The 65,977-nt window shown below is 46.1% G+C and overlaps 2 protein-coding genes across 3 annotated transcripts; one reads left to right on the forward strand and one right to left on the reverse strand.

The window, feature by feature from the left end:
• The first annotated feature begins 52,241 nt into the window (after positions 1–52,241).
• Positions 52,242–55,948, forward strand: LOC125543195 (acyl-protein thioesterase 1 homolog 1-like). 2 transcript variants are annotated; one of them, XM_048706458.1, is made up of 10 exons: positions 52,242–52,490; positions 52,854–52,968; positions 53,081–53,186; positions 53,719–53,755; positions 53,838–53,907; positions 54,034–54,138; positions 54,391–54,541; positions 54,628–54,710; positions 55,421–55,514; positions 55,586–55,948. In XM_048706458.1, exons 1-10 carry the CDS (start codon positions 52,257–52,259, stop codon positions 55,674–55,676), a joined length of 1,086 nt encoding a protein of 361 aa, XP_048562415.1. In that variant the 5' UTR covers positions 52,242–52,256; the 3' UTR covers positions 55,677–55,948. The 2 variants fall into 2 exon arrangements, with proteins under 2 accessions (XP_048562415.1, XP_048562416.1); XM_048706459.1 differs by lacking the exon at positions 52,242–52,490 and adding an exon at positions 52,506–52,703.
• A 1,917-nt stretch (positions 55,949–57,865) lies between these two features.
• On the reverse strand, positions 57,866–60,630 carry LOC125543196 (monothiol glutaredoxin-S4, mitochondrial-like). Its single transcript, XM_048706460.1, has 7 exons — positions 60,470–60,630; positions 60,272–60,346; positions 59,233–59,409; positions 58,985–59,084; positions 58,843–58,909; positions 58,328–58,406; positions 57,866–58,234 (listed from the first exon to the last, which is right to left on the reverse strand). Exons 2-7 carry the CDS (start codon positions 60,338–60,340, stop codon positions 58,169–58,171), a joined length of 558 nt encoding a protein of 185 aa, XP_048562417.1. The 5' UTR covers positions 60,341–60,346; positions 60,470–60,630; the 3' UTR covers positions 57,866–58,168.
• Between the last annotated feature and the right edge of the window lie 5,347 nt (positions 60,631–65,977).

Here is a 65,977-nt window from a genome sequence, read left to right on the forward strand (position 1 = left end):
ACGACTCGGGAGCTCTTACTGGCTCTCCAGCCCTCACCCCTTGGCCTTGAGCACGGCACGCGACCTGGCATACCAGCGGCGGCTGAGCTCGCTCGAGCGCCAGGACCTGAGGACGTAGAGCACAAATGAGAGCATTGAAAGGGGGAGGACTCGTATGGGCCTGACCTAGCTACACTACGGATGATCGCGCACAGGTCTGGCGCATTGTGAAGAATCGACCCGGACCGCCAAGATAAGTCATGAGCTCAGATCAACTAATCGTTGGGACCTAGGGGTCACGCACGCTGCAGCCCTGTTGTGGCAACATCGCCTCCCTTTCTTATCTTACGACGGCTGCTTGAGCGCTAAAGGGGACCCCCTGAGCATTGCGCCTCAGGGGCTCTTACTGGACCTCGGGCTGCTCACCTCCTGGCATTGACCACGGCACGCGACCTGGCATACCAGCGACGGCTGAAGCTTGCCTGGGGAACGGGACCTGTCAGCGTAGAGTAACAAGCTATCGCGAGATTGGAAAGGGAAGACCGAGCCTAAACAGGACCCGCGCTCACAAGGCTTCCTTAATTGGGATAACATCAACAAAAGACATTGCAAACTCTTTACATGCCCCCGCAGGGTACTTCTTGATTCCTCGCAGGGAACAATAGACGAGAACCTAGGAGAATCCTATCTACACGCCCCCGCGGCCGACGCCATCATCAACAGTGGGCCGCGGGAGGCCGGCGCCAACCCCATCCAGATCAACGGCGGCGGCCGGACGTTGCGGCCCTGCTCCGGGCGCGTCGAGAGCTCGGGGGCATGTAGATATCGTCGCTCGTCTCCAGAGTCTTGTAGAGCTCGGGAGAACCGCTGGACTCCCAAGAGTCATTGTTGCTGGAGCAGCCGCGAGCGGGGCGCGCCTCATCCTGGCGCTCCCCTTCGGGGCAACACTCCAAGCGGCGACCCTCCGCGTCGAAGACTTTGAAGAACAACATGGAGGCGCCATCGTACTCGAAGTGGATCACGTGGGCGCCCTCCGCATGGCAAACCTGCACGACCTCGCCCCAGCCGCGGGTCATGAAGATCTTGCCAGTGGAGACTGCTTCAACCTCTACTCCGTTCGCCGGAGCGTCGCAGTCGGCATGCTGCAACCAGAGCTCGAGAGGCCCCCTCGGCGGCATCATGTCAGAGAAGAAGCACGGGAAGCGGATCCAGGAGCTTGGGGGCATCGCCGCCCACAACACGAGCTCGCGTGAGGAGTCCGCGGCATGGACTCCAGGAGTGACGGCGTTCGTCGCCGCGGCGCGTCGACCTTGGTCGTGGTACGCACGCTGGCGCTCGTTGCTCCTTCCTCCCGAGCCCCCGGCTTGGGCATACAAGGGCAGTGGATACCCAGGAGGAGGGCACTCGCACCAAGGCCTCATCACCAACTGCATCTCCACGGTGTCGCGGTGGTGGACAGACCTCTTTTTTGGCGGGAGCAGCGCTGGCACGTCGAGGGGAACTTTTCCCTTTTCCTCAGCCGAAAACCTACGGATTGGTGCCATTGAAGTTGCTGTAGGATCGAAAGTATGTCTAGAGGGGGGGTGATTAGACTACTTGACCAAATAAAAATCTAGCCTTTTCCCAATTTTAGTTCTTGGCAGATTTTAGCTATCTTAGCACAAGTCAAGCAATCTCCACACAATTCAAGCAAGCATGCAAAAGAGTATATGAGCAGCGGAAAGTAAAGCATGCAACTTGCAAGAATGTAAAGGGAAGGGTTTGGAGGATTCAAACGCAATTGGAGACACGGATGTTTTTGTCGTGGTTCCGATAGGTGGTGCTATCGTACATCCACGTTGATGGAGACTTCAACCCACGGAGGGTAACGGTTGCGCGAGTCCACGGAGGGCTCCACCCACGAAGGGTCCACGAAGAAGCAACCTTGTCTATTTCATCATGGCCGTCGCCCGTGAAGGACTTGCCTCACTAGCGGTAGATCTTCATGAAGTAGGCGATCTCCTTGCCCTTACAAACTCCTTGGTTCAACTCCACAATCTTGTCGGAGGCTCCCAAGTGACACCTAGCCAATCTAGGAGACACCACTCTCCAAGAAGTAACGAATGGTGTGTTGATGATGAACTCCTTGCTCTTGTGCTTCAAATGATAGTCTCCCCAACACTCAACTCTCTCTCACAGGATTTGGATTTGGTGGAAAGAAGATTTGAGTGGAAAGCAACTTGGGGAAGGCTAGAGATCAAGATTCATATGGTTGGAATGGAATATCTTGACCTCAACACAAGTGTAGGTGGTTCTCTCTCAGAAAATGTGTATTGGAAGTGTAGGTATGTTCTGATGGCTCTCTCCACGAATGAAGAGTGGGTGGAGGGGTATATATAGCCTCCACACAGAATCTAACCGTTACACACAATTTGCCAAACTCGGTGGGACCGAATGGTTAAACTTGGTCGGACCGATTCAGCAAACCTAGTGACCGTTAGGATTTTCGGTGGGACTGAGATGCAACTCGGTAGGACCGATATGGTTAGGGTTAGGGCATAACGTAATCTCGGTGTGACCGATTACACAAACTCAGTGGGACCGATTTTGGTAATAAGCCAACCAGAGAGTTGGTCAGGTAAACTCGGTGGGACCGATTCGCTCATCTCGGTGAGACCGAAATGTTACAAAAGGGAAACAGAGAGTTTACATTGCAATCTCGGTGGGACCGATCGCTCATCTCGGTAAGACCGAAACGTTACAAAGGGAAACAGAGAGATTACAATCCCATCTCGGTGAGACCGAGATCCCTATCGGTGAAACCGAATTGCTAGGGTTTGTGGCAGTGGCTATGACATTTGAAACTCGGTGGTGCCGGATAGAAAGAATCGGTGGGGCCGAGTTTGACTTTTGGTTTAGGTCATATGTGGATGTGGGAAGGTAGTTGAGGGTTTTGGAGCATATCACTAAGCACTTTGAGCAAGCAAGCCATTAAGCAACACCTCATCCCTCCTTGGTAGTATTGGATTTTCCTATAGACTCAATGTGATCTTGGATCACTAAAATATAAAATGTAGAGTCTTGATCTTGAAGCTTGAGCCAAACTTTTTCTCCTTAGAATTTTGAGGGATCCACTTTCCTCATCCATGCCATGCCATTCATTGAGCTTTTCCTGAAATATTAATCTTGGAGTAATGTTATCTCAATGAGCTATATGTTGTTAGGAATTACCGAAACCACCCAGGGATAGTTGCACTTTCAGTTGCTACTGGTTGTGGAACAGAGGAAGAAGAAGCAGGCGGAATGGGAAGAAGTGGGGACGGGGGCTCCGGCCCCTTCCTCATTTATAGCAGGAGAAGGCCAACCAGCCCCCCCCCCACGATCAGAGGTAATGGTGGTTTTCATTGCATGTCGCAGGGACTTGTCAAGTCGGGCAGTTGCCGAAGCAGCATGGGGAAGCGGAGACGCCCACGTCCAATCAACCGCCACACATCAACCAAGGCCGCGGGCTTTTGGGGCCCGCGGCCCTCCATGCTTGACCTTTTGGCTTCGCCTCAAAGCCAAGCCCGAGCGCGCCCTGGGCCCGGGGGCTACTGTCGGCATTCTGGGAATGGGGGTCCCTAGACTTGCCTGCATGCGGCCCACGGCGTGGCTGGGCTGGCAGGTCTGTACGGCCCGTCTTCATCGACAAGGCATTCAAGACCCTCGTGAGGGGCCAAGCCTCGTGAGGCGGACGACGCAAGACCTCCTCAGGAGCGTCCTCACTAAGCCGGCTCGCGAGGGGCAGAGGGATCAAGGCAAGGCAAACCTTGCGAGGTCCTTATGACGTGAGCCATGACGATCGAGACCAGACGGGCGCCAAGCGGGCGCCAGCGCGCGCAGTGTCCTCGCTTCCTCTTTGGTGCCAAGGGGGCAAACGCGGGCGCGGAGTACCGAGGCATCAAGCAAAGGTTTCCATATTGGTGCAACGAGACCAAGACCAGAAGGACGGCAAGACAGAGGTCACCGTGGTTCCCAGGACGGCGTCACCACCAGAGCCTTTGGCAGGCGAAGACCGCTTTTGTCAGGATAAGCTGTACTAGTTGTCCCCTTTCAAATTGGCCGTTGTTGGCTCCCTTCCCGCTCAATATTTGGGGAGAGGACCAGGGCCTATATAAGTAGAACTAGCCACCACAGTAGAGGGACGATTGGATCGACCTCACAACAACAACGAAAAGAGAGCACAAGAGCACCTCAACCTCAGGAGGCTGCTCTTCCCCTTGTACTATTCATCATCAGCCCAAGAGACAATCCACCACCACCACACTGGAGTAGGGTATTACACCACAACGGTGGCCCAAACCAGTATAAATCTTGTGTCTTTTTCTTGTGAGTTCTTCGAGTTCGTCCGCGAGATCTTAGAGAGCTAGGGCGTGGATCGATAGGGAGAAAACCTTCACGCGCACCCCAGTGTTCGAACCTCAAGGGTTTGTCGGAACCCGTGATCCGACAATACCCTACTCCAGTGTGGTGTGGTAAATTGCCTCTTGGGCTGAGGATGAATAGTTACAAGGGAAGAACAGCCTCCTGAGGAGAGGTGCTCTTGTGCTTGGTGAGCTTGTGCGTATGAGGGTGGAATGGATCTCCCTCCCACCTATGGTGATGGCTAGTCCTATTTATAGAGGCCCTGGTCCTCTTCCCAAATGCTGGCGGGAAGGGATGCCACAATGGCCAAATTTGAAGGGAGACAACTAGTACAAGTTATCCTGACTAAAGGTGGTCTTCGCCTGCCAAAGGCTCTGCTCATGGCGCCGTCCTGGGCTCCACGGTGACCTTCGTCCTGCTGGTCTTGGTCTTGTTGCACTGATATGGAAACCTTTGCCTGATGCCTCGAGACTCCTCACCTGCACCTGTCCCTTTAGCACCAAAGAGGAAACGAGGACACTGCGCGCGCTGGCGCCCGCCTGGTGCCCGCCTGGCCTTGGTCGTCATGGCTTCCGTCACAGGAACCTCGCGAGGTGCCCCTTGCCTTGATCTCTCCGCCCCTCGTGAGCCAGCCTGGTGAGGCCGCCCTCGAGGAGGTCTTGCATCGTCTGCCTCGCGAGGCTCGGCCCCTAGAGAGGGTCTTGAGTGTTTGCTGGTGAAGATGGGCCGTACGGGGTCGCTGGCAGAGCCACGTCGTGGACCGCATGCAGGCAAGTCTGGGGACCCCCATTCCCAGGACACCGAGAAATTTCTTGATTTCTTGCCTAGGAGTTTGATCATTAATAAAAAGAAGGAAACTCCTAAGGGTTATAGGTTTTCCATTGAAGAAATGCCAACCAAAGATGACAATACCTAGATCTATTCTTGCTTCCATACCTAGCTAGGGGCGTTAAACGATAGCGCTTGTTGGGAGGCAACCCAATTTTATTTTTGTTTCTTGCTTTTTGTTTCTGTTTAGTAATAAATAATTCATCTAGCTTCTGTTTAGATGTGGTTTTATGTTTTTAATTAGTGTTTGTGCCAAGTAGAACCTTTGGGAAGACTTGGGGAAAGTCTTTGCGATCTTGCTATAAAAAACAGAAACTTTAGCGCTCATGAGATTAGCTGCCATTTTTTACTGGAGAGAGATATTAGGTTGATTCTTTTTTCAGATGATTAATAGACAAATTCCTCACGTACACCAATTTATTTAAGAATATTTGGGGTTACATAAATATACGTTTGATACAGATTGCTACAGACTGTTCTGTTTTTGACAGATTCTGTTTTTCGTGTGTTGTTTGCTTATTTTGATGAATCTATGGCTAGTATCGGGGGGTATGAACCATAGAGAAGTTGGAATGCAGTAGGTTTAACACCAATATAAATAAATAATGAGTTCATTACAGTACCTTGAAGTGGTGGTTTGTTTTCTTATACTAACGGATCTCGTGAGATTTTCTGTTGAGTTTTGTGTTGTGAAGTTTTCAAGTTTTGGGTAAAGGTTTGATGGATTTTGGAACAAGGAGTGGCAAGAGCCTAATATTTGGGATGCCCCGGAAGCCTAAGCTTGGGGATGCCCCAGAAGCCTAAGCTAAAATTCAAGGACAACCAAAAGCCTAAGCTTGGGGATGCACCCCAAGGTAAAATTCAAGGACAACCAAAAGCCTAAGCTTGGGGATGCCCCGGAAGGCATCCCCTCTTTCGTCTTCGTCCATTGGCAACTTTACTTGAGGCTATATTTTTATTCACCACATGATATGTGTTTTGCTTGGAGCGTCTTGTATGATTTGAGTCTTTGCTTATTAGTTTACCACAATCATCCTTGCTGTACACACCTTTTGGAGAGACACACATGAATCAGAATTTATTAACAATGTGCTTCACTTATATCTTTTGAGCTAGACAATTCTGCTCTAGTGCTTCACTTATATCTTTTAGAGCACGGTGGTGGTTTTATTTTATAGAAATTTTTGATCTCTCATGCTTCACTTATATCATTTTGAGAGTCTTTTAGAATAGCATGGTAATTTTCTTTGGCTATAAAATTAGTCCTAATATGATAGGCATCCAAGATGGGTATAATAAAAACTATCATAAAAAGTGCATTGAATACTACAAGAAGTTTGATACTTGATGATTGTTTTGAGATATGAAGATGGTAATATTAGAGTCGTGCTAGTTGAGTAGTTGTGAATTTGAGAAATACTTGTGTTGAAGTTTGCAAGTCCCGTAGCATGCATGTATGGTGACTGTTGTGTGACAAATTTGAAACATGAGGTGTTCTTTGATTGTCATCCTTATGAGTGGAGGTCGGGGATGAGCGATGGTCTTTTCCTACCAATCTATCCCCCTAGGAGCATGCGCTTAATGCTTGGTTTTTGATGACTTGTAGATTTTTGCAATAAGCATGTGAGTTATTTATGACTAATGTTGAGTCCATGGATTATACGCACTCTCACATTTCCATCATCGTTAGCCTCTTCGGTACCATGCATTGCCCTTTCTCAGCTTGAGAGTTGGTGCAAACTTCGCCGGTGCATCCAACCCCCGTGATATGATATGCTCTATCACACATAAACCTCCTTATATCTTCCTCAAAACAGCCACCATACCTACCTATTATGGCATTTCCATAGCCATTCCGAGATATATTGCCATGCAACATTCCACCGTTTAATTTATTATGACATGCTTCGTCACTATCATATTGCCTTGCATGATCATGTAGTTAACATCGTATTTGTGGAAAAGCCACCATGCATAATTTATCATACTGTCACTCTTGACTCAGTGCCCATCCCGGTACACCGCCGGAGGCACTCATATAGAGTCATATTTTGTTCTAGTATCGAGTTGTAATCATTGAGTTGTAAATAAATAGAAGTGTGATGATCATCATTAATAGAGCATTGTCCCAAAAAAGGGGACAATGCTACTATCCTTTTTCCACACTTGTGCTTCAAAGTAGCACCATGATCTTTATGATAGAGAGTCTCTTATTTTGTCACTTTCATATACTAGTGGGAATTTTTCATTATAGAACTTGACTTGTATATTCCAACAATGGGCTTCCTCAAATGCCCTAGGTCTTCGTGTGCAAGCAAGTTGGATGCACACCCACTTAGTTTCTTTTGTTGAGCTTTCGTACATTTATAGCTCTAGTGCATCCGTTGCATGGCAATCCCTACTCCTTGAATTGGCATCAATTGATGGGCATCTCCCTAGACCGTTGATTAGCTGCGTCAATGTGAGACTTTCTCCTTTTTGTCTTTTCCACACAACCCCCATCATTATATTCTATTCCACCCATAGTGCTATGTCCATGGCTCACGCTCATGTATTGCGTGAAAGTTGAAAAAAGTTTGAGATTACTAAAGTATGAAACAATTTCTTGGCTTGTCATCGGGGTTGTGCATGATGAGAGCATTTTTGTGTGACAAAAATGAAGCATAGCCAAACTATATGATTTTGTAGGGATAAGCTTTCTTTGGCCATGTTATTTTGAGAAGACATAATTGCTTAGTTAGTATGCTTGAAGTATTATTATTTTTATTTCAATATTAAACTTTTATCTTGAATCTTTCGGATCTGAACATTCATGCCACAATAAAGAGAATTACTTTGAAAATTATGTTAGGTAGCATAACACATCAAAAATTCTGTTTTTATCATTTACCTACTCGAGGACGAGCGGGAATTAAGCTTGGGGATGCTTGATACGTCTCCGGCGTATCTATAATTTTTGATTGTTCCATGCTATTATATTATCTGTTTTGGATGTTTAATGGGCTTTATTGTGCACTTTTATATTATTTTTGGGACTAACCTATTAATCGAAGGCCCAGTGCAAATTGCTGTTTTTTTTGCCTATTTCAGTGTTTCACAAAAAAGGAATGTCAAACGGAATCCTAACAGAATGAAACCTTCGCGAGGATGTTTTTGGAACAAACGCAATCCAGGAGACTTGGAGTGGACGTCAAGGAAGCAGCGAGGAAGCCACAAGGCAGGAGGGCGTGCCATAGGGGGGGTGGGCGTGCCCCCACCCTCGTGGGCCCCTCGTGGCTCCACCGACCTACTTCTTTCGCCTATATATATATATATATATATATATATATATATATATATACTCATATGCCCTGAAAACATCCAGGAGCCCCACGAAACCCTATTTCCACCGTCGCAACCTTCTGTACCCGTGAGATCCCATCTTGGGGCCTTTTCCGGCGCTCCGCCGGAGGGGGAATCGATGACGGAGGGCTTCTACATCAACACCATAGCCTCTCCGATGATGTGTGAGTAATTTACCACTGACCTTTGAGTCCATAGTTATTAGCTAGATGGCTTCTTCTCTCTCTTTGGATATCAATACAAAGTTTTCCTCGATTTTCTTGGAGATCTATTCGATGTAATTCTTTTTGCGATGTGTTTGTCGAGATCCGATGAATTGTGGGTTTATGATCAAGATTATGTATGAACAATATTGATTCTTCTGTGAATTCTTATATGCATGATTTAAATATCTTTTCAAGTCTCTTCGAATTATCAGTTTGGTTTGGCCTACTAGATTGATCTTTCTTGCAACGAGAGAAGTGCTTAGCTTTGGGTTCAATCTTGCGGTGTCCTTTCTCAGTGACAGCAAGGGCAGCAAGGCACATATTGTATTGTTGTCATCGAGGTTAATAAGATGGGGTTTATATCATATTGCTTGAGTTTATCCCTCTACATCATGTCATCTTGCCTAATGTGTTACTCTGTTCTTATGAACTTAATACTCTAGATGCATGCTGGATAGCGGTCGATGTGTCGAGTAATATTAGTAGATGCAGAATCGTTTCGGTCTACTTGTCACGGGCATGATGACTATATACATGATCATGCCTAGATATTCTCATAACTATGCGCTTTTCTATCAATTGCTCGACAGTAATTTGTTCACCCACCGTAGATTATGCTATCTTGAGAGAAGCCACTAGTGAAACCTATGCCCCCGGGTCTATTCTCCATTATATTATTTTCCTGTCAACTTGCCATTTTTTGTCGCTATTTATTTTGCAATCTTTACTTTTCAATCTATACAACAAAAATACCAAAAGTATTTTATCTTATTATCCTTATCAGATCTCACTTTTGCAAGTGGCCATGAAGGGATTGACAACCCCTTTATCGCGTTGGTTGCAAGGTTCTTGATTGTTAGTGCATGTACGAGGGACTTGTGTGTAGTCTCCTACTGGATTGATACCTTGGTTCTCAAAAACCGAGGGAAATACTTGTGCTACTTTGTTGCATCACCCTTTCCTCTTCAAGGGAAAACCAACGCATGCTCAAGAGGTAGCAGTTGTCAATCACTTCACGGTCACTTGCAAAGGTGAGATCTAATAGAGATAGATAAAACTAAACAAAAGATAACTAAATATTTTTGAGTTTTTTGGTTTATAGATCTGAAAATAAAAGATTGCAAGAATAGTAAATCGGAAACTAATATGATGGAAAATAGACCCGGGGGCCATAGGTTTCACTAGAGGCTTCTCTCTTGAAGGCAAATAATACAGTGGGTGAACAAATTACTGTCGAGCAATTGATAGAAAAGAGCAAAGTTATGACAATATCCAAATAATATCAAAGTTATCAAATCGATAATTCAAAGAGAAATATGAAGATATCAAATCATGCACTGGTGCGCGTCGGTCCTAAACAAACAGTTTTAACCCCTTTCCGCGGCGGCATTTGGAAACGTCGCCAAGTGCGTGTGTGCGATAGGGTGTCCTTTCCACACGACCCAAAAATCGTCGGGGATAGGCCCTCCTGGGACCCAGGCTGGGGCCGTGTGTGATCGGGCAAGGCATCGAAACCCAATCATTTCCGTAGGTATGTACATCCCACACGGTAATCCGAGAAAATCATTTCCGTAGGTATGTACTTCCCACACGGTGAATCCTAGAAAAACAATTCCATTCATATGTATATCACACACAGTCAATCCAAGGAATACATTTCCGTTCTTATGTATATCCCACACAGTCAATCCAGGGAAAACGTTTTCGTTCGTATGTACATCGCACACAGTTTTATGTATACGCTCGTTTGTGAAAGGTGTAACTATCTCACATGCTCTGCCTTGGTTAACTGTTTGCTTTCATTAACTACATCACACACGATTTGATGTAGAAAACTGTGTGGCATTGGGCTATCCATCACAAGCGCTTTTACTGCCAGAACTGTTTGCAAAGTTCCATGACCGTCTGTTGTCTTTTTATTTTTGCCTATAATTTATTATTCTAATTGGAAATTTTGAAATATGAAACGTGCAATTCAAATTCTCAGCACAATGGTTCAACAACGAATCCATAAATAAAATTGTCAGTACAATATGTTCAGTAATTATAGGATTAGGTAGCAATTAACTATGATGAACCACAGTATTTAAAGGCGGTAAAAGTGAAGAGACAAGTGTAAATCATTTTGACTGCCGATGGTGTTGAAGAAGCGGAATGCCCATAATGTGCCTTCCTGCATGCCATAGGCATGAATCACTTTTGTCCAACCCCTTGTGACGAGCACCCGCCCATCCTTCACCGCCTTCAGGAAGACTTCTAGAGCATTATCATGGTAGCATGAATTATATACTTTAACCTTAGTTGCCTCCACTCCGGTCATGTAGTTTGCAAGGTAATCATCAGTAAATAGCTTCGGAAACCACTGAAAAGAGAAAATATTAGATACTGAGGTCTAATAGAGTAACTTGTTGTGGGCAGGGGGGAAAAGGCAACACATTACTTACCATCCTAAAGTTCACTATTGTCTTTGACAAAGTGTAAATAAAGAGCTTAATTCCAATCACCCGTTTCTTTCGCCTAACAATCTTTCTTAGTTTCCTCACTTGACGCTTGTTCATGAATATCTCATTGCCCCATATGCAAAAGGGGTCGAAGCATGGATTAGTACCGCTCATGTATGTACCTACAAGCAACCAGTAAACGTTCGAAGCTAAACTAAGATTGCTCAAATGATGTAAAATACAACTACCTATGTTCCTAAGTACAAGTATTTTTTTTGAGATTTCAATATGAACTACATATGGATGTATATAGAGTTATAGATATAGTTTAGATTATAATCTAGATTCACTCATTTTGCTCCTTATGTAGTCTATATTGGAATCTCTAAAAATACTTATATTAAGGAATAGATGGTGTATAAGACATGGGATGCAGCTAACCTCGACGGCAAACAACAGCATCGCCCATTGTAGCCCCGTGTAAGTACATGGAAAGCCAATGTTAACTACAACAGGGTTAACATCCACCAAAAATAGTAAATGGTAATAAAACGTCAGCATCTGTAGTGATACCTTCATTTCGAAAGAGTAGCACGGTAGCAAAGGGACGGATTAAAAAGTGGATACAACTGTTTATTGCAACAGACTTAACAACATCCTAATTCATGTTTTGTAAGTTTGTAGCCATTGAAATACAACTCTTTAAAAATGGATACAACTGTTAATTGCAATAGGCTTAATGGCCATTGAAACCGTTACTGATAGAAATGCAATTGGCAGAGATAAACATCACAGGGCAGGTGCTGCCAGAGCAGATAATGGCCCAGTTGTCTATAAAAAGCTAGGGAAAATAGCTAAAACTTGTTAGGCATGTTTACTACAACATGCTTAATACATCGACCATACAAAACATAGCCATTAATTGCAACTGGTATTGGTAAGATTGAACTGGTGGGTACATACTTGGTAAGTCTTGAGAGGTAGTTGTTGGGACACTTCATCTTGGCCAGAGCCCGCCCAAAGTCAGTGGCGGCGGAGGCGAGCTGTTCCTTCGGGTCAAAGCGTGGATCAGTGCCACTGACATGTGTACCTGATACGTCCATTTTGCATCATGCTTTTATATCGATATTTATTGCATTATGGGCTGTTATTACACATTATGTCACAATAATTATGCCTATTCTCTCTTATTTTACAAGGTTTACATGAAGAGGGGGAATGCCGGCAGCTGGAATTCTGGGCTGGAAAAGTAGCAACTATTAAAGACCTATTCTGCACAACTCCAAAAGTCCTGAAACTTCACGGGAGCAAGTTTCAGAATATATAAAAAATATTGGGCGAAAGAAGTACCAGAGGGGGGCCACCCACCGTCCATGAGGGTGGGGCGCGCCCCCTGCCTCGTGGGCCCCCTGGCAACCCTCTGATGCCCATCTTTCACTATATGGAGTCTTTTGTCGAGGAAAAAATCATAAGCAAGCTCATGGGATGAAACTCCGCCGCCACGAGGCGGAACCTTGGCGGTACCAATCTAGGGCTCTGGCGGAGCTGTTCTGCCGGGGAAACTTCCCTCCGGGAGGGGGAAATCATCACGATCGTCATCACCAACGATCCTCTCATCGGGAGGGGATCAATCTCCATCAACATCTTCACCGGCACTATCTCATCTCAACCCTAGTTCATCTCTTGTATCCAATCTTTGTATCAAAACCACAGATTGGTACCTGTGGGTTGCTAGTAGTGTTGATTACTCCTTGTAGTTGATGCTAGTTGGTTTACTTGGTGGAAGATCATATGTTCAGATCCATTACGCGTATTAATACCCCTCTAATTATGAACATGAATATGATTTATGAGTAGTTACGTTTGTTCCTAAGGACATGGGAGAGGTCTTGCTATAAGTAGTCATGTGAATTTGGTATTCGTTTGATATTTTGATGAGATGTATGTTGTCTTTCCTCTGGTGGTGTCATGTGAACGTCGACTACATGACACTTCACCATTGTCTGGGCCTATAGGAGGGCATTGGGAAGTAATAAGTAGATGATGGGTTGCTAGAGTGATAGAAGCTTAAACCCTAGTTTATGCTTTGCTTCGTAAGGGGCTAATTTGGATCCATATGTTTCATGCTATGGTTAGGTTTACCTTAATACTTCTGTTGTAGTTGCGGATGCTTGCAATAGGGGTTAATCAAAAGTGGGCTGCTTGTCCAAGGAAGGACAGTACCCAAGCACCGGTCCACCCACATATCAAATTATCAAAGTACCGAACGCGAATCATATGAGCGTGATGAAAACTAGCTTGACGATAATTCCCATGTGTCCTCGGGAGCGTTTTCCTTTATATAAGAGTTCGTCCAGGCTTGTCCTTTGCTACAAAAAGGATTGGGCCATCTTTCTGCACCTTATTCACTTTATTTACTTGTTACCCATTACAAATTATCTTATCACAAAACTATCTGTTACCGATAATTTCAGTGCTTGTAGAGAATACGTTGCTAAAAACTGCTTATCATTTCCTTTTGCTCCTCGTTGGGTTCGACGCTCTTACTTATCGAATGGACTATGATAGATCCACTACACTTGTGGGTCATCAAGACTCTTTTCTGGCGCCATTGCTGGGGAGTGAAGCGCCTTTGGTAGGTGGAATTTGGTAAGGAAAAATTTATATAGTGTGTTGAAATTTACTGTCACTTGTTACTATGGAACATAATCCTTTGAGGGGCTTGTTCGGGGTATCTTCCCCCCTGACCAGTAGAGCAAAGAGTTTCTCCTCAACCTACTGAACCTACTGAAAATGTTTACTTTGAAATTCCTTCGGGTATGATAGAGAAACTGCTAGCTAATCCTTTCACAGGTGATGGAACATTACATCCCGATTTGCACCTAATCTATGTGGATGAAGTTTATGGATTATTTAAGCTTGTAGGTATGCTCGAGGATGTTATCAAGAAAAAGATCTTCCCTTTATCTTTGAAGGGAGAGGCATTGACATGGTTTAGGCTATGTGATGATATGGGATCATGGAACTACAACCAATTGAAATTGGAATTTCATCAGAAATTTTATCCTATGCATCTTGTTCATCGTGATCGCAATTATATATATATATATATTGGCCTCACGAAGGAGAAAGCATCGCTCAAGCTTGGGGGAGGCTTAAGTCAATGTTATATTCATGCCCCAATCATGAACTCTCAAGAGAAATTATTATTCAAAAAATTTATGCTCGGCTTTCTCTCGGTAATATCTCCATGCTCGATACTTCTTTTACTAGTTCTTTTATGATGAAGACTATTGAATTCAAATGGGATTTATTGGAAAGAATTAAACGCAACTCTAAAGATTGGGATCTCGACGAAGGTAAGGAGTCAGGTATGAAACCTAAGTTTGATTGTGTTAAATATTTTGTGGATACCGATGCTTTTCGTGAATTTAGCACTAAATATGGACTTGACTCTGAGATAGTAGCTTCTTTCTGTGAATCCTTTGCTACTCATGTTGATCTCCCTAAGGATAAGTGGTTTAAATATAATCCTCCCATTGAATTAAAAGTAGTTGCACCTATTAAAGTTGAATAAAATACTATCACTTATAATGATCATGTTGTTCCTACTGCTTATATTGAGAAACCACCTTTCCCTGTTAGAATAAAGGATCATGCTAAAGCTTCAACTGTAGTTCGTAAGAGTAATACTAGAACACCTGCACCCTCTGAGAAAATTAAAGTTGAACCTAGTATTGCTATGGTTAAAGATCTCTTGGCTGATAATATTGATGGGCATGTTATTTACTTCTGTGATGAAGCTGCTAGAATTGCTAGACCCGATACTAAGAATAAATATAGACCTGTTGTAGGCATGCCTGTTATTTCTGTTAAAATAGGAGGTCATTGCTATCATGTCTTATATGATATGGGTGCTAGTGCAAGTGCAATACCTCATTCCTTATATAAAGAAATTATGCATGATATTGCACCTCCTGAGATAGAGGAAATTGATGTTACAATTAAGCTTGCCAATAGAGACACTATTTCCCCAGTTGGGATTGTTAGAGATGTTGAAGTCTTGTGTGGGAAAGTTATATATCCTGCCGATTTTCTTGTTTTTGGTTCCCCACAAGATAACTTTTGTCCCATTATATTTGGTAGACCCTTCTTGAATACTGTTAATGTTAAGATAGACTGCAATAAGGATATTGTATCTGTTGGTTTAGGGGATATGTCTCATGAATTTAATTTTGCTAAATTTTGTAAACAATCCCATGATAAAGAATTGCCTAGTAAAGATGAAATTATTGGTCTTGCTTCTATTGTCGTGCCTCCTAATGATCCTTTAGAACAATATTTGCTAGACCATGAAAATGATATGTTTATGAATGAAAGAAGGGAAATAGGTGAAGTATTCTTTAAATAGGGACCTATTTTGAAACACAACTTGCTTGTTGAAATCCTAGGGGATCCTCCTCCACCCAAGGGTGATCCTGTATTTGAATTTAAACCATTACCTGATACTCTTAAATATGCTTATCTTGATGAGAAAGAGATATATCCTGTTATTATTAGTGCTAACCTTTCAGAGCATGAAGAAAAGAAATTATTGAAAACTCTGAAGAAGCACCGTGCTGCTATTGGATATACTCTTGATGATCTTAAGGGCATTAGTCCCACTCTATGCCAGCACAAAATAAAATTGGAGAAAGACGCGAAACCGGTTGTTGATCACCAACGACGGTTAAATCCTAAGATGAAAGAAGTGGTAAGAAAAGAAATACTAAAGCTTCTGGAGGCAGGTATAATTTATCCCGTTGCTGATAGTCAATGGGTAAGTCTTGTCCATTGTGTCCCTAAGAAGGGAGGTATCACTGTTGTTCCTAATGATAAAGATGAATTGATCCCACAAAGAATTGTTACAGGTTATAGAATGCTAATTGATTTCCGCAAATTAAATAAAGCTACTAAAAAGATCATTACCCTTTACCTTTTATTGATCAAATGCTAGAAATATTATCCAAACATACACATTTTTGCTTTCTAGATGGTTATTCTGGTTTCTCTCAACTACCTGTGTCAAACGAGGATCAAGAAAAGACAACTTTTACTTGCCCTTTCGGTACCTTTGCTGATAGACGTATGTCTTTTGGTTTATGCAATGCACCTGCTACCTTTCAAAGATATATGACTGCTATATTCTCTGACTTTTGTGAAAAGATTGTTGAGGTTTTCATGGATGATTTCTCTGTTTATGGAACTTCTTTTGATGATTGCTTAAGCAACCTTGATCGAGTTTTGCAGAGATGTGAAGAAACTAATCTTGTCTTGAATTGGGAGAAGTGCCACTTTATGGTTAATGAAGGTATAGTCTTGGGGCATAAAATTTCTGAAAGAGGTATTGAAGTTGATAAAGCTAAAGTTGATGCTATTGAAAAGATGTAGTGTCCTAAGGACATTAAAGGTATACAAAGTTTTCTTGGTCATGTCGGTTTTTATAGGAGGTTCATTAAGGACTTCTCTAAAATTTATAGGCCTCTGACTAATCTCTTACAAAAAGATGTTCCTTTTGTCTTTGATGATGATTGTGTAGAAGCATTTGAAATACTTAAGAAAGCTTTGATTTCTGCACCTATTGTTCAGCCTCCTAATTGGAATTTACAAATTGAAATTATGTGTGATGCTAGTGATTATGCTGTAGGGGCTGTTATAGGGAAAAGAGTTGATAAGAAATTAAATGCTATCCAATATGCTAGTAAAACTCTAGATGGTACCCAAAGAAATTATGCTACTACTGAAAAAGAATTTTTAGCGGTTGTATTTGCTTGTGATAAGTTCAGACCTTACATTGTTGATTCTAAAGTAACTGTTCACACTGATCAGGCTGCTATTAAATATCTTATGGAAAAGAAAGATGCTAAACCTAGACTTATTAGATGGGTTCTCCTACTACAAGAATTTGATTTGCATATTGTTGATAGAAAGGGAGCTGAGAACCCCGTTGCAGACAACTTGTCTAGGTTAGAGAATGTTCTTGATGACCCACTACCTATTGATGATAGCTTTCCTGATGAACAATTAGCTGTGATAAATGCTTCTTGCATTGCTCCATGGTACGTGCTAATTATATTGTTGCTAAATATATACCACCTTGTTTCACATACCAGCAAAAGAAAAAAGTTCTTCTATGATTTAAGATATTACTTTTTGGATGACCCACACCTTTATAAAGGAGTAGATGGTGTTATTAGACGTTGTGTACCTGATCATGAACAGGAACAGATCCTACGCAAGTGTCACTCTGAGGCTTATGGAGGACACCATGCTGGAGATAGAACTGCACATAAGGTATTGCAATCCGGTTTTTATTGGCCTACTCTCTTCAAGGATGCTCGTAAGTTTGTCTTGTCTTGTGATGAATGTCAAAGAATTGGTAATATTAGTAGACGTCAAGAAATGCCTATGAATTATTCACTTGTTATTGAACCATTTGATGTTTGGGGCTTTGATTATATGGGACCGTTTCCTTCCTCTAATGGGTATACACATATTTTAGTTGCTGTTGATTACGTTACTAAGTGGGTAGAAGCTATTCCAACTAGTAGTGTTGATCATAACACCTCTATTAAGATGCTTAAAGAAGTTAATTTTTCCAAGGTTTGGAGTCCCTAGATACTTAATGACTGATGGTGGTTCACATTTTATTCATGGTGCCTTTCGTAAAATGCTTGCTAAGTATGATGTTAATCATAGAATTGCATCTCTGTATCACCCACAGTCTAGTGGTCAAGTAGAATTGAGTAATAGAGAGCTGAAATTAATTTTGCAAAAGACTGTTAATAGATCTAGAAAGAATTGGTCCAAGAAACTTGATGATGCATTATGGGCCTATAGAACTGCATATAAAAACCCTATGGGTATGTCTCCGTATAAAATGGTTTATGGTAAAGCATGTCACTTACCTCTTGAACTTGAACATAAGGCATATTGGGCCATTAAAGAGCTCAATTATGATTTCAAACTTTCCGGTGAGAAGAGGCTTTTTGGCATTAGCTCACTTGATGAATGGAGAACCCAGGCCTATGAGAACGCCAAACTATTTAAAGAAAAGGTTAAAAGATGGCATGATAAAAGGATACAAAAACGTGAGTTTAACGTAGGTGATTATGTATTGTTATACAACTCTCGTTTAAGATTTTTTGCAGGCAAACTCCTCTCTAAATGGGAAGGTCCTTATGTCATCGAGGAGGTCTATCGTTTTGGTGCCATAAAAATCAACAACTTCGAAGGCACAAATCCGAGGGTGGTGAACGGTCAAAGAATCAAACATTATATCTCAGGTAATCCCATAAATGTTGAAACTAATGTTATTGAAATTGTGACCCCGGAGGAATACATAAGGGACACTTTCCAGAACGTTTCAGACTCCAAAAAGGAATAGGTACGTGGTACGGTAAGTGAACCAACTCCAAAACAGTTCTAATGGCAATTTCTCTCCGTTTTGGAATATTTAAGAAAATAGGAAAATAAGAAGTAGTCCAGAAAGGACACGAGGCTTCCACGAGGGTGGAGGGCACGCCCTACCCCCTGGGTGCGCCCCCTGCCTCGTGGGCACCTCATGTGCTCTCCGAACTCCGTTTTCTTGCACGATACTTCTTTTGGTCGGTAAAAATTCATTATATAATCTCCCGAAGGTTTTGACCACCATATCACGCAAAAATCTCATGTTTTTGTTTCAAGTTGTTTTCTGCCAGGGTTGCAAGGCCAGGCATCATGTCGTCTCCATCCTCCTCCAACAATGAGGGCAACAATGCTTGGCTAATGAAGATAGAGCTGAAGAGAGAAGAGCCCGAAGAGATTAATAAGGATGATGGGATCAAGAAGGCCATGGGGGATCAAGTTCCGACAGTGGTAGAAGAAGACATCCTTCAACCTCATCACAATCTCCTTACCCCAACGGAGATTGAAGCTTTCAAGATGATTGAGTTAGCTCGCATTCAAAACAAGTATCTCACGAGTGAAAATATTTTGTTGAAGGAGCGTATCATCGCACTCAAGGGCATTATCTGCAAATTGGAGGATCTCCTACGCTCGATGTGCGACTATCCATCATCACCAACACCTTATTCCTCAACAAAGAAGAACTGAGTATTGGGTATGGGCACTCCCCTTAGAAATTGCCAAGCTTGGGGGAGTGCCCCGGTATCGTATCACCATCGCACTTTTATCTTTACCGTTTTTCTTAGTTCGATCCTTTTGTTAATATCTTGATCTAGTAGAATAAAGTTTTAGTATGATCTAGTTTTGAGTCTTGCTTTATGATCCTTCTATGTAATCGAGTCCATGAGCTATATATAACGAAGATTAGTGTTGAGTCAAGGGCTTGATTATCTTGCTATGATCTTGATGGAATAAAATAAAAGAGAAAGAATAAAAAGAAATAAAGAGATCATATGGATCTTATGGAGAGTAATGACTTCACATATAAAGAGTATGATGAATAAAAATTGTTGAGAGTTGACAAGCATAGTTTTGGTCATCGTTGCAATTAATAGGAAGTAATAAAGAAAGAGAGGTTTTAACATATAAATATACTATCTTGGAAATCTTTTATGATTGTGAGCAGTCATTAAAATATGACATGCTAAAGAGTTGATGTTGGACAAGGAAGACAACATAATGGGTTATGTTTTCTTACATCTGACTTAAATTATATTGTCATGGATCATCCAACATGTTGAGCTTGCCTTTCCCTCTCATGCTAGCCAAATTCTGTGCGCCAAGTAGAGATACTACTTGTGCTTCCAAATATCCTTAAACCCAGTTTCGCCATGAGAGTCCACCATATCTACCTATGGATTGAGTAAGATCCTTCAAGTAAGTTGTCATCGTTGCAAGTAATAAAAATTGCTCTCTAAATATGTATGATTTATTAGTGCGGAGAAAATAAGCTTTATATGATCTTGTGATCTGGAAGAAATAAAAGCGACAGACTGCATAATAAAGGTCCATATCACAAGTGGCAATATAAAGTGACGTTCTTTTGCATTAAGATTTTGTGCATCCAACCATAAAAGCACATGAAAACCTCTGCTTCCCTCTGCGAAGGGCCTATCTTTTATTCTTATCTTATACTTCATGCAAGAGTCATGGTGATCTTCACCTTTCCTTTTTAAATTTTATCCTTTGGAAAGCACAATGTGTTGGAAAGATCCTGATATCTATGGCTAATTGGATGTGAGTTTTCATGAACTATTATTGTTGACATTACCCTTGAGGTAAAAGGTTGGGAGGCAAAACTATAAGCCCCTATCTTTCTCTGTGTCCGATTAAAACTTCACAACCATAAAAATCGCGTGAGTGTTAGCAATTGTGAAAGACTAAATGATGGTTGAGTATGTGGACTTGCTGAAGAGCTCTTATTGACTCTTTCTGATGTTATGATAAATTGCAATTGCCTCAATGACTGAGATTATAGTTTGTTGGTTCTCAATGAAGTTTCTGGTTCATACTTGAAATTGTGATTGAATTATTACTTCAGCATAAGAGATCATATGACAATATATGTATATGTTGATGTTCTAAGAATGATCATGATGCCCTCATGTCTATATTTTATTTTTATCGACACCTCTATCTCTAAACATGTGTACATATTTTTTCGATTTCGGCTTTCGCTTGAGGACAAGCGAGGACTAAGATTGGGGGAGTTGATACGTCCATTTTGCATCATGCTTTTATATCGATATTTATTGCATTATGGGCTGTTATTACACATTATGTCACAATACTTATGCCTATTCTCTCTTATTTTGCAAGGTTTACATGAAGAGGGGGAATGCCAGCAGCTGGAATTCTGGGCTGGAAAATGAGCAAATATTAAAGACCTATTCTGCACAACTCCAAAAGTCCTAAAACTTCACGGGAGCAAGTTTCAGAATATAAAAAAAATATTGGGCGAAAGAAGTACCAGAGGGGGGCCACCCACCATCCACGAGGGTGGGGGCGCGCCCTACCCCCCTGGGCGCGCCCCCTGCCTCGTGGGCCCCCTAGCAGCCCTCTAATGCCCATCTTTGGCTATATGGAGTCTTTCGTCGAGGAAAAATCATAAGAAAACTCACGGGACGAAACTCCGCCGCCACGAGGCAGAACCTTGGCGGTACCAATCTAGGGCTCTGGCGGAGCTGTTCTGCCGGGGAAACTTCCCTCCGAGAGGGGGAAATCATCACCATCGTCATCACCAATGATCCTCTCATCGGGAGGGGGTCAATATCCATCAACATCTTCATCATCACCATCTCATCTCAAACCCTAGTTCATCTCTTGTATCCAATCTTTGTATCAAAACCACAGATTGGTGCGTGTGGGTTGCTAGTAGTGTTGATTACTCCTTGTAGTTGATGCTAGTTGGTTTACTTGGTGGAAGATCATATGTTCAGATCCATTATGCATATTAATACCCCTCTGATTATGAACATAAATATGCTTTGTGAGTAGTTATGTTTGTTCCTGAGGACATGGGAGAAGTCTTGCTATAAGTAGTCATGTGAATTTGGTATTCGTTCGATATTTTGATGAGATGTATGTTGTCTTTCCTCTAGTGGTGTCATGTGAACGTAGACTACATGACACTTCACCATTGTTTGGGCCTAGAGGAGGGCATTGGGAAGTAATAAGTAGATGATGGGTTGCTAGAGTGACAGAAGCTTAAACCCTAGTTTATGCGTTGCTTCGTAAGAGGCTGATTTGGATCCATATGTTTCATGCTATGGTCAGGTTTACCTTAATACTTCTATTGTAGTTGCGGATGCTTGCAATAGGGGTTAATCAAAAGTGGGATGCTTGTCCAAGGAAGGACAGTACCCAAGCACCGGTCAACCCACATATCAAATTATCAAAGTACCGAACGTGAATCATATGAGCGTGATGAAAACTAGCTTGACGATAATTCCCATGTGTCCTCGGGAGCGTTTTCCTTTATATAAGAGTTTGTCCAGGATTTTCCTTTGCTACAAAAAGGATTGGGACATATTGCTGCACCTTATTTACTTTATTTACTTGTTACCCATTACAAATTATCTTATCACAAAACTATCTGTTACCGATAATTTCAGTGCTTGCAGAGAATACCTTGCTGAAAACTGCTTATCATTTCCTTCTGCTCCTCGTTGGGTTCGACACTCTTACTTATCGAAAGTACTACGATAGATCCCCTACACTTGTGGGTCATCAGTACCTACAGGAAACCAGTACATGGTAGAAGTTAAACTGCAATTGCACAAATGATGTGAAATACTGTAAGACATGGGATGTGGCTAACTCGACGGCAAACAACATCATCGGCCATTATGACCCTGCGTAAGTACATGGACAAGCATGTTAAGTACAACAGGGTTAGCATCCACCAAAAATAGCAAATGGGCAACATCTCTAGTATATCTTCATTGCGGAGAGTAGCACGGTAGCAAATGGACAGGTCAAAAATGGATACAACTATTACTTGCAACAAGCTTAAGTCATGTTTTGTAAGTTTGTAGCCATTGAAATACAACTGTTTAAAAATGGATTCAACTGTTAATTGCAACAGGCTTAATAGAAATTGAAACCGGTACTGATAAAAATGCAATTGGCATAGTTAAACACCACAAGGCAGGTGCTGCCAGAGCAGAGAATGGCCCAGATGTCTATAAAAAGGTAGGGAAAGTAGTAAAAACATGTTAGGCATGTTTACTAGAACATGCTTAATACATCGACCGTACAAAACATAGCCATTAATTGCAAATGGTATTGGTAAGAATGAACTAAAGAGTACATACTTGGTAAGTCCTGAGAGGTAGTTGTTGGGGCACTTCATCTTGGCCAGAGCTCGCCCAAAGTCAGCGACGGTGGAGGCGAGTTGGTCCTCCGGGTCGAAGTGTGGATCAGTGCCACTGACATTTGTACCTATAGGCAACCAGTAAATGGTAGAAGTTAAACTATGATTGCACAAATTATGTGAAATACTGTAAGACGTGGGATGCAGCTCACCTCGACGGCAAACAAAAGCATCAGCCGTTATGACCCTATATAAGTACATGGACAGGCATGTTAAGTACAACAGGGTTAGCATCCACTAAAAATAGCAAATGGGCAGCATCTCTAGTGATATCCTGAGTCATGTATTGTAAGTTTGTTGCTGGTATTGGTGAAATTGAGCTGGACACGGTAATATTTAAACATCACACAGTGTGCAGTACTGAAATAAACAAGGCACGAACATGCTTAATACATCAACCGTACAAATCATGGTCGTTGCAAGTAGTATTGGTAAGATTTAGCTGGTCAGATCTTACCTGTTATGTCCTGGGGGGTAGTCGCTGGGGGACTTCATCTGGGCCAGAGCCTGCACCATGTCGGCGGCAGCGGAGCCTCCGGGTCAACATGCATAGCGTCCATCGCGCCATGGACCGCCATCAGCTCCTGGCGGTTGGGATTTGGAGGCATGAGGATGTTTCGCAGGCGCCATTTAAGCAATCAGGCCGGGGACGTGATAGAGATCGGTGGGTTACCTGAATGGATCCAAGCAGAACGTTGATGTGGTTGAAGCTGTGGTTGCGGTGGCGGCGGTTTCAGATGCCGGTAGGGGGAGGCGCGAGCGAGGGGGATACTGAGGGGAAGGGGATGTGGTTGGAGGAATAAATTCTGAAATTGTGCACCTAATGAAAATTTTGGTGCGAAACTTGAAACTTGGGCGGGGGAAACACACAACACAGACGAAGCGCATAAAATAATCGTGTGCGAGAAAAAAGAAAGTTGGAAGATCCCGTCTCCAAAAAATGTACACATGTACTTTATTTTTTCGGTCAATGGTACGCCTGGTTTATTAGGAAACATCGCACAGGTAACTGACTTATGGGTCATTAACACAAAAAAACGCAGACGGGTACGGCATAGAAACCATGTGTTTTGTGATCTTCTAATGATTAACGCAAAAAAAAGGCACACGGGCACACTATCGGTGCACAAAAGGAGGGGTCCTATTTTGTACCCCTTTACTTGTGCGCGGGGAGTTGGAGCCGCGCTTGCGGCCACACCTAGCGGGGCAGAGAAAGGAAGCAAAGCCACAAGACAACCAGAACAATGCCAAGCTAGAAACACGAAGAGCAGAGGGGCGAGGGGGACTCCCCCAGCAAGGCCCTTGCTGGGGCGGCCTCCGTAGCCCCGGCAAGAACCTTGCTGGGGCAACTTTCCCAACACTAGCAGAGCCTCCCCCACCCCTTGAGCCCAAGAGTTCCAACACCATCAACCACTTTGGAACCGAGGCTCGGGAGGCACCTCCATAGTGGCATGCAAATCTTTGTGGAGACCAGAAGCACACAAGACTAGATGTTGAACAGAAGACGACGATCCTCGACAAGATCCTTGCCAAGGATACCCACGAGACCCCCGGCAAGACCCTTGCCGGGGACGACCATGATGCCACGGCAAGACCCTTGTCGGGGCCCTGGCAAGACTCTTTCCAAAAACATCCGCGGGGCCATAGCCAGGCCCACGTCTGCCAAGACTCCACCGCCGTTCCCATGCAGCTGCCAGCCCACCAGCTAGGCAGGCGCCCGCGTGGCGACGTGAGGCCTCTAGGCCAACTCGGCAAGAACCTGCATGGTGGCATGCAGATCTTCGTGAAGATTCAGCCACCGCACCAACTTAGCAGCCAGCCAACGTGGCGCTTCACGCCTCGTTAGTTCGAATGCGCGTCAAAGCCAGGCAAGGCGGCGACAGCTGGCACGAGCTTCCTTGTCGTCCCCGATAAAGCAAGAAGGGCACGTCGGTAGCGCATTAAATGCGTTTGTCCTACGGTGCCAGGAGATAGACTCGATTCCTGTATAGCTTTCCACCTCCGTTGTGCCACTATGGCAGCCCCTTTGACTATAAAAGGAGGCCCGCGGCATACTGGGAGAGGATTCGGATTTTTTGGGACCCTGCACGCCTTGTAGCTAGTCCAAGAACACCAGATAAACAGAAACCAGTAGGAGTAGGGTATTACGCATCACTTGCGGCCCGAACCTGGATAATCCCCCCGCGTTAATATCTCAATCCCTATCTTTCCATAGCTCTGTGCCTGTCAACCGTAGCAGAAAGGGATTCCTCGTGATCCCGTAGGTGTCGTTTCCCCCGACATCTTTGGTGTGCTAGGTAGGGGGTGCAAGCCATGGAAATATAGTTTTGGAGCCGATGCGATGACTCTTTCATGGGGACGGCTCGAAGGGAGAAGGCGACATCGATCGGCCGCCCTCTGGTGCCATCCGCAACTTCGACAGCCATCCACATGGCCCCGAAAAGCTAAGTCATGTAAAATTTTGGCTAATTTCATTTATGTGAGTATGTCCTCCCCGAAAGATATATTTCCTTGTATGGGAAACCTGCACGCAATGGGACCCTTCCGCTTTTGGCAACGCCCTTGTCTCTATCTCGAGTCCGCTCGACAGTTCATGCGGCCGCGCTGAGAACGACAAGGCGGCCTACCCGCTACCAGCCACGCTCTTGTCCTATTTCGAGTCCGCTCGATAGTTCCAGCGACCGTGCTGGAAGTGGCAAGGTGGTTTACCCAGCAGCAAGCACCCTCCCGGCAGGGTGCTAAGGATCTGTCCTCAAAGCACCACGGCATGGGTTTACGTGTTGGCGGCCTTATCTCACCAAGCGTAGGGTGCAAACATACAAAGAAACATCTAACGGGAAGATAGCATGCATGATATTGAAGTACTGCAGAGTTATATTACATCAAATAATCGTTGCGGTTCTAACTTAAGATAAAACTATCTTGGTCGTGAACTCGTAGCGGCAACGAGAAATGGGGTGCCTAGTCCCGACGCTGGCCCTCCACCCTCTCAACTCCATCGACGCAGTTGATGATGGGCTTGATACGCTCCTTGAGCACCGCGAGGTCCGCCTCCTCCGGCAAGCTCTCCAACGCATCGGCAAAGTTGACGGAGGGGTTCCAGAATGCCACCTTGGTGAGTACCTTGGTCAGGGCGCCCCGGCAGAGCCTTCGGGACTCGTTCGCCAGATAAGTTGCCCGGTTGGAGCGGAGCTGCTCCAGGGATCCAAGAACGCCTTCGAAGAACAGGGTCAGTCTGGCGTTGGGGCTCACGTTTGGCTCTGGGAGGTGCCTCACATTCGGCATCCCCATGGCAGCCAGCTTCGTGGTGATCCTGCCAGCGACGTCGGCGAGGCGATTGATCCAACAGTTTATGCTCTCCGTGTACTCCTTGTGTCCGGCGGCATCATCCCTCCGCAGCTGCCTCTCCTCCTCCAGGCCCTTGGTCAGGGTCTCTTCCCGGGCCCTGACCTCTGAAAGCGTCCCCTCAAGGCCCTCCAGCTTCAGCTTCAGGTTATTGATGGCGTCATTGGCCTTGGAGAGCAGCTCAGCCTTGCCAAGGATTGTGGCATGCGCCTCTGCCAGAGCGCCGTTGGCCACATCCTTCTCCTTCGTCAGCTTTAGGACCCGTTCCTTCAGCCCATCCCGCTCCACCTCCAGCTCCGCCACCTTGCCGGCATGGACCAGGGCTTGAGCATTGAGTGCCTCCTTGTGCCTCTCCTCTAGCTCCTGGGTCCGCTGCGCGACGAGCTTCTCGACCTCCTCATCTTTGCTGCGGAGTGTGGCGGCGAGCACCTCCTCACGAGCGGCAAGGTCCTCCTCCTGGGAGTTCAGCTCGGCCTAGTGCTCGTGCCGGGCGGCCTCATCCTTGGCGGCCTATTCCCTCGCCTCCTCCTGGGCTTTCTCGACGTCAGCCTACTTCAGGATGAGCTCCTGTCTGCGCTCAGCCAACAGATCCTGGGTGACTTTCAGTTCCTCATGGGCCTGGCGGAACCAGGCCTGCATCTCAGTGACACGCTCCTCGAGGTCCACCTCCGCTTTTTCCACCGCCGCCATCCTAGATTTCGCCTTGTCCAGGCGAGCACAGTGAAGCGCCTGGAGCTTCTGGAAGTTGACGCTCATGGCCCGAAGGAGCTGCTCCTCCTGGGAACCACCACCACCGGTGCTCGGTTCGTCAACAACCTCAAGCCCGGCGGCGGCGAGCGCCTCGTCATTGAACACCCCCCCCCCCCTTCGGTTGGCGCCCTGGTGCTCGCCGTTCCTGGGAGGTGGACGAACAGGTCATCGCTCACCTTCAAATATTTGCTCGAGCCAGAGGCAGCCGAGGAGGAAGGTTGATTGTTGACCAACCCCTCCCCGGCAAGTCCCTTGCCGGCCTCCCCGGCAGGCCCCTCGGCGACCTCTTTAGTGGCGGTCTTGGTGGCCTCCTCGGCGACAATCTTGTTGGTCTCGTCCTCGGCGTCCCTGGCGACCTCCTTGATGACGGTGTCGATATCCTCCTGGGCCTCCGAGGAAGGGCCTGGGGACCAAGGAAGGGAATGAAACGGAGCCAAGACCAAGATTCAAAAAGCAGAAGAAGGAACAGGGATGAGAAGCAAACCACTTACCGGCACCAGGCTGGGAAGAAGTGGCGCCTTCCCCGCCAACGTTCGTTGCCGGGGCAGAGCCACCGGCACACAAGCTCGCTCCCTCCTCCTCCATATGTGTGGGCTCGGTGGTCGATGCCCTTGCCGGGGACACCCCTCTGGGCAGCGTAGTCGAGGGAGCGGCGCGTTGGGGGTGGCCCTCGGCGGCTCCTCCTGCTGTTGTTCTCCTCCTGCAAACCCGGCAAGGTCAGCATCAAAGATCCACACCCCAGGGCTCATCGGTGAAGGAGTGAGTGGCGGACTCACGCTGGGGGCTGAAGCGAGGGCTGCATCGGGGGCTGCTATCCGGGCTGCTCTCCACTAGCAGCAGCGTATGCGGAGTACAAGCCGGGGGCTTGTCGCCCGCCGAGGCCTTCGCCCTCTTCGCCACCCTCTGCGCTAGCATCTCCGTGCCCCTATGAGGATGACACCAAATCAAAGGAAGATAACACGGGCGTAAGGTCAGGAATTGATGGGGGCAGAATACTTACTCGTCCTCCACCTCCTCCTCCGCTAGCTTCCTCTTCCTTGTCGGGCTGAAGGACCTGAGGTCGAACTCGGCCTCCAGGGTGCCGTCTGAAGGAGGAGGAGAAGGGGACGGGGTCTGGTGCCACTTGGATGAGGAAGAAGCAGTTGTTGTCCTCTTCGCCACTGCGGCCTTCACCACCTTCTTCGTTGCCGCAGCCTTCATCGCCCTCGTCTCGCACACGGGCTGTCCCTGGGCCGGCTGCTGCTACGTGATCCTGCCGGGCCAGACCGGCTCGCCAGAGGAAGCCCGCCGCAGGACGCACCGCCTTCCCATGACCGGGGGATCGTTCGCCTCGACCTCCTTTTCGGACGACTCGTCGCCCACGTCTTCCATGAGGAGAGCCTCATCGCCAGTGTCGCTGGCCTTCCCAGCAGACTCCGCCCACTAGGAGAGCTCCCTCTCTTCCACGTCCATGTCGGCCTCATCCTCCACGCCGTCAGCGCTGTCGGCCTCCCTGGCGAGCACCGCCTCCGCGGACATGGCGGCGATGTAGTCCAGCTCCGCCTTGGTGGTGCCCTGGATGAGCAGCGGCTCATCACGGACATAGGCCTCCGACAAGGTGTTGAAGAACTCCTGCACCCTCTCCACTGGTGGCTCGGCCCAGGCTGGGTCAAGGCCATGTGCATTGAAGTCCGGCATCATCGCAATGATGTCGGACTGGCAAGAGTTGTTGCTCAGTGGGACCACTCCCACCGGTAACCCAAATAGGGGCCCCTTGACGGCCTTGCCGGCCTTCGCGGCCATACCGGTCCTCTCAGCCATGCCATAGCTACCCACGTTGAGCTAACAGAGCCTTTGACAGAAATGGGCATGCCCCATCACCGTGAAGTTGTGCTTCAGGCCAGGGCGGAGCCTCATGATGTCGGCCGCATTCCTGAAGTCCCAGGCCAGCCTCCCCTTGTTGTGCAATGGGGCGATTCGGCGACAGATGAAGTCCTCCCCAATCATCTCAAGGGTGAGCCCGGCCGATGTGAGGCGATGGATCCTGGTGGTGGCGACCGAGAGCTTCTTGTCATTGGCGTCGAGGTCGCTCCAGTCCGCGCAGCGGGTCGCCAGGCTCTGACGAACCCGACAAAACTCCTGCGGGTCCTCCTGCTCGATCCAGCACCACCGGCCCTGCCACTCCTCCCACCTCTCCTTCTGGGCACCCTCCAGGTACGTGCCTTTCTCCTGGGTCCTCCAGATCCAGGTGATGCTCCCAGATATGGCGCCCCCTGGTTGGAGGCGAGGCGAGAAGTAGTGGCGGAAGAGTGTCGTGCTAGGGAGCACCCCGGCAAAGCCCTCACAGAGGTGGGCAAAGAGAGCCATGCACGCCACTGCGTTCGGCATGAGATCCAAAAGATGGAAGCCATAGGAGTGCATGACGTCGTTGAAGAAGTCAGAAAAAGGGGGCAAAGCCCGCAAGAGAAGAAATCGACGAAGAAGGGGTACCGATTTGGGCTATCCTCGGCAAAATCGGCAGGGACGACGCGCGTGGCAGGGTTCCCCATCGTCTTCCTCCCCCACAAGGGCGAGAAGACGTTCTTGAGGTGAACCGCATCGACCGTCGACGGGAAGTAGGCGAGCTGTGTCCGCCGCACCGCTGACTCACTCTCCGGCGCCTCCTTCTCCCCGACATCCTTGGCTGCTCCATTGCCTCTGCTGGTTTTGGGCGCCATGGCAGCCGGGAGGGGGCGAAGGATCAAGAGAAATGGGGGTGCAGTAGCAATAAGCAGAGGCGAGAACTTCGAATCTTTCCCATGAGGAAGTAGAAAAGAACGGCGGTTCCGAGATTGGAAGAGGCGCAGAGAGTAAATGAGCAGCGCGCCTGCGGTTTTTCCTTTTTTTATGGGGAAGGCGCAGGCCACCTCTGTACCATTTACTACGATGTAACGTGTGAGGGCAGCAATCGCCCCACGCATGACCCTCACCTCACGCATGACCCCCACATCACACATTCAACGCGGGTCGTGGGGAAGTGGGACGGGTGAGGGAGTTACAGCATTACAACTCGGCCCCGCATGCCCGCGCACCATTTTGGGCCTAGCCCAACAACGCATCGCGCGTATGTATGACCCAGGCCCGGGGGCTCCTGTCGGTGCACAAAAGGAGGGGTCCTATTTTGTACCCCTTTACTTGTGCGCGGGCAGTTGGAGCCGCGCCTGCAGCCACACCTAGCGGGGCAGAGAAAGGAAGCAAAGCCACAAGACAACCAGAATAATGCCAAGCCAGAAACACGAAGATCAGAGGGGGTGAGGTGGACTCCCCCGGCAAGGCCCTTGCCCGGGTGGCCTCCGCAGCCCCGGCAAGAACCTTGCCGGGGCAACTTGCCCGACACCAGCAGAGCCGCTCCCCCTTGAGCCCAAGGGTTCCAACACCATTAACCACTTTGGAACCGAGGCTCGGGAGGCACCTCCATGGTGGCATGCAAATCTTTGTGCAGACCAGAAGCACACAAGACTAGATGATGACCAGAAGACGACGATCCTCGGCAAGATCCTTGCCAAGGATAACCACAAGACCCCCGGCAAGACCCTTGCCGAGGACGACCATGATGCCGCAGTAAGACCCTTGTCAGGGCCCCGACAAGACTCTTGCCGAAAACATCTGCGGGGCCACAGCCAGGCCCACATATGCCAAGACTCCACCGCCGTTGCCATGCAGCTGCCAGCGCACCAGCTAGGCAGGCACCCGCGTGGCGACGTGCCGCCTCTAGGCCGACTCGGCAAGCACCTACGTGGTGGCATGCAGATCTTCGTGAAGATTCAGCCACCGCATCAACCCAGCAGCCAGCCAACGTGGCGCTACACGCCTCGTTAGTTCGGACGCGCGTCAAAGCCAGGCGAGGCGGCAACAGCTGCGACGAGCTTCCTTGCCGTCCCCGATAAAGCAAGAAGGGCACATCGGCAGCGCATTAAATGCGTTTGTCCTACGGTGCCAGGAGATAGACTCGATTACTGTATAGCTTTCCACCTCCGGTGTGCCACTATGGCGGCCCCTTTGACTATAAAAGGAGGCCCGCGGTGTACTGAGAGAGGATTCATATTTTTGGGACCCTGCACGCCTTGTAGCTAGTCCAAGAACACCAGATAAACAGAAACCAGCAGGAGTAGGGTATTACGCATCACTTGCGGCCCAAACATGGGTAATCCCCCGCGTTAATCTCTCAATCTCGCTCTTTCCACAACTCCGCGCCCGCCAACCGTAGCAGAAAGGGATTCCTCGTGATCCCATAGGTGTCATTTCCCCCGACACACACATGCTAATCAAAGCTCAAAGCCCTCAAAGGATGCTCTTACTGACATTTTACGCTAATACTACAAACTTAATGTACTACTGGTAATTTGCTCTAATACTAAAAACTTAAACTACTTCTCACATGCTGCCATCAGGGCCTGCTGGCCAGACGCCGGCGTTCTCCTTCCTGGCCTTGTAGGCAGCAGCCCACCATGCTTCGATCTCTGCCAAGCTCTCCTCACCACGACGTGCGGCCTCTTTTCTCTTGCGGCGGCGGGACTCTCTTTTCTTGACTGCTTTCTGCCTTTTTTGCTTCTTTTGTGCGGCTTTGTCCGCCTATAGATCCACCACCCATTCAGCCATGGCAGCCTCAAAGTCCGCCCATGTAACTGTCTGGCTGTCGGCGGCAATGAACTCGGCGCGGCGAGATGCCATCGCTTCCTTACCATGTGTGCGGTCGCGGGCGGCAAGGAACGCGACGCGGCAGGATGCCATCGCTTCCTTACCAGTTACTGTGCGCCACGGTGCCATGGACGATGCCTGGAGAGAGCTCTGGGACGGAGGGGCCGGGCAGCCGTACAGTGAGGTGGTATTCAAGAGCTCAACGACAAACGACAACAGAAATTTGGCTTCCCTTACAATTTTGCTCGTTCATTATCGCACACGGTTCATCTCCTCGCTTCCGGAAACAGTGTGCGCTGAGCCATTGTGTGTTGCGTTATGATTGGCCCATCACACCCATGCACCTATAGCTGGATTGGATCTATATGCGCTAAATGCCTAGAAAATGCACATAATCCCCTAAATATGGTAAATGAGCCCGGAAAAATGCCAAATTTGAACGAGGTGATTTGCAAGGTGTATGTTCATCGTAGAAAAAAAAACTCCAGGGCAAAGAACGAAGAAAATTTGGATTCCCCTTCAATCTTGGGATTTCCCTCTTGAAAGCATGGAACTTCCTCGATGATGGTTCGATTTATGAAGGGCGTGCATGATGACATAAGCCAAACCTTCTCAAATTTTTACCAGGGCATGGTGAGGTCATACCATGTCACCATGCCAGGCGTCATGTTTTTAAGCATTTATTTCATTTTTCTATAGTTGAAAACCCAACAAACAAACATTTGTGGTTGACTATTGCCACACATTTCAACGAAATATCTATCCATTCCTTATAAAAGGCATGGGAATTTACTAAATGGCACGAGCATGGTTTTCTAGGGCGTTCTTTGTGGACCCTTTCATCCATCGATTGTTTGAACTTGAATTATGCGCATTAATGCCTGGGAAATGCACATAATCCCCTAAATATGGCAAATGAACCTGGAAAAGTGCCAAATTTGAACACGGTGATTTGCAGGTTGTATGTTCATCGTAGAAAAAAACTCGTGGACAAAGGACAAAGGAAATTTGGACCCCCCCCCCTCTTCAATCTTGGTGATTTCCCCCTTGAAACCATGAAACTTCCTCGGTGATGGTTCGATTTATGAAAGGCGCGCATCACGACATAAGGAAACATTCTCCAATTTTTACCAGGGCATGGTGAGGCCATACCATGGCACCACGCCAGGCATCATGTTTTCCAACCATGTGTTTCAATTTTTGTATAGTTGTTAACCGAGTAAACGACACGTTTATGGTTGACAATTGCCACACATTTCCTTGAAATATCTGCCCATTCCTTGTAAAAGGCATGAGAATGTACTAAATAACACGAGCATGGTTTTACAGACCGTTCTTGTGCACCTTTTCATGCACCGATTGTTCGAATTTGAATTATGTCCATTAATGTCTAGAAAATGCACATAATCCCCTAAATATGGTAAATGAGCCCGGGAAAATGTCAAATTTGAACACCTTGCATTTGAGGCGGTATATTGATCATTGGAAAGAAACTGAATGAAAAACTAGGACGAAAATTTGTATTCCCCTTCAATCTTGGGGATTTCCCTCTCTAAAGCATGGAACTTCATCGGTGATGGTTCGATTTATGAAGGGCGTGCATGACAACACATAAGCCAAACCTTCTTAAATTTTTACCAGGACATGGTGAGGTCATACCATGGCACCATGCCAGGCGTCATATTTTTTAAGAATTTATTTCATTTTTTCTATAGTTGAAAACCCAACAAACAAACATTTGTGGTTGACTATTGCCACATATTTCATCGAAATATCTATCCATTATTCATTGTAAAAGGCATGAGAATTTACTAAATGGCACGAGCATGCATGGTTTTCCAGGCCGTTCTTGTGGACCCTTTCATGCACCGATTGTTTGAACTTGAATTATGTGCATTGATGCCTAGGAAATGCACATAATTCCCTAAATATGGCAAATGAACCCGGAAAAGTGCCAAATTTGAACACGGTGATTTGCAGGTTGTATGTTCATCATAGAAAAAACTCGTGGAAAAAGGACAAAGGAATTTTGGATCCCCCTTCAATCTTGGTGATTTCCCCTCGAAACCATGAAACTTCCTCGGTGATGGTTCGTTTTATGAAAGGCGTGCATGACGACATTTTTACCAGGGCACGGTGAGGTCATACCATGGCACCACACCAGGTGTCATGTTTTTCCAAGCATGTATTTCATTTTTGTATAGTTGTTAACCTAGTAAATGACGCGTTTATGGTTGACTATTGCCACAAATTTCCTTGAAATATCTGCCCATTCCTTGTAAAAGGCATGAGAATGTACTAAATAGCACGAGCATGGTTTTCCAGACCGTTCTTGTGCACCTTTTCATGCACTGATTGTTCTAATTTGAATTATGTGCATAATTAATGCCTAGAAAATGCACATAATCCCCTAAATATGGTAAATGAGTTCGGAAAAATGTCAAATTTGAACACGTTGCATTTGCGGCGGTATGTTGATCGTTGGAAAAAACTGAATGACAAACTCGGACGAAAATTTGGATTCCCCTTCAATCTTGGTGATTTCCCTCTCAAAAGCATTGAACTTCCTCGGTGATGGTTCGATTTATGAAGGGTGTGCATGACAACATAAATCAAACCTTCTCAGCTTTTAACCAGGGCATGGTGAGGCCATACCATGGCACCGTGTCAACCGTCATGTTTTTCAAGCACATATTTCATTGTTCTATAGTTGATAACCCAGTAAATGACGCATTTGTGGTTGACTATTGCCACGCATTCCATTGAAATCTCTGCCTATTCCTTGTAAAAGGCTTGAGAAATTACTAAATACCACATGTATGGTTTTTCTAGACCGTTCTTGTGCACCCTTTCATGCACCGATTGTTTGATTTGAATTACGTGCGTTAATGCCTACAAAATGCACATAATCCCCTAAATATTGTAAATGAACCCGAAAAAGTGTCAAATTTGAACACGGTGATTAGCAGGGTTTATGTTCATCATAGAAAAAAAACTCATGGATGAAGGACAAAGGAAATTTGGATTCCCATTCAATCTCAACCTACCACGGTCGGCATGGCCTAAATTTGTGAACATATACCGTTTGTTGCTACATTATCTATATATTTGCATCAAATTTTTATTACATTATCTATTTTTTTATTCTATATTTCTGTACTTTGCTTTCATCTATATATATAGATAGATAGATCTGTTCTATCAGTTACTCCCATATTTGCATCTTTCTCTGTTATTTCAATATATCTAATTTACGATCTTAATTTTCATTTCAAGCAGTACATCCCTTGCTTTGTAAGAACAGGGGTAGAAGGAAATCTTGGTCTTTACTTTGCTGATGACTCCTAGGATGTCATATTGACAACGCGGCATGGATTTACAATGACGGTTAGCGTAAAACTTGATAAAGATGGTCACTCCTATTTTAATGCGGACCTTTGGAGAAAAATGTCTAAGTGTTATGAATTGAAAGCTGGCAATAAAATTCTAGTGCGTGCACCACAGCCTGGTCTAATGAACATGGATGTTTACTTCCCCAACGTCATCAGCCGATCAAAGTCTGATCGAGGTTAGTGTCCTTTCAACTTTCTCCTTGCTGTCATATTACTATTTAAGCAACCAATTGATCAGTATTTAAGCAACCAATTGTGATATCATATTCTGACTCCGTTTCTAGGGAGTAACAAATTCTATTTACCAATTTATGTGCACTATATATTCTTCTGCCATGTTTTGAATAAATAATACCTTTCCACCTTTTAAGCAAGATATGTTGGATGCGTAGTGAACGATTTGTATGTTACTAAGCATACCAAATTTCACTAGAAGGACTTGAAGCATGTCATAAACTTTGTTGATAATCTGACAGAGATAGCACAGCGTATGAACGCTGGATTTCAGATGGGATTAATTAGACCTATGGTGCACACACTGAACAAGACCAATTGTGTGCATAAAACGCTGGTAAAAAGTCTTATTTTAATGTTGATGCTCATAAACTATATATATCTTCAATGATATGTTACAATTGTTTTTTATTCTACATGTCAACAGAAATTGCCCCCCTGTAGCAGTTCCTGGATCGATTTCCCGGCGTGGTCGAATTACACTTTTGCCTGCTAATAACACCAGAGTGATTGCAAGGTACGGCATTTCCCGCAGAAATGGAACCATTCAAATTAACAAGTTCTCGCTTCTCGTGGCAATGCATCCATATTGGAAAATTGGAGACACTGTTCTACTCATGATCTACCAAGGCACAGGAGGGCTCTTCATTTTCATTGACGAGCTGCCGAGTCGCCGTGATCAAGCTGCTTCCAGTGGATAGTTGTGGTTGTTGGCCCTCAGCCTCTTAAAATGTTCTAGCTGGTACTATATATGTTAAGTATGTAGATATGGACCATATGGTTGTTGGCCCTTAGCCTCTTAAAATGTATAGTTGTTACTATGTTAAGTATGTAAATATGGACTATATGGTTGTCAAAACCGTGTTACGAAGATCCTCCTTTTGTCGAATAGTGTAACCACTATATATGTGTATATATATGTTACTCAAATGTTGTTACCCAAGTTCACAAATTTTTATGGAAAGTGTTAGTAACGTACACAGTTCATTGAGTTTAAGCGTGTGCCCGATGACCAGAAGGCATTTGCATATTAACTGTCCATATTGCAAATTCACACACATGTTAACATAAGGAAACGTATGTGTAACATACTAATCATCGCACATGAGTACTCGCAGACGCATCGTGTGCGATACTCCGCCACCGCAAGCAACTAGTTTGCATTTTTCAAAGTTTTTTGTACACACAGAATCGCACACGAAGTAACTGCATTGACCGTCTGTATTGTAATTTCCCATCGCAAACAGTTCATCTGAGTCGGTTGTTTGCCACGTACCACACACATCTTGTTTACATGACTCGTTTGTGTTTTTTGGCTCATCGCAAACAATTCATCCATGTGAACTGTATGCCGCATATCACACACATCTTGTTAAGTTGAACCATTTTTGTTGTGTTCCCTAATCGAAAACAGTTCGTCCGAGTTAACCGATGCCATATAGCGCACACACATTGATATGGCTACCCATTTCTGTTGTTCTACCTCATCGCAAATGGTTTGAATGGATTAATCATGTGTCCTGCATCGCACACACATTGTTATGGATGCCCATTTCTGTTGTTCTGCCTCATCGCAGACCGTTTGAATGGATTAACCGTGTGTCCTGCATCACACACGCAACTAAAATCTGAACCGTGTTTGATGGCTCCGCCATCGCAATTGTTTTGCACCTTTTTGACGGGTTTTTTACACCATCGTTTGCGATTATGGCATCGCACACAGTTTCGTCGAAGGGTCTCTGATCGTAGTGTCGCGTTAGCAGTATCCTGCAGTAGTGATGCATATAAGAATTCAGAGAAGATTCAAATAATATTCATAGATAATCTGATCATAAATACAAAATTCACCGGATCTCGACAAACACACCGCAAAAGAAGATTACATCAGATAGATCTCCAAGAACATCGAGGAGAACATGGTATTGAGAATCAAAGAGAGAGAATAATCCATCTAGCTACTAGATATGGACCCGTAGGTCCGAGGTAAACTACTCACGCTTCATCGGAAGGGCAATAGGATTGATGTAGATGCCCTCCGTGATCGAATCCCCCTCCGGCAGGATGCCGAAAAAGGCCCCAAGATGGGATCTCACAAGAATAGAAGGTTGCGGCGGTGAAAAGGTGATTTCGTGGATGCTTCTGGTCTTTCTGAAATATATGTGAATATATAGGGCCAAGGGCTAGGTCAGAGGAATCCCAGGGGGTGGTAAGGTAGGCCCCCCTAGGGCGTGCCCTCCACCCATGCCACTGCCTCGTGGCTCTTCTGACTTGCACTCCAAGTCTCCTAGGTGTCTTTTGGTCTAATAAAAATAATCACGAAAGTTTTATTCCGTTTGGACTTCGTTTGATATTCCTTTTCTGCAAAGCTCAAAAACTAGGAAAAAACAGAAACTGGCACTGGGCTCTAGGTTAATAGGTTAGTCCCAAAAATAATATAAAATAGCATATTAATGCATATAAAACATCCAAAATAGATAATATAATAGCATGGAACAATAAAAAATATAGATACATTGGAGACGTATCACTCTCCTCTTCGGGGGAAATACCAACTCGGCTCACGAGTTGTAGGGGCCATAGGTTTCGCTAGAGGCATCTCTCAAAAGAACATAGCAAACGGTGGGTACACAAATTACCATTGGGCAATTGATAGAGAAGTGCATAGCTATGATGTTATTCATAGCATGATCAATACATAGGCATTACGTCCGTGACAAGTAGACTGTTAAACTTACTAACGCCTACTACTATTACCCCACTTTAAGAGTGCTTCTATTCTTGCCTCTCAAGGCATTAAGTTCGTGATAACCAGAGTAATGCATGAAGTATGATGACATAATGTAGACAGAATAAAACCAAGCAATATGATTAAAACCCCTTGTTTTACCCTTAGTAGCAACAATACAAATACATGCCTCGCTACCCTTCCTATCATAGAACAAGGACATCGCAACATTGAACCTACTACAAAGCACCTCTCGCGCTGAAGTTAAATCAATCTAGTTGGCCAAACCAAACAGATAGATCAAAGAGAAATGCCAAGCTATAACAATCACACATAATAAAGTTCAAAAAAGACTCAATTACTTTCAATGAATAATCTGATCATAAACCCACAATTCATCGGATCCCAACAAATGCACCGCAAAAGAGTACAACGAGTCGATTTTCAAAGAGAACATTGTATTGAAAATCAAAGAGAGAGAGAGAGAGAGAGAGAGAGAGAGAGAACGCCATCTAGCTAGTCACTATGGACCCATAGGTCATGTGGGAACTACTCACACGTCATCAAAGGTGCAGCAAGATTGATGTAGAAGCCCTCCGTGATCGATTCCCCCTTCGGTAGAGTACCGAAGAAGGCCTCTAGATGGGATCGTGGAAGAACATAGACTTGTGGTGGTGGAAAAGGTGCTTTGTTAGTGCTTCTATTTTTTTAATATTTGGGAATTTATAGCGCTGGAATTAGGTCATATGGAGCCACGAGGGAACCCCAAGACATCATGGTGTGCCTACCCCCACGGCATGCCCTGTTGTCTTGTCGTATCCTCATCTCTCTTCTAGAGTCCCTCCAAATCTTCCAGGGTCTTTTTGGTCTAGAAAAAATTGTCAAAAAGTTTCGTCGTGTTTGGACTCCGTTTGGTATGGGTTTTCTATAAAACCAAAAACAAGCATAAAACAACAACTGGCACTAAGCACTAGTGAGGGAGTCCTGGATTAAGGGGTCCTCAGGCGTACGGCATGTTAACTATGGGCCGGACTGATGGGCTATGAAGATACGAAGATCGAAGACTGCACCCGTGTCCGGATGTGACTCTCCTTGACGTGGAAGGCAAGCTTGGCGACCAAATATGTAGATTCCTTTCTTTGTAACCGACCTTATGTAACCCTAGATCCTCCCGATGTCTATATAAACCGGAGGACTTAGTCCGGAGGGAGGGATATTCATTACCATAGCCATACAAGCTAGACCTCTAGGGTTTAGCCATTATGATCTCGTGGTAGATCAACTCTTGTAATACTCATATTCATCAAGATCAATCAAGCAGGACGTAGGGTATTACCTCCATAGAGAGGGCCCGAACCTGGGTAAACATCATGTCCCATGTCTCCTGTTACCATCGACCTTAGACGCACAGTTCGGGACCCCCTACCTGAGATCCGCCAGGTTTGACACCAACATTGGTGCTTTCATTGAGAGTTCCACTGTGACGTCGACGACAGGATCGATGTCTCGCCTTGTCCTCAAGGATAATTATCACCACTGGAGGAATGCTGGCTCCAGGCCAAACCCTCCGGCTAGGCGGCTTTACCATGACCGCCCGTTCAGTTGTTAAGCCGACGATGACCTCTCGGGTCATCGAAAAACCCCTTCGTATCGACTCCGAACGCTCCAAGAAGATGGATCCAGCGGAGCTTTCGTCCTTAAACAAGCTCCTAGATCGCATCGCCGCCCTGGGGGTCGCTACAGACTACGATCGAATTGGGCTTAAACCCGATGAGAGAGAAATCAAATCTCCACCGATCACCCACCAGATAGTGGTAGTCGAGGAGCGAGTCGACAACTCTTCCTCCATACTAAGGACGGACTATGTCCGGATCTCCGGTCTCGAAGAGCCGGACGCCTACCTGCGAGGAGATGCATCCTGCCCTCCGAACATAGAATCAGACGACGGGCCTAAGAAATCAGTGGATATCCCGAAGCCCGACCTGGTAAGTTTGTAAGACCTTCAGACTCCGGATCCAAAACTAGGTCAGGGTTCAGATTTAAATCCACCCACCCGAATACAAGCGCTCTCATGAGCATACAACAGCAGTCTCAGGAAATGGTCCACCACTTCTGGGCCAAATTCCTTCTTGTCAAAAACAAGATTAAAGATTGTCATGACGAGGAAGCGATCTCAGTGTTCCGCAACAATTGCAGGGACGAAGGAATCCTCAACGCCATCAACCGCCAACGCATCCTACACTTCGCTGACTTGGCAACTATCGTACAGAAGTACAGCGCAATAGAAAGCGCCTGGAAAACTCAAGCATTCCATCGGGAATCATCGGTCCCCACTCAACCCCTCATTCAGGCTAAAAGGGCGCACCCTTTCAACATGCCCGGTTCAATAATAAAGAAATATAAGTCCAGTATGGGGTGCGGAACCGTTCTGGAAGGATGGCTCGATGGGTCATGCAAAATACACGCAACACCGGATAACATACCAACACATAGCCTTAGAGCATATTGGATACTCCGGCAAGTGGCCAAGAATGGTGAGGATATCCTCACCAAGAATAACCCAGAACAACACCCCCCAGAAGACGACGACCCCAAAGTACTGACGGTCTTCGAGACATTCGCCTCAAACAATAGGCGCAAAAGAGCACTATGCGGACTCGCCGAAGTCTGTCAAATAGCAGCAATAAACCATTGGAACGACACGGCTATAAATTTTAATGCCGGTGACGAACCAAAATACAGGACAGTCCGAGCACCAGCCGCCTTGGTCCTCAGTCCAATCATGGACGGCTTTCAGCTCACCAAGGTTCTCATGGACGGCGGCAGCGGACTAAACCTCATCTACGAAGATACACTCCGCAAAATGGAAATAGACAGGAGCCGCATTGAGCAAAGCAGCACGACCTTCCAAGGAATTATTCCTGGTCGGGAGGCGCGGTGTGCGGGAAAAATAACACTCGACATGGTATTCGGCACACCGGAGAACTATCGGTCCGAAGAAATAACCTTCCAAGTGGCCCCTTTCAACAGCGGATATCACACCCTCTTGGGGCGGGAGGCATTTACGTGCTTCCAAGATGTACCTCATTACGGGTACATGAAGCTTAAGATGCCCAGGCCCAAAGGCATAATCACTCTCGCCAGTGATCTGGACATAGCACTCCGCGCCAAAAATAAAACCGCATCCTGGCCCTTGAGGCATTATTTAAAGCCCTCGCGGCCGAAGAATTAACTGCACTGCGCTCCACGGTGGACAGGGACGATGTGATCTTAGACAAATGCCCCAAATCCACGTCCTTCAAGCCAGCGGAAGAAATAGTCAAATTCCAGGTCCATTCAACGAACCCCAAAAAGACAGCATCTATTGGGGCACAACTAGACCCAGCGGTCGACACTGCGCTAAGGGATTTTCTTCGCGAAAACTGGGATATATTCGCCTGGCACCCTTCTGACATGCCAGGAATCCCGCGCAAACTGACCGAACACAGCCTCAACATATTAAAGGGATACAAACCGGTCAAACAAACACCGCGGCGCTTTTCCAAACCCAAACGTCAAGCCATGGGAGAGGAGCAAGCCAAGCTAATCGAGGCCGGATTCATTAGAGAAATAAAACATTCGGACTGGCTGGCAAACTTGGTGATGGTACCAAAGAAGGATAAATCCTGGCGCTTGTGCATCGATTTTAAAGACCTCAATAAGGCTTGCCCTAAGGATCCCCCCCTCCCCCGCATTGACCAGATCATTGATACTACCGCAGGACACGACTCAATGTGTTTCCTCGATGCATATTCCGGATACCATGAAATCAAAATGAGGGAGTCTGACCAAGCTGCAACAGCATTCATCACCCCATATGGGCAATTCTGCTTCAACACCATGCCCTTCGGGCTCAAGAACGCCGGCACCACCCACCAACGCATGATCCAAACATGCCTGGAGAAACAGATCGGAAATATAGTTGAAGCCTATGTGGATGATGTTGTAATCAAGACAAGGCACGTCGAAACACTAATAGACGACCTATGCCTCACATTTGACAACCTCCGCACATATGACATTAAGCTCAATCCAGAAAAGTTTGTTTTTGGCGTCCCCGCAGGAAAGCTGTTGGGCTTCATCGTCTCCAATAGAGGAATTGAAGCAAATCCAGCCAAAATCCGAGCTTTGTCACAGTTGGCTACGCCAATAGACCTTAAACAAGTCCAAAAACTCGTGGGTTGCATGTCAGCTTTGACCGGCTTTATCTCCAGATTTGGGAGAAAAGGCACTGCCACTCTATCACCTTCTGCCGTGAACCGATCACTTCAAGTGGACGGACGCGGCAACAGCCGGACTAGAAGAAATAAAAACACTCATAGCGAGCAACCCAATCTTGGCCACGCCAAACGTCGGCGAACCCATGCTGCTATACATATCGGCAACACATCAAGTGGTGAGCGCCGTGCTCGTCGTTGAACAAGAACAGGACGGACACAAATTCCTACTTCAGAAGCCAGTATACTACGTATCCACTGTCCTTACACCATGCAAATCCCGGTACCCCCATTATCAAAAGATAGCATACGCGGTCTTCATGGCATCCCGAAAACTATGACACTACTTCCAGGAGTGTTCGATCACGGTGGCTTCCGAAGTACCACTCAACGACATAATAAACAACTGCGATGCCATGGGCCGGATTGCCAAATGGGCCATTGAGCTCCTTCCATTTGATATTACATACAAACCACATCGAGCTATTAAATCCCAAGTACTGGCTGACTTCGTCGCCGAATGGATAGAGGCCGAACTCCCTAAAGAGTACGGCACATATTCCAATTGGGTTATCTACTTCGATGGCTCCAAAATGCTGGCAGGGCTAGGAGCGGGCGTCGTTTTGACGTCCCCCACTGAGACGTCGTTCAATACGTCCTCCAAATACTATACACAGACTCCAACAACGCAGCCGAATACGAGGCCTTATTGCATGGTCTCCGGATGGCTGTCTCCATGGGCATACAGCGCCTGGAAGTGCGCGGGGACTCAAACCTTGCAATATCTCAAATAAATGGGGACTTCGATGCCAAAGATCCGAAGATGGCGGCTTATCGTAATGCCATCCTAAAAATGCTGACTCGTTTTGAGGGGCTCGAGTTCCATCATGTGGCTCAAGAAAGTAATCAAGCGACGGACGTTCTTGCTCGTATCGGCGCCAAGCGCGACCCCGTCCCACCCAATATCTTCCTGGAAAGGCTTTTTAAGCCATCCATGGTATGGCAGGGGGAGAGCGGCAACACTAGTCAGGATCCGAACACAACTCCAGATTCCGAACACACTGATACCATCGAAGGACCAGCCTCCGAAATAACTCCGTCGGCCCATCTCATTATGGCAGTCATTGCCCCATGGACCTAACCCTTCTTGGCCTACCTTAATAGGAAGGAACTTCCCGAGGATCAGAATGAGGCCCGCCGTATTGTCCGGCGCTTGAAGGCCTACAAGGTTCACGACGGAGAGCTCTATAAGAAAAGCACTATCGGAGTCCTTCAAAGATGTATATCCGAGGAGGAGGGGCGGCAGCTCCTGGCTGAGATTCACGCAGGTCTTGGCGGGCACCACGCCGCAGCTCGGGCCCTTGTTAGCAAGGCCTTCCACACAGGGTTTTATTGGCCGACGGGCCGAGCATATGCACAGGACCTTGTCCAATGTTGCGTCGGATGCCAACTCTTCGCCAACCAAAGCCATATGCCCCCCACCACCGTACAAACAATCCCCATTACTTGGCCTTTTGCGGTCTGGGGACTAGATATGGTTGGACCCTTAAAGGAGGAAGCCATAATAAAAAATATCTGCTGGTTATGGTGGATAAATTCACTAAGTGGATAGAGGCCAAACCAGTTAAAACGGCCGAGTCCGGGCCGGTGATAGAATTCATATTCGGTGTTGTACACCGTTACGGTGTTCCACACAGCATCATCACCGATAATGGCTCCAATTTCACAGCTGATGAGGTGAAAACCTGGTGCACTAAGTTGGGCATCAAGCTTGATTACGCCTCTGTCTACCATCCGTAGACAAACGGCCAAGTAGAACGAGCCAACGGTCTTATAATGAGCGGCATCAAACCCAGGCTGGTGCGGTCTTTGAAGGAATCAGACACACACTGGGTTGATCGAGGAGCTTGACTCTGTACTCTGGGGGCTGCGGACCACGCCCATTCACACTACCGGATACACACCCTTTTTCATGGTGTACGGCGCAGAGGTTGTGCTACCCTGCGACATTATACATGACTCACCTCGGGTGCGCATGTACGAAGAGAGAGAGGCCGAGCTCGATCTGCAGGACAGCTGAGACGCCCGGGAGGAGGAGCGTGTCGTTGCAAAAGCCCGTTCCACATTTTATCAACAACAGGCTCGCAAATATCAAAGCAGAGAAGTACGGTCCAAGACTATAACGTTGGCGAACTTGTTCTACGCTTGCCGGAGAAGAAAAAGGACAAACTTAAGCCCAAATGGGAGGGTACCTTCATCATTGACGAAGTTCTCACCGGAGGAGCGTACTGCCTGTACGATGCGTCAGACAACCGCCTCGAGCCGAACCCCTGGAACGCAGCCAGACTCCGAAGATTCTATGTCTAAGCGTCGAACTCTTTGTTCCTCTCCTTCTCCTTGTTGTTTCCATAATAATTTTTTCGTCTTTCTCTCTCTTTTCGTTTTTTCTCTTTAGCCTTAACGCTTTCGTGCGGTTAGACCGCGCACCCCTGACGCACACATATGTCTTCAAATATGTACGTCCATTATACATGGGGGCTTCTAATACAGAAGCTTGCTATTATTCTCCGGGCATCAAGCCCATCACATATGCGTTTTTTCCATATGTACCTTTTCTTCGCCATTATATGCATCGATATGACTTAAGTTTTGGCCAAGCTGGGTTGCCTGGCTCCTGTGCTTATGCCCTACATTCCCGTTAGTTTGGCTAGGGCATAAAGGGAGCACCTCTGCGATTGTTACTGCCGGGTCATCCGGATGTATACCTCAGACTGGGTGAAGCCGAAAGCTAGCGTTCTTAAGGGAATATTCGGTCGGTGGATTAAATATGTTTTTTGCATTCGCTCCATTTGCCATTTTTTCAATCACAGTTCAGCCATGCGCTTTAACGCATGCACACCCAGGGAAAGGAACCCTTAACGGAACTATTCTCTCTGGAAGATGTTTCTTACATAATGTAATATAACATAACTAGCCGGATACAACTTGTCTGTTCAAGCAACTATGACCCCCACGCCTGGTTTCCATGCATACCCCGGTCTATTTGGCCGCACGGGTATTCGGAAACAATCCGCGCCTTCGGGTCCAGAGGGCAAAGCGAAAAGGTCTGCCATGACAATCGTTTTACAATTCAGCTAGACGGAAAAATACACAGCCATTTCAACTCAAAAATTTCCTCCTCTATACCCTCCAGCAGGCTATCTAACTTACAATCCGGCTGGGAATATTTGGTAGCTACTGCTACTTGGTCATACACCAAATTAACAGGAACTTCCTTCCCGTCTGACCCTAGAGGTCCGACCCGAGCCATATGATTCGGGTCAAGCTTGGTGTACCGTGTCTTCACCATGGCCCAGACTTCTCGAGCCCCTTCCCGGTAGGCCGATATTTTCCACAATCGAAAGCGCCGCCGCGCCCCCTTGAATAGCTATAGGAGCTCCTCCATCTTTCCTGGAGGGGAGGCAGCTGGCCACAAGGCTTTGGCAACGCTTTGCATCGCCTGCCGAGCTTGCTTATGAATACGCGACAGCTCTTGTAGCAGATCGCCTGAGAATCCGGACATCTCATCTTCGGGATGGCCGGTCAGCATACCTACAGATATAACTTTGTTAGTTCCTGATATCTCCGAACTATTGTAAGGCAAATTCGGCCACATACTGAACATGCCGCCGCGCAGCCTTTTATTCTCCTTCACAGAGTCGGCCAGTTGGGCCCATACATCTTTCAGATCCTCGCCCAATCGGGTATTCAAATCCTGGAGCTTGTTCTTCTCCAGTATGACTTTTGTGAGCACACGCTCGCCCGCAGCTAGCAGCTTCTTGGCTTCTCGTTCTCCGTCTTGGGCAGTTTTCAGTTGTTCTTGCAGTTGACCTAGTGATCCTGATAGGAGGTGAGCAATCGTGTTTAACATTATCGGTATACCATTCTGTTTTATCGATGGAGGGGAACATTACTAGGAGACACCTTCTTGGATTTCTCCAGTTCGGCACGGGCAGTAGTTAGCTGCGTCTGGCACTTTTCTAGCTCTTGGGCTAACAGGTTGTTCTTCTCCGTAAGAACCTGGTTATACAACGATACTTAAATTAGTTGTATCAACTGCTTCAAGTCTCGGGGGCTACTGGCATATGGTTATCATAGTCAGACAAAGTAAACTTACCCGCACATCTTTTAAATGCTGCTTGTGGCTCTGTTAAGCCCATCTCAAGCAGCTCGGATGTATGCATCAGCCGAGCCGAAGGTGTTAAATGCTTCTTCTGAAAAGCCGGGGTCTTGTAAAATGGCCCTGCGGCGCCGATGATTCATGGCGCTCTCCACTTCCGAGTTAGTGACGGATACATCCTCCGAATCCTCGGCTGGAGGACAGTCCGGCGTTACCCCCGCATCAGCCCCCGTCTTTACGGCAGGATCTGGATCCTGGCTGTGGGAAGTATGACCAGCCGGACCCCCAGATATAGTCCGGCACACTTTTTTCCTAATACAGGATAAACATAAAGGTCACAGTTGGATGTGACTGCCAAGGTGCATATTTGCAAATCCATACCTCTTTGATGAAGGCTCGGCTGTATCTTTGTTTGCCTTCCTCTTCGAAGGCTTGCCCGGCGTGGGGGCCACTCTCTTCGAAGATGCCCCTGGGCAGCATGACGCACCGAGCACCTCCCCTTTTGAGCACAGGACAGTGCGGTGGGTGAGGCAGTATGAGAAAACTTTTTCGGATGAAATATCTCCGGATTACTTACGTGTGGAGCAGGGAGAAGACTGGGATAATCGGTGATGATGGCCACTTCTGTGCCGTCATAGTTCGTTTGGTAAAACACCCCATTCACGAGCACCACGAATATATCCGGATCCTCTTCGAACCCGGGGTTGAGGTCCCGGTTGTGGCCCTTCGGCTATGGGGCAGGGTTGTAAAGCCCCTCGGAAATCTTTTCGCCAGTGCTGTTGTAAATGGATGGGTTAATGTTCGTTGAACATAGCTCGGGGAGTAGAATGAGTAGAGCAGAGGAGTTGGGAACTTACCCAGCTAGGAGGACTATACATGGAATATCCTTCCATGTGCTTGATGCGCAGGAACTCCTCTTCCTCCCCTTTGAACAGTTCGGCCAATATTTTGGCCAGGGCGGTAGGGGTGTCTGGACCCTTCCTGCCGTAGCGGGAGGCGTCATCTTCCCCATTATAGTGCCACATGGGAAGTCCTTTGTATTGGAGTGGCTGGACCCCCCGCACTATGGAGGTCACCATTACTTCGACCATCATATATCTGGACTGGGCGAGCATCCTTATCTTGCTCAAGAGTTGGCGAACCTCCGCACTATCTTCCTCTTCGAGGCTCCGAGGGCGCCTGCTGTGACGTTTCTTCAAGGGAACACTTGTGAACTCAGGAAGACCCCTCCAGGCTGGGTCTGGAAGTACGACGTCCTCGATGTAGAACCACTCGAAAGTCCACTCTTCAGACGCCTTCTTCGGCGTGCCAGATAGGTATCCGGTCTCGGCAATGCGCCATATTTCGGCTCCGCCCACTTCAAATATCGATCCTTCATGGTTACGCGGGACAAGGCAGAATAACTTTCTCCACAGTTCAAAATGGGCCTCACAACCCAGGAATAGTTCGCATAAAGCGACATAACCCGTAATGTGCAGGATGGAGGTTGGAGTAAAGTTATGCAGCTGGAGGCCATAATATTCCAGAAGCCCTCGGAGGAATGGATGAATTGGAAATCCTACGCCCCTTAGCAGATAGGGGACGAAACACACTCGTTCCCCTCGGATGGATTGGGGAAATCCTCTGCCTGGGTTTTGCCGTCAAAGGAGGCCAACCCTGCGCGAAAAGGGACCAGATCCGCAGAGGGGAGAAACCCCTGCATTTGCAGCTCCACCAGCTGACGGTGGGATATGGAGCACTTCTCCCATTCGCCTCTTTCTGGGCCGCAGGGACGGGAGGAGGGGTTGGTGATGCTAGATATGTTGGAGTGTTCTTTCCTAGCGACCTTTGAGGATTTTCTCCACGAGATGATTGAATGGACCTGGGATCCAATCTCGTTAAATAAACGCTGTCCCTCGCGTGGCTGGGATGTTGTGTGCAAAAATGCCCTGGCCTCTCGCATTCACTTGACACGTGGAAGCTGAAGTTGTTGATACACATAAGCCGAGGGGTACAACATTAAATGGAAGGCCGAATACACTACTTGGAGGTCATTGGTGGAGGAACCCGCCTTGCAATGCCGAAGACAATCTATGCGCCGAACACCTCGCCATTGAAGACTGGTCCGGGGGCTACTGAGGGAGTCCTGGACTAAGGGGTCCTTAGGCGTCCGGCCTGTTAACTATGGGCCGGACTGATGGGCTATGAAGATACGAAGACCGAAGACTACACCCGTGTCTGGATGTGACTCTCCTTGACGTGGAAGGCAAGCTTGGGGAACAAATATGTAGATTCCTTTCTTTGTAACCGACCTTATGCAACCCTAAATCCTCCCGGTGTCTATATAAACCGGAGGACTTAGTTCGGAGGGAGGAATATTCATTACCATAGCCATACAAGCTAGACCTCTAGGGTTTAGCCATTACGATCTCGTGGTAGATCAACTCTTGTAATACTCATATTCATCAAGATCAATCAAGCAGGACGTAGGGCATTACCTCCATAAAGAGGGCCCGAACCTAGGTAAACATCGTGTCCCCTGTCTCCTGTTACCATCGACCTTAGACGCACAGTTCGGGATCCCCTACCCGAGATCCGCCGGTTTTGACACCGACAACTAGGTTAATATGCTAGTTCCCAAAAATGATATAAAATTGCATATGAAGCATAAAAGATTGATAATAATTAACATGAAATAATAAAAATATATGGATACATCGAAGACATATCAGCAGGGCAGTGGGCTCTGATCCGTGGTGCCGCAGCCCGCGTTGCATGCTGGCTAGATCCAGCCGCCGTAGCCCAGGCACGCACGACCGACCACACTGCCTGCCACTCCACGATGCCCAACACGCGCTTTGCGCACATGTCCTCACCATCCGCACAACGCAAGAGAATGCTAGAGCCCCGCTACCGTTGTTGTCGATCGGCTTCGCCCAGCCATGCCCTCTGACAGTGGCAAGGCAGGAGGAGGGGGGTAGCGACGGAGATCCAAGTCGCCCTCCGCGTCGCCTCTCAGGGGCGATGGGAAAGGGGCTTGGATTTTCAACGCAGGAGATTGGTAGGACCAGTTATTTGAATAAATCTACTTGTAACGGGTCAACGAGCCCCCTCCCCAACCTTCCTTATTACTTAGAACATCTACTGCCAGACTTGGCAAATCTGCCCCCCCATACGCCCGCGTGTGCGTCCGTGAACAACCCCCGCCGGCCCCTCATATGGGCTGCCGCACATCCACATACCTCAAATGCAGAGCCTCAAATCCATGCACGTCGACCTTATGATACAAATTGTCTGAATTCAATAGTTCGAAACAAAGCAAAGCAAATCATAGTTCAACAATCTGTACATGCCAAAATGAAATCAATGTCCGAGCGTGGCAGATGCCTCGCTTGTTGGCCGGATCACTCGCCGGACGCCATCCATGCCGCCTGCTCTGAGGCCATCCTTGTGTCCTACTCCGCCTGAATCCGGGCTGCATGCTCCACCTGCCTTGTGGCATGCTCCGCTGCTGCCACAACCGCCCTTGTCGCCTCGTACTCCCTACGCTCGTTGATCTCCTTCTTCTTCTCCGCAAGCCACTTCTTTGCATGCTCACCCAAGAGGGTTTCGTCCGCCAGCATGATCTTCGCATCCTCCTTGTCTCGTGCGAGTTGCAACCTCTCCTTCTCAAGCTCAGTCTCTCCAAATGTCTTGGCCTTCTCAAGCTCCCATTTGATTGCCACCTATTGCTTCTCCAACTCGATCTTCTCCCTCTCATTTTCCAGCTTCTTCTCCGCCCTCTTCTGGTCCCAATCTATCCTCTCCTTTTGCGCATCTAACATGAGCTTGTACCTTCCCTCACCGAAAAAATGCTCGTCCATGTGGAGGACATTTTTGTAGACGCGACATCACGGGAGACCCTTTGTCTTCTCCCACTTGTTTCCCATGACTTGGCGGTTATCCTTTGGCACGGTGGCTCTTCCATTATCGACGACAATATCGTCCTCTTCATCGTCCAACCCCAATTGATTGGTGGGAGCTTGAGCCATCATTCCTCTTCTTGTCGGCCTTGAGATCGGCCACAAGTTATGTCCACTTTAGCACTCCATTCAATATGATCCAACAATGGCTAAAAGCACATGACTTCTTCTCCGTTTCGTGATACAAAGTGGACGTCACCGCCGTCTAGCAAACAACATATGTATGAGCACGTGAATGCAAACACAAGAAGCATATGCAAATGATGACAAGATAAAGCAATTGAGCTTGCGTGAGTTGCCACTCCCATCCCACTTTGAGGGTGTTTGGTCACTTGTGAGTAGTAGCTGACATACTTGTTCACTTCCCCTTGAATGATCCCCCATCGATGTTGGAGAGATGCACACTACGGTTGGTCACGATAGGGTGCGACTCAGCATATTCCTTTTGTTCGTGATACTCCTTCCAAATCTTCTCCCAACACTTGTTCCCCCTTTTGCTCGGTGCCGCAAATTGGATCCATTGTTGTGGCCAACCAAGCTTTGACCAACAATATGTCCTCAAAAGTTGAGAATGCCGGACCTCTTGCCTTCGCCGTCTTCATCTTCTTCTTGCTCGGATTGGGATCGTATGTTGTCCCAACTTCAAATGCAGTGCCCCCCCAATTAATACTCCATTTTGGGTCGGGCCTTGATTGTCATTGATCATGTCCGATAGGCACACCTCCTAAATGGGCATGGTTTGTAAGCATTCATCATGTCTGAAATGAATTAGCGGTCTATGCATAACATTGAACATGCTATGTGCTAATTTGATTGGGCTAGAGCAAAAAAACATATCGACTCTAGTCGTGTCATTCTGTCGAACAGGTCGTGGGAAGCCCGGGCGCCACCGGTTCCTGTGCTCATTCGTGCCCGAACGAGCCGCGGCAAGTGACATGCGTTCATCGCCGACATTTGCATGGGCGGAAAGCTTTCCAGAATGCCCAAATCGGTCGTCGGATCCTCCTTTGTCCCAACGTGGTCCGACGGCGCAATCCGTGTCGGCGGACAGATGGATGGGGTGCGGGGTTCTGGGCGCGGTGGCGAGACAGCTGCTCATCCATGTCCGCACCTCCCTGCGACGCCACCGCCGCTTTCCTCTCTCACTGCTAGCGTTGTCGCATCTTCCAGGCGACATTCTCCGGCTTGCACGACTGAGCCGAGGAAGGGGAGCCGACGGACGAGGCGGATGCAGTCTCCATCGTGGTGGTCGGGGCGGGCTGGACGACATCTACGACGGCGGATCGGGACTGATGGTGAGGATGGGGAGCAAGGGAGCGAGGGGCTCCGGTGCGAGAAAGGTAGGAGGAAGGCGGGATGAGGAGGAAGGGTTTGATGGATTTGGTGCAAATTGTGATGGGGTAGGGTTGTTGGTCCGACGTGACGGACGCGTCCGGACGCATCTAGAAGCCTCATATCCGCCTTATATTTGGGTTAGATATGAGGGGTGTCGGTCCGCCCTGGCGTTTGAATCTTGTTTAACAAGCCCGTTTAGGTCGAATTTTCGTGACCGGTCGGTGACCTGGCCATCTGGCCGGACGTTTGAGGCGGTTTGGGCGCCGATGCTCTTAGCCATAAATGAGCGCGATGTAATTTTTTAAACATCAGTACAGACACAAGCGCTCACACATACACGCATACACTCATTCCTATAAACGCACACAGGCATATCCTATCTCTATGAACACCGATATAATTGTTACCTGAAAAAAAGTGCTCCATGATGTGTCGAGACACCACCGAGTCCATCGGCGAACCGAACAAGGCACGTTCCCCACCACAGAAACAAGAAAGCGGAAACCCCACACCGCTGCCGCTGCGAAGGAGAACCGAGGAGAAAGATCCGGACGATACGAGCTCAGCAGCTCCCGTCGCATCGCATCGCATCGCCCCGGCGACACCCGCCCGCTGCTTCCCTCGTCCTCAGCTCTCCCGAATCGCCGCCGGCCGAGAGGTTCGCAGCCCCGATCCACCTCCTCTCTCCTCCCTGCCACCGCCACCGCCACCGCCACCCGCAGGTCCTGTAGCAAGCCACTGTTACATTCGTGGGCGTGCCTGCCACACCCATCACGCGCGCTCAGTTGGCGCAGTGGTGGTGGTGGAGCACTGGGACTGGGAGACAAGCGCGGGCCGTGTGGTGCCCTGCCACCGGCAGCCAATCTCCCCCGTAGATTCCTTCCCCCCGCACTCACTCCCATAAGAGAAAGGCGCTCCCCTTTCCGCCGTCCAAATCTTCCCCCTTTCTCTTCCCCAGCCCTCTCCCTCGTACGCACGCACGCGCGCGCCCGTCGCCTTTATTAACCCCTTTGCTGCCCAGGCCATTGGATTCGTGGCGTTGGCGAGCGTGGTCGCAAGGAGAGGAGGGGCGGCGGCGGCGGCGGCGGCGACTGTTCGCGGGATGAGCTTCGGCGGCGCCAGCTCCGTCGCGGCCGGTACGTACTATGCCTGTGACTGATTGTGCCCCTCGTTCGTTTGATTCGGCGCCGATGCGCCGGCTTTGATGTGCTTCTGTCGGGATGTGACGGAATGGTGGGCGGGTTGCAGGTGGGAAGCGGCCGTTCGAGTACGGGAGGACGCATGTGGTGAGGCCCAAGGGCGCGCACAAGGCCACCATCGTCTGGCTCCACGGCCTCGGCGACAATGGAGCCAGGTACGCAACAAACCCTTCTTTTGGCCCTTCCGGGTCGCAGCTCCGCTTGTTGGGATTGATGCGTTCACGGATTCAACGATGATGGACGGACGACCTGTCTGTTCGTCCTGCATTCTTGATGAATCGTAGTCGTAGGATCTCCTGTATATTTTCCATGTCTCTCAGCCAACTGTACTGTAGAACGCTGTACGTGAGACATCTCACTCTCGTACTGTTTATATGATAGCGCTTTGTTGAAATTAATTTCCTGCCCAATAAGCATGTGTGCGGATGATACCGACCTCCTGAGTCATCTGATTGGGCGAATAGACATTTTTTGCGACATTTTTTATGATCCGTGCTATAATACGTTCATTACATACGCTTCTTTGCACATAAAAAATCGTTGCATTATTATTGGCAAGAAAGGTATTTCTGTGCTATCATGGTTTTAAGGAAATTGCATTATGCTCAAAATTATTCAACGTAATGCAAAACTAGAAGTTATTTTTGGAGACCGATAGACATAATGGGTTTTATATTATATTTGCAGCTGGTCTCAACTGTTGGAAACTCTTCCCCTTCCTAATGTAAGTTAGGAACTAGATTTTAACTTTCAAGTATGTGTCCTGTCAGAAGTCTTTCTGATTCTCTGATTTGCTACTGCTTCAGATAAAATGGATTTGCCCAACTGCACCTACGAGGCCTGTGGCAATTTTTGGTGGATTCCCATCTACTGCATGTATGTTCTGAAACATGTGGATTTTCTTATTTATGTCTTGGATGTATTGTGCTAACTCCTTTTGTAATAGCTATTTGTTTTGATAGGTGTGTGCTGATATGGTTTTGCCTTTTTCCGGGATCACAGGGTTTGATGTTGCTGATCTTTCAGAAGATTCTCCTGATGATGTTGAGGGGCTGGATTCCTCAGCTGCACATGTTGCAAATTTATTGTCTACCGAACCTGCAGACAGTATGATTTCATGCCAGTTTCCGTTTGTCTACTTTCTTCAAACCCATTCTTATCAAGCGCACAACAGATATGGAATGGCATTCCTTGTTATTATCTGTTTCTCTATTGTGTTGCGGGCAATTTTTTATTTTTTACATTTCTAGCCAAGAACCAAGCTATTTTGGTCTCATATATTGATAATCCAGTAGAATGGACTCCGCTGGGTCTTGTTCATCACTAAAAGTTTTGACCTCGTTACATTAATCATCGCAGTCAAGCTTGGCGTTGGTGGCTTTAGTATGGGTGCTGCTACTGCGCTTTACTCTGGTACTTGCTTTGCTCATGGAAAATATGGAAATGGCAATCCATACCCTGTGAACCTAAGTGTGGCTGTTGGTCTCAGTGGCTGGCTCCCATGTGCCAGGTTTGTGCTAGTATGTTTATGTGCACAAGTTTCACTGAAGCTGCTTCCTTGCGGCTGATCCACTTTGTGCTGTGTGGTCACCTCAGGTCATTGAAGAACAAAATTGAGAGCTCACAGGAGGCTGCACAGAAGGCTTCATCATTACCCCTTATGCTTTGTCATGGAAAAGGTGCATATCTTTAGCATGATTTTCAGTTTTTTGCGTAATACTGAAATAAGCACCTTATCATTAATGATGGCATTCAGCACACTGTATTTCCCCAAGATGCGCATGTAACAGTCCGTCCTTCTTCTGGAGCTAGTGACCTGTGTGCTTCAAACCAGAAACATCTTTCTTATGTTTATGAAACATTTAGAACGGTTGTAGGCTTGTAGCTACACACTTGTATTACCTGAAGTTGCTTCTTCGCAGCATATATAACAGAACTGAGTTGCTTATCAAGTATATGGGCAGTTCCTTTCCCCTTTCAACCTGGATTCAAACAATAGTTTCACCAGAAAGGATTTTTGCTCTGTTTTTTCGTTGCCTAAGCAGCTCAGCTTGATAGTGTCTGGCTCTTAGTAACCAAGTTGATGTAATTTCCATGTGGCATTCCTCACAAGGTTAGTTACGATGATCAGCTATGCTAATTGCAAATTTTGATGGAAAACTGTGATAAGCAAATTTGTTATATAATAAATTGATGCATGCCTCAAGTTTTTATGGGCATGAACAGAACACGAATTAGCAGAACATATAGGTCTTTGGACCAGGTGTCTTGATAACGGTCATCTGCTTTCATGATGCATCAGCACTGCATTACTTGTTCTGAGTCCTCTATTTATGTTTAGTTATGCAGAGGCCATCTGTAAATTGCGACTTTTATCATCTTTTTGCAGCTGATGATGTGGTCCTCTACAAACATGGAGAGAGATCTGCTGATGCACTTAAGTCAACCGGGTTTGCAAATGTGGAATTCAAGTCCTACAGCAGGTTTGCTACCTTCTTTACTCCCATTGAATGTTGTGATTTCCTTGTGCTGATTGATCTCCTCTCCTTGGAAGACTCGGGCACTATACCGTTCCAGAGGAGATGGACGAAGTCGTCAAGTGGCTTACGGCAAGCTTGGAACTCGGCAGTTCCTCGTCAACTTGATCGAATGAAGAGATGCCTTGAGAAAGGCTCGGTGTGGCGGCATCTAAATAATAAGTACCTGTGGTTGTGCCGAATTGAGTGATAAAATGGCTGGGTTGCCAACTTGGGCTTTGGGTATACGGTTATGTCTTAGCTTGGCGTTTCATATGCAGACATGCCTCGCTGAATCTTCTTACTATTGAGATTTCCATATATTTGGTATGTGTTTCCATCCATAGTCGGAGACATTGTGATCAGTTTGGTTTTGGTTACCAGTGATATTTTTGTTTCAATGTGTTCTATCCTTTTTCCTACTGAACTGATTATTTTACTTGTGAACGAACCAAAACAGCACCGAGATCTCACACGTGCTTAATGAGACATATATATGTATTGTAAAGGGAAGTTTCATTCACAAGATATGACAGTTTGCATTGTTGTTAGAGAAAAACAAACATTCATAAGATAGACAAGTTGCATTGTTGATAGCAAACCCAGAAGGAGGGCTACATAGCAGAGAGTCGAAGTTACAGTGCAACAAGAAACACTACTATGTCCTTCGAGCTTCATAAGGAGTTGTTTGGGGCCATTGGAAAAGGAGGGTCCTGGTTCAGTTTTCACATTTCAAGTTTCAACTTTTTTCTCTAAATATTTTGTGGATGACATTTGCAGAACAAATTGCATTTACATGCTGTTTCGTTATCTTTTTGAGACTCAGTTGTTGGAGATGCTTCTCTTTTTCTTACAGTCTATTTAGATTCTTTTGTGGATGATACAACCTTATATATTTTTGGCACAGATTTTGAGTGTTATACTAGATCCAACAATATGTACCCATAAATTGTTTTCAGGATTTAACATTTGCCAGTTTTCCTTTCTTCTCTCGCGAAAAGAGAGGCGGCAGGGTAGTTCCTCCAACCCGCCCGCTCCCCGTCGACAGGTTCGTGTGTCCCCTCCTCCTCAGTTGGCCGTGTCGGTGATGTGGATAGGGTCGTAGGGTTAGGTTTAGCATTCTTGCGGCGGCGCGGTGATGGCGATGCCGGTGTTGAGAAGAATAAGTTTCCCCTGGCTCCTTGTCCACCTCGCCGAAGGCGGTTTCATCGTCGGCGCTGAGGAGCGCAAGGCATTGTGTGGTCGCCGGTCTTCGGATTGGTGGATCTAGGCGTAGGAGTGGTTCGTGATCCTGTGCAGGTTTCTTCAACGGTGGATCTAGGCGTAGGAGTGGTTCGTGATCATGTGCAGGTTTCTTCAACAGCGACGACGACGGCGGTGCCGAGAAGAATAAGTTTCCCCTGGCTCCTTGTCCACCTCGCCCTCCCCGGAGGAGGTTTTATCATCGACGTTGAGGAGCGCAAGGCGTTGTGTGGGCGCCGGTCTTCGTATCGCTGGATCTAGGCGTAGGCGTGGTTCGTGATCCTGGTTTATTCAACGGCGACGACGACAATGGCGGCGGCTCTACCTGTGCGCTGGTCCTTCAGGGCCGTAGATCGGAGTGGCCGGCTTCAAGTGCGACGCGGTGGCGGCGGCTCGTTTTGGTGGATAAATTTGTTTGGTGCTCTATGGACTGGAATATAATTTCTAGTTTGTTTGGGTCCTTTGTATTGTTGATGATCCTTTATAATGGATCTAGGGGCCTTTTTACAAAAATTAAATTGCTTTTAGAATTTTTAAAAATTATCACCTGGCTGTTTTGATTATTCCAAACAACCCAAAATCCGCCCTTGACATAGTTGTCACTACCTTGCTCTTCGATTTGGGCAGGCTTAGGTCTTAATTGGATTGTCGTTTCCAGCGCGTTTACACCTGTAAAATATACAGACCATCATCCGTCGTTTTGATTCTCAGGTGAGATTTACACACGGCCGGTAAAATACACTTGTAAAACAAATACATGTGTATAAAAATACATCGATTCCAAGCAGGGCCTTATGCTGTAAGTTTATACAAGCAAGATGCATTACACAGGTAAGTTCTGTATTCAGACAATGCAACACCACAAGCCTTGAATCGATGGTACGCTCACGGTGGAAACGGATGATTATACAAACAAAATTAACTTTGCAGAATAGAAAAGCAGCATAAATAACTACCCCACAAGCCTTTGAATCGATGGTGCGCTCGCGGTGGAAACAGGTGATTACACAAACAAAATTAACTTCGCAGAATAGAAAAGCAGCCTAAAGTACAAAGTAACTTGTTTAAAAAAAAAGTACAAAGTAACAGCCTAACCATTTATTACTGCAACGCAAACGGAGCCCAAAGTACAGAATCCAAACGAAATCACCTGACTATTACAACGTACAAAAAACAGAGTATTGAAAAAGTGGCATTTATTTGTCATGAAGCGAAAACTTGGATGCTCTTGGAACCGAGAGATTTCCATCATGGCTGGCAACACGACGATGAAAATCCTGCGTCAAAACAACAGAACACCGCAGGAAGAGCGTCGAGTAAAAGAGTACTCAGAGAGGAAGCATCCATCTCCATGCAAATGCTAACAACTGTAGCTTGTTTCACTGGGCACTGTCTTGCTCGCCCTTTTGTGCGGAATCACCAAGTAAATCCTTAAGTTCCCCTTTCTGAAGAAAATTTAGAGAATAAGTCAACCACCAAGTGAAAGATACCAGCTGGATACACATGCTGAATGAAATAGTGATGATCCGTTCACTTGCCTGGTGCATGCTTAATATGATGTCAGAGCCCCCAACGAACTCCCCGTTGATAAATATTTGCGGAAAGGTAGGCCAGTTACTGCACAAATAAACAGTAGCTTTAATAATGATACCATCAGGAGATACATAATTTGTAAACCCCGGCAGCTTAGCAACAGGTGTTAAATTATCCATTTGTCATTTCCGCCATGATGCATATGAATGAAACTGAATAAAATTGGAACTCTGAAAGTTGAACATTAAGTAGAACTCTCCAATGTTGTAATCAAGGGCACACAACATGTTTTCGACGAATCTGTTCCAAGTAAAGCCTCCAGCTAAATCAAAATCATATTCTGTATGTTTTATCATCTGTTGTTGAAGCTAAATCTTAACCCATAGTAAAATATTTTCTTTACCACATCATCCCATACCCTATTCCCATGGCTAGTTCCTTTTTTTTTCCTTTTTGAGACAATTGTCTTCCATCTAAAACTGAAAGTACAACATCAGGGAGGTTATGACGAGCAACTTACGAGTAAGCTTTGACACTCTCCTTGAGCTTCATATTACTCAGAATATCTCTGGCAGTGATAGAGACGCCTGCAATAGACAAGATATGATTTAGGGATTTCAGGGGCACAATTGACTGAGAGCTGGTTCTGAGATATAGCTTACCATATTGCTGGAGGACCTTAACTGCCAGTGCACTAAATCCACACCTGGGAGCTTCAGGATAACCCTTCATGAAGATAACGACTGGATTCTCCTTGATATCCTGGCAAAGATTTCATCAAGGAAATTAATTAACAGCAGAAGAATATGACACAACATTAAGCTTTACAATTTTCATGCCATGCGTATTTTTGTTACATTTCAAGAGATTGAATATAAATGTTCTGAAGCTCATGTGTGCATATAAATACCTGAGCAACGATGTCTTGCAAAGACATGTCAGAACCTTTGCTTGTAGGCTGGAAATCTTGATGTGTATCAGTATCAGCGGTTACTCGTGTTGCACTTGTGCCGCCATTCACGTTAGAATCACCACTGATTCCTGATGAGTAGTTCATGAACTGTTGGAAAGCTGGTCGTGACACGGTCTGCTTTTCCAGTTATCATGCAAAACAAGGTCATTGTGCAAACATGAGATCAAAATCAAAACAGAAACAATCTGATTTTGCTTGACAAAAGCTGATAGTGCAACATTGGTTGGTTCTTTGATAAACTGGAAGCAAAATAAAGCTTGAAAATACTATAGTGTAAGCACAGAGCAAAAAGGACAATTGATGCCCAGAAGCTAACGAGAAAACCTCAACTGCGATAACATTGCAAGTCTAAGCTGAAACTAACCATGTAACCTTCTTTAAAGCTCATAGACACTGTTCCATTTAAAATGAAACCAAACAACCACCAGTTTATAGCATTATAAGGCTCAGAGCCGGGAGGTGGCTCCAGCCTCACCGAAGCACTCTCCATGCAGGCGTACAGCATTAAACAGGTTGCATAAACATCCCATTTAAATGGAACACGTTTACAGGAAACCACTTGGTAGAGAACTATAGCATCCATAACATCCATTCAGACATAATAATGGCTGCCTTATAGCACAAATGGTCATGGCAAATGCTGAAATGAGCTCAACTCTACACATGTGGATTTTTGGTTAAAATATATGGGGCCACCGGAGTCTCATCTCTAGACATGATATGCTTTAAAAAAAGGTGAAAACCAGGGTCATCATGATAGCTCTTATCAAACAATCTCGTGATAGAGAGATGGTACAGATGAATGTAACATTAAATTTATGCAACTGTAAACGAGTGAACCGATTAGCTTACTAGGTCCCAATGAACCTGACAGCAATTTGGGGATTTTGGGGCTCGATCAGAGCTCGGACCAGTTGAGCGAAAATAAATCGGGAAAAGCTCAGAACTATGAACTGATGAAGGTGCCGGCACTTACCGCCGTGCTGGGCGCGCGGCACGACCGCGCGAGCCCCCTGAGTAGGGAAGACGACACCAGCCTCGCCATGTTCCCCTGCATCGACGGGTAAAACAGACAGGCAACCGCGATTTAGCAACAGGGACGGATCTAGATGCGCCCAGAAATTGGGGAGATCGGTAGGGTTTAACTAATCGGTGGATGAACGAAAGCTCATACCTCGAAACCCAGTGGAGAGAGATTGCGGACGGGGTCGAGACGGCAGGGGCGCGGTGGGCGGCGACGCGCGCGAGAGGCGGAGGGAGTTGGGCGGCGGGGCAGGGGGATTGAGGGGGCGGGGGCGGCGGCGGCGGCGGGCACTGCCTTCTCGGACGGTTCGACTCCAATCTACCAGGATGTGCTGTTCGGTGAATATACCGCACGAACGTGCGGTGCAACTCCTTACGGCGCGACGTGCTCCGCGCCGTCCGATCGCCACGCGGCCACGCGCGAGCTCTTCATCAGGATGGTGATTTTTTTTTTAACGGGACATCAGGATGATGACTTTTTTTTTAGGGTCAAAGCAAAAACGCTTTATTACGCAACCAGGCTAGGCATGTCGCCTAAAACAAGTTCGGCCACAGATGGCGGAACACTGATATCCCATATGGTGGGTTCATTCACATTATATTCGTATCCTAACTTAGCGAGTTCGTGCACAGCATCGTTGGCTTCCCGCCTGCATACAATAACATCACACTTTGAGAACCATAGCCTCATTTGAATCTTCAGGACGTCCAGGGCCAAGGCATTTGCTGAGAAGTTTGGCTCCTTCCGCGTGAGGGCCGCTGGAGAAGCTGTGAGTCAGTCTTGACGCAGATCCGGATCGCTCCAAGATGGGCGGCCAGCTCCATCTCGCCCTCAGCCGCTCGTAGTTCTGCTGCGAAAGCATCATGGACATGCTCATTCCTCCCTGCCATGCAAGCTACTGCATCTTCATTGAGGTCACGTGCAATCACTCCCACGCAAATTGAGAGCTTCCTGACATGTGGGCACCATCAATGTTAAACTTCAGTACGTCCGCTTCACGCGCCTGCCATTTTGTCTTCTCCTTTGGAATATGTTGCTCTTGCTTCCCCACAATTTCTCAGTATTCCATGGTGGCTAGCTTAGTCCCGTGCACTATCTCCTCTGGCCGAGTTCTGCCTTCGTTCTTCTTGACCCGGTTTCTCTCATTCCACTACTCCCACCAGAAGTACAAAATCCGCACTCTATCCTCCATGGTGATCCACGGCCCGGCCAAGCTCGCATCAGGATGATGACTTGGTGATCCACGGCCCGGCCAAGCTCGCACTGAAGCAAATTAAACGGAGTACAACCGACCGATATATGATCCATTATTTGTTTTCAAAAACAAAATGCGAATCGAGAGTAGCTCAGATGGTTAGATTCTTGTGAAACCCAACCCAACAAGGTCAAGTTCTAAACATGACGCTAGTGGTCGCATTTTTTGAGTTTTTATTTGAAGACTTCCAACGGTGTGCATTCAGTGAGAGAAGATGTTCCCATTGATTACGAAGACGTCAGTTATACAGGCCGTGCAACCTTAAAAAGAAAAGAAACGAAATTGCATAGAAATATCTTCTTCTTTATTTCAAATCAGCCATGCTGCTCCATCACTATTGGTAGATGTAAAAAAGGGTGATTGGATTAACCTACCCATCAACAACGTATAAAATTTCAAAAAATAAGATAACCAATCTAAAAGATACTTCCTCCGTCTCAAAATGTAAGACCATTATGATAATGTCAAAAATGATCTTACATTTTGAGATAGAGGGAGTACATTTTAGTAGTATATGCTTTCTACTTACAGTAACACCAATAATTTCCTTTGGTTCATATATGTAAAATAGAAGACTAGTTAACGCATGAATTTTATAGACTTAGATGTTTGGTTCACGGGAATAGAAAAACACAAAAATTCTAATATACAAACTCAAATCAAATTCAAACCACTCAGAAAGGCACAATTAGCATGTTATTATGCCACTAAGGATCTTAATCTCATTATTCTTGCGTAGGAATTTGAGAAGGAGATCCAAGTATATTGTAAAGTTCCTACATTTTTTCCTCAAATTGACATCAAAAGAAAATTTCTTCCATTTTTTCCTTTGCTACATTCCTTTGAACCAAAGGCTTCAATAGTGTCACCATAGAAAATTTCTATTCCTATGTGTTTCCTCCATTTTTCCTTTGAACCAAAGAGGGCCTAAGTTGTAGTTATAAGTAGAGATGACGCCCCGCAAGTTGCAGCTGGAATTGGATGTGGTTATTTTTATGAGATTTTATGGTATGAACTTTTAGTATTCCGATTAGCAATAGCAGAATTGGAATTAAAGTACATATAATATACTATATTTGATTATACATTTGCAGAACATTTATTTAATATAAGTAGCATGCATGATGCATGTTAGGTGGGTTTCTTCATGCATGGTGGCATGATGAGTTCGCATAGTTGCATGAATAAAGTATTAAATTTAGTGGGGCATGTATAGTGGCATGATGAGTTGGCATAATTGCATGTCAAAATTATTGAGTTAGTGGGGGTGAAATATTTATTTATAGGTATATAGGATTCTTTTTGTGGGGGTTCTGACTAGTTGTGCATGTTAATTTATAAAAAAAATCCAAGGTCGATTCAATGAAACAACGTGGGGGTAGCATATGTCAACTCTTCTGCCAGTCGATCGGATAAGAATATCAAAAGACTCGAATATGCAATTCTGCTCTCGAGCTCACATGCACTCGAGTGATCGACAAATTAAAGAATACTCCAGAAAAATCTGATCTACCTGGACAAAAATAAATCTAGAAGTTAAGTTAACAAATCCAAAAGGTAGACTCTAGTATATGGTTCATGCTTACTATAATATCAATAAGTCGTTAGGTTTTTTTTTTATTTTTGAACTATTAGGGATCTAGGGGTTGTTGTCGTTGGTTTAGAAAGATGTGGATTGTTTCTTTGCTACTAGATTTGCACTTGGGTAGTGGGCTTGTTTTTGTTCATATTTGTGTTAACTACATGTGTGGCATAACTTAATTATGTTGAATTGCCCCAATCCATTGGTAGCTTATTTTATGGGACCTCATCAAGAGGGCAGGTTGCTCTTATGATTTCATTATAGACAGATAGCTGGCCTGATTTATAAAAAAACAGGTCAAAAATCACGCAGTGGCAAGGTTAACTATGGGACAATCATGCAAAAAATACATCGATGAACGTGACCAACCCCTAACCAAAACTTGACTCCATCACTAAACGCAAACCAAACACCGTGGGTCAAAGAGAACCAAGAAAGGAGTGAAGAAGATCTTTGACAACACCTACATGGAGTAAATAGAGTCTTCCAATAATTTTTTCATTACATGTATTTTTAAAAAAATATGCATTTTTTATGCTTGCAACAAATTTTAATTGATTATATTTAATCAAAGATGTGTCTTGCATGTGCACTAGTACTAGTAAAAATAGCCAAGTACTAATCAAAAAATAGCTAAGCCACCACCTTTTGATATTCACAGTGAAAAAATTATAAACCCTAGTCGTCATTTCAATCCTTTTGACATGCCTTCTTTATGTCTAATCTCACACCACACAAACTAGCCCCTGGTCGATAGTTCCGAGCACATAGTAGTTGTTTCATACACTTTCCTTGGCTACCAATTTAGTTTAGGTATTTTTCTTATTTTGGTTCTCACACAGATTTCCAACTCCTGGTGTATTTTTCACGAGCTTTTTACTATATTTATTCAATTGATTTCATGTCCGAATTTTCACAATAAAAGAAAACTCTTCTAGAAACTATTATTCCTTTTGTGTCATGTACAGTTGTGCAAGATAAGTGCATATTACACCATGTACTATGACCTTGCTTTAGCTTTACCATTGAGTTTCTAAAACCGGTTATGAACTGCTCTCAAATTTGTTGTTAAATATTATCATACAATTCTGTCATCTATAATTTAAATACAAGTTTTACAATCATGCGAGTAGAGTTGTATTTTTGGGATGAGCGTTGTATTAGTATCAAGTTTATCTTCGAAGTTCAAAACTTCCCTTCTTAGAAAAGGAAATGGAAAAAACCAGAACCACAATATTGTCAACAAATTAAACCAGGTGAAATAGAAATGCGATAGTGTGTCTTTATGTGTGCGCACATATGCGCATACTTTTATAATAACTAGAGATATATCCTAATGACTACGAGTTTAGTAACTATCCTCGTAGAGATATGTAAGGGACGATTGTATTCCTTAGGTGCTTTCAGATAGAGAGTTCTCGACTGTATGAGTTGTCAAGAAGTGGTCTATCCACGAATTCTTTCCTCGTGTCATTTTTCTAGAAACACCGGTTACAACATGTATGCAAGCAATTCACAACACCACACATATGCACTCCTCCAATTTTATAGAATACAATATATGTTAGGCTTGAAGATCGATGAAATCATGGCAAGGGTCTCATTATTACTAAAGAAATAATCCAGCTTGGCAAGACATGTATAATACTAACTCTATAATTTTTAGGCTGATTTGGCATTACATTGCATTATGATAATATTGTTTCTTCAACTAGCATCACATATTACCATTTTCCTAAAAAAAAATTGCTCTCACAACAAATTAGGGCATGTATAGTGGTAGGGGAAGCATTATTCTCCTATGTGTTCCACATGCATCTAGAGAAAGACAATAATAGTGTTTTATCCTGGTATCTCAGTTACAACCAAATCTCGCATATTTCACATAAACACCCTAAATCTCGCATGAATATTAAAGTGTGTGATGACTAAAATATTCTATACCTAAATAAGTGACTCCCACTGCCTTGTTTTTCCTAACGTTCCCTTAAGCCATGTCATTTCTTTTTCTTTTTCCTGTCTGGAGTGTCTTTCTCTAGTTCCCTTGAGTTAAGTGTTCCACAAGGCTCTAACAGTATAAGTGCAAGATTGAATGAAAAAAAATATGATACTCCCTCTGTTGGGGATATTACTACTGGACATAAACCGGCTAGGAGAGGCCGGGTCATCCCTATGATGATTACTTTATTTGAAGCCCAAGAAGACAAAAGATGGTGGCGCTTCATGAAGGCCCAAGGCTAAAAGGCGTGTTAAGGCCTGTAGACATAAACCGACATTGATATGTAACTTGTACTGTAAGATAGAAGGAATAGAGATCGAGCCGGACACGTTTATGATCCGGCCTCGGGATTCTGTAAACCGACGGGCGTCGACCTATGTATATAAAGGGGCGACCCGACGGCGGTTTAGGAACAACACATAATAACTCAAGAGCCAGGCAAAGCGGATTCGCTCCCTGGTCATCGAAACCCAAGCGATTCCATCACAACTGGACGTAGGCTTTTACCTTCATCGAAAGGGGCCGAACCAGTATAACTCTTGCGTCCCTTGTCCGCTTTAACCCCTTTAAGCTAACCCGTCGCGATGGCTGCACGACTAAGCCCTTCCACGAGGACATCTGCCGTGACAAAAACACGCCAGTTAGCGCCCATCATGGGGCTATCGCACGATGGTTTCGAGTTCTTGAAGGGCAACTTCGAAGGACTCAAGGGATACGTTGTGGGCCGGATGACTAAAAGTCGTCGCGGCAAGCTCTACATCGACGATGCTGGATGGAGTCCCGAGGCCAGCTCAATTGAGTATGGGTACCGGGTCCCCTTTG

This window comes from Triticum urartu, chromosome 3, assembly GCF_003073215.2.
Source record: "Triticum urartu cultivar G1812 chromosome 3, Tu2.1, whole genome shotgun sequence".
Lineage (NCBI taxonomy): Eukaryota > Viridiplantae > Streptophyta > Magnoliopsida > Poales > Poaceae > Triticum > Triticum urartu.

What these genes read in the sequence shown, in the direction of transcription:
- LOC125543196 (XM_048706460.1), bottom strand. Translation starts at nt 60,340, where the DNA reads ATGGCGAGGCTGGTGTCGTCTTCCCTACTCAGGGGGCTCGCGCGGTCG. An exon ending in GCCGCGCGCCCAGCACGGCG is followed by an intron (nt 59,410 to 60,271) that starts GTAAGTGCCGGC and finishes CTGGAAAAGCAG; the next exon opens with ACCGTGTCACGACCAGCTTT. An exon ending in TCATATTAAGCATGCACCAG is followed by an intron (nt 58,235 to 58,327) that starts GCAAGTGAACGG and finishes AATTTTCTTCAG; the next exon opens with AAAGGGGAACTTAAGGATTT.
- LOC125543195 (XM_048706458.1), top strand. Translation starts at nt 52,257, where the DNA reads ATGATGTGTCGAGACACCACCGAGTCCATCGGCGAACCGAACAAGGCA. An exon ending in CGCCAGCTCCGTCGCGGCCG is followed by an intron (nt 52,969 to 53,080) that starts GTACGTACTATG and finishes GGCGGGTTGCAG; the next exon opens with GTGGGAAGCGGCCGTTCGAG. An exon ending in GGCTGGCTCCCATGTGCCAG is followed by an intron (nt 54,542 to 54,627) that starts GTTTGTGCTAGT and finishes TGGTCACCTCAG; the next exon opens with GTCATTGAAGAACAAAATTG.